The sequence below is a fragment of the Eutrigla gurnardus genome (assembly GCF_963514095.1).
Source record: "Eutrigla gurnardus genome assembly, chromosome: 20".
NCBI lineage: Eukaryota > Metazoa > Chordata > Actinopteri > Perciformes > Triglidae > Eutrigla > Eutrigla gurnardus.
In genome coordinates, this window is record NC_139931.1 from 16,980,752 (window position 1) to 17,051,150 (window position 70,399).

The 70,399-nt window shown below is 39.9% G+C and overlaps 1 protein-coding gene across 1 annotated transcript; it reads left to right on the forward strand.

Moving 5' to 3' along the window:
- The first annotated feature begins 46,819 nt into the window (after nt 1-46,819).
- Nucleotides 46,820-59,040, forward strand: LOC311031106 (homeobox protein Dlx4a-like). Its single transcript, XM_084037223.1, has 3 exons — nt 46,820-47,614; nt 50,693-50,889; nt 56,921-59,040. The coding sequence occupies exons 1-3, from the start codon at nt 47,287-47,289 to the stop codon at nt 57,161-57,163; spliced, it is 768 nt and encodes a 255-aa protein (XP_083893349.1). The 5' UTR covers nt 46,820-47,286; the 3' UTR covers nt 57,164-59,040.
- The last annotated feature ends 11,359 nt before the right edge of the window (nt 59,041-70,399 follow it).

Here is a 70,399-nt window from a genome sequence, read left to right on the forward strand (position 1 = left end):
TCTAGTGAGTTTATTTAGCAGAGAGGAATGGTACCATCAACATAATCACATTCGTACACTCTGAAAAGGCTTTATTTTCTTTCCCTCCGATGCAGGTTCCACTCTGGTCCATTCCACAATAGTGTTGACTATGCTGATTTCCCCCGGTGTGCGACTAACCTCTGCGTGCCGCATGCAAACAAAGTTATGCTCAGAACTTCTTCGCTGTCTGACACGGGGACATTTAGATTGAACCTATGTGTTTCCTGTTTGACACAGGGTGTAAGCGCATGGATGTGCGTCAAAGATCAAAGTTCAAACCCTCGAGTATGACTTGAAATCTGCCTTGGCTTGCGGCTAATTTTGTATCACAGATTGTTTGAAGTATTGCACGGATTGTTTCTATTTACTCCTTACTGTTACTGTTGACTGTTACTGTTACTGTTGACTGTTACTGTTGACTGGCTGTTGATTGAACTTGATTACGCTAAAGTGAAACAAGTGACTCAGCTCCAGGGCCTCTTGGGAATTTATTCAAGCAACTGATTCTGGTATAGTAGGGAGTTTTGTTTGAGTATGAATTCACTAGGTAATTTCCATTGTTTCCTTTTTTATTTTATTTGGTTGTATTCTTCTGCAAGCTTCATACATTTCTTTACATTTAAGTTTATCACACTGTTTAAGTTGCAGATCTCCCAAAACTAAAACACACATTGTGCAGGTTTAAAAAGGAAATGAAGAAAAAAAAAAAAACATTCATGCTTGTGGAAAAAAATAACCACAGATGCAAATGTCCAATAACTATAACTATAATATCGGAATCTGCCCCCAAAAATACCATATTGGTCGGGCTCTAATTAAATCTCACGTATCCAACCTAGCTGTTCTGTTTGACCGATGAGTGACATGCTTAAATATTTCATCTCTTTCATGTGGTTGTCGTACATTTGTCTTTTCGTCCACACTACCTTGCTGTATGACATACTGTAAACTGGCATCCCCAGCGCAGCATCTGGGTGGTTTGGGAGGGTGCGGCGTAAACAAGCTCTGGTTTGATTTGATTCCCTCCACACTGGCGGGACGGCATGTTTTGAGTTTTTCAAGCCAAATTGAAGAGAGGGGTTAGCAGAAGCCGCACCAACAACAACGCATCTGAGAGACACTAACATTTACGGATGGAAACCGCACACACACACACACACATGGATGCACATATGGGTTACGTGGTTGCACGGAAGAAATGGTTACACTTACATGCACACGCCAGGTACACACATCCACAAGATATGAAGAGGTGTACATTTACAACACAGGAAGGGAAAGATGCCAACATTTACGCAGGAGAAAATTAATGCAGACACACACACACACACACAGATGGTAGCAGCAGGGCAGACCCCCTAGTCTGTCCACATATGGCTGCAATTGACCGGTAGGGTGGGTGGATAAATGGCAGCCGACCAACCGGTGGTATAATTATCTGACCAGCCTCTTTATGTAGCCTTAAATAGCAGTCTTGTTTGCACTAAAAATAAACTGTCATTTCTGCCTGCTGACATTTGACACCTGACCCCTGACACCTGACCCCGTGCCAGAAAGAACAAAGGTCGGCCATGTTGGACTTGCCGCTAAAAATAGCGGGCTGACCTCTCAACACCCTTGAACCTGAATTTTTTTTACCTAAAAAGATCTTTTCTTTTTAGCCAAAAAGGAGCAATCCACCATTTAAAAAAATGGCACCTCCTCTTACAGATCAACTGAAAACGCAATACTAAAACAAAAACTCTTTTAAGCTTGGAGTTAGGAACTTAAAAGGAAAATTCTGGTATTTTTTCATTTTATACTCTTGATCTCCAAAGGTTAGGGTGGGTTATGTATTTTAGAAGAACTTTTGTTTTGCTACATTTGTTGAAATAATGCAATCAATAAATGAAATGCTTTCGCAAAAAAAATCCGGTATCTGTGGATGAAATGAAAATGAATGAAATGAAACCCCCATTTCAGCATGATTTTGGTTAAATATATAGATATTTGTCATAAGTGTTTGTTTTTTTGGTGAATGGTTATATTATTTCAATAAAACCAGATTATATTTTTGCTTTAACATCCCAATTTAGAAAGTTGTAGAAAAAAGAAAAAGGAAATCTGAAAAAATAAATTAAAGGGAATGTGAATTAGATAAAAATTAGAAAAAATTTAAATGGTAAATATATATATAATTTAATGGCGTGTTCTCCCCAAATAAAAAGCAACTTTGTCGCCTTTGACAACGTAGTGTCAAATAACAAACACAGGTTTTTTTCCTTCCCTAAAGAGAAACATTTTTTGACATACAAGGTTTTCTAGCCGACAGCGACAATAGGAATGCAATACCAGCTTAAGCTGCTTCAGTATACTGAATTTGCTAGTTTTGGCATGAAACTGTAGATTTCGTATATGAGTTCAAGTGCAGGACCACCCTCCAGCTATTTGAAGCCTCTGTTTTTTTTAAGGCAGAGCCAGTTGCACTCCGTTTAGTTTCTTCTCTCTTGGACACTCTTGCTTCTCTTTCCTGTCTTTGAACACCAGATAAACACCTGTTCACCCTCAAAGCACCCTCCTCCTCAGAGTCGCACTCACACACGCAGAAAAAGAGTTAATGACCCTGACCTGTGATTATGATGGCCTGTGGCGTTCACCTGCAGCTCCGCTCCAGACGCTCGAGCAGCGGCTGCAGAGAACCAGCAGACCCCTGACCTCTGCAATAACACACGGGGCCAGATGTGGTGGCGAAGCTCCCCCAACTCTCTCTCTCGTGCACGCACACAAACACAATGCTGGTTGGATTGAGACATTGATCAGAAATAAGTTCATGTGATGCAGGCAGTCCTTAAGCCAATCAAATAGCCATCAAGCCTCCAGGTTTGATCCTAATCTGATATAATAAATAATAACTGTCGCTTAGGGATTCCTCAGCTACAGAAAGTTAAAAAAGCGAGCTGATTTCAGCTTAGCAACTGTATGTTATTTATTTTAAGACCCACCAGTGGGATTTTCTGACCTCTGATCAATTTATGCATAACCTCCCCAGCGCTATCTATTATCTCTATATTTATTTTGACATGACCCTGCAATCGACATGCTAGAATTAATATGACCCCCCGGACTATTTATCAACTCTAATATGTCACATCACAAATATTGAATGAGGAATGGTCAGTTATTAATATTACACATCAAGAACATGTGACGAACATCTGCAAAAACTTGCAGACTGTGTGAATGCGCAAGTTAATAGTCATATAATATGACTGCCCCATCATAAGAGCACTACTAGATCTGAAAGAATGTGATAAGTGATAAGTGATAAGTGATAGCTCAGTGTTAGAGTTACCGCCCCATGTACTGCTCCCTGCAGTGGTCCCAGGTTTGAATCCGCCCTGCAGCCCTCTTTTAAAGCATGTTTTCCCTCTCTCCCGCCCTTTTCACTCTCACGCTGTCTTCCGCAATTAAAGGCCAGAAAAATAACTTTAAACATATGTGTTGCTGAGATGTATTCTCATGGCGTGGTGTATGCCAATATCAGCCTCATTCTTTCAGCTGCAACCCCGGTGGTGTAAAACAGACTTGGGAGTAAATCAAATAAATAAAAAAACATAATTCAAAGTGGTCAGTAGGCTGGACGCTGACACAGATACGTCACTCCCTCCAATGAGAATCTGGATCTCTTACATAAAACATCGGCCTCTGAACACTTGTTCTCCTAAGAGACCCTCTCACGATCCACGCACCGAGCTCCACGGGATCTTTTACAAATTCTGATGCCATTTTCCAAGAGAGCTGATTGGTCAGTAGGCGGTGCTTTTCTACACGTTGATATCTTATCGGGAACATAACCTGAAATGTTGCTGTCTTCATGACAAACTTGAGGAACCCCCCCTCAGACTAAAATAATGTTAAGACATTACCCCCCCTCCACAGATTTAAATAATGTTAAGACATAACCCCCCACCCCCACCCCCATCCCCAACCACCTTATTGGTCCATTCCATAAATAACGAACGGTCCCTTAGTTAGTTGGAAATTTGCTGTTGTGTGTTTGTTGCCTACTTGCCGGCCTTACCTGCAGTTAGCTAACTGTGTGTGGTAGTTGTTTAAAAGTGTTCATTTACCGTGACGGATAATGCTACAGTATCTGTGTCCAAATCCAGCGGCTGCAACCTTTTGGAGGCTGCTTGTACGTGAGGCATGATAAACGTGAGGCATGATAAACGTTAGCAGCAAGATGACAACTAACATGTTGAAATGGATTTTACAGTACTTGTTGATTCACACTACAACTGGAATTAACAATCAAGTCAATTACTGCCGTCAGTAATACAAAAAAATGTGCTTTAAGTGAACTTGCGGTACTTTCTTATTAACTGTAAATAGAAGTGTTATAGTGATATATATATATAATGACCCGCGACCCTGAATACAGGATAAGCAGTAGACAATGGATGGGTGGATATATAAAATGAAATATTCTTTAATAACTTTTTCATGGCTGTTAAACTTAGTGTTATGAATCATTCTCATCACAGTTTAACATTTAAGTCCATTTTACATTGAAAGAAAAGAAAAGTATTTACAACAAGAATGTCTTATTAATTTCAGTCCAGTAAGGAGAAACCCACTGGTGCTCCCCTGCAGGAACTTGTACACCCTTAGAGCCCGGAAACCGGCAGCATAGACCCCCACCACACCCAGGACACGGTCTGTTTGAACTCCTACCCTCTGGCAGCGTGCACCAAAACCACCACACACAGGAACAGTTGTTTTTTCCCACAGGCCATCTCTCTAATGAACCCTTAACAGCATGCTCCAATAATGGACCCTCCTTATGTTTATGTTGTATTTTATAGGTTGTCATTTTTTTCCACATCTACCTAAAACTATTTACGGGTGAAAACATTCTGCCTCGCGGTTTACGACTTAAGAAGACGTCCATGTGGATGTTATGATAGAAATGATCTCCTCCTCTTTAAACATTTCACAGCTGTAAAGCCCACACCACTTAAGACAAGTTCACAAAGAATGCTAAGCTAATTTTTCGCACGGCGCAATTGCATTCCAAGTCGATGCAAAGATGTGAATAGACGGCACTCATCCTGTGGTGTTGCTGAGGGGGGGGGGGGGGGTTTGATTAATTAAAGATGCTCCACGTTATCTCTAACCTAGTTGAAGCCAGGCTTTTGTCTCACGTTATACGTATGAAGATGCTAATTTTATTCTCCTTCAGGGACCGTTTGGCTGTAGTTGCTGCGGTACGAATTGGACAAAGTTACGCTGAAAAAATAAGTAGGCAAGTCCTAAATGTCCCGTGGCCCACACACAGATAGAGAGTGATCCACAAAAGTACAAAATAGTTAAATCCTACATACATATTTGCGCATTGTCCCCTATGGGTTAATCTTAAAGTCCAAAAAAAACTTCCATATGTTTCAAGAAGGGCTTCATTTTGGAAAATAAAAGTGCCAGTTATCCACTTATTCACATGTTGATAATAGGTTTGGTGGTACTCCCCCAACAAAATTAGAAGGTTTTTGACTATGCAATTTCATATAATTTTGGACCATTATTATTACTAGTCAAATACATATTTTATTATTAACCCATGTTATAGCCTTAGTCTAAACACTTAATTCTTCTGGAAATGTTTCCACTGTGAAAAAATATTCTGTACATCAAAAGAGCACACTAAACTTTTAAAATAATGTTGCATTCGCTACATTTGTTCATAAAAAATAATGTTATGCTCACACAGCTTTTGAGTAGGCCTGAGGATGAATGGATTTTCCAACCATCCATCCAAATCACTACATTTGTGAGCAGCAGTACATAAACACTGAAGCAACATTTACTTGGATTTGCCTTCCTGTCCAACTGCCAGATGGCAGCCCAGTATTTCCTCTCTTTGAAGCTCTGTTTTGGTCTTTGCCATCTCTGAAAAATATCTGGCTCTTTGGGTGCTCTGGCGCTATATGTTCACCGGCTAGTTGCCAACTTAATCTGCCAGCTGTTAAGTGCTGGTCAAGTAGTGTACAGTGGGTTTAATGGGGTTTTTCTTTTTAGCCCCTACCAACTGTATGGAAACAAGGTTGATGGAAGTGGAGGTTGTGGGCCGAAAAAGAAAACAATGAACTGATAAAAAGGTTCCTCATAGTTGGCGGACCAGCAGAATTGGTTAATAATTCTCTGTGGGTTTGCCACAATGAACACTTAATGTTACACAGTCATTTGATTTATTGCTACCATAAAGATAATGGTAAGTGTGGCTTAAATCGTTTAAACAGATTGGCAGTGCTGCAAAACCAGTTGTGGAGGCGGTCATTATATGGTGATAAAATTAAATGTGTGCTTTCACTTTTCACCTCCATTTATGTAATCTATTCTCATGTGATCAACAATCCATCTGCCTGCAAAGGGAACAGCCCTATGGAGGAAACTCATTTCTAGTGTATGTACAATGTTATTGCACTGCAAAGATCACGACAGAAGCAAACCTCCAGTTCTGAAGAGTGTCTAAAACTTGCATTCTCTCTAGTGGCCATCAGGGGGCGACTCCTCTGGTGGAAAAACTAAGTCTGATTGTATGGATCATGGATTATGATTAATTTAGACCATAAAGCAGGGTATGCTTTACAGCAGGGGCCCCAACCGTCTTGATACTAAGAGCACTACTACTACTTTCATGAAGTGTTATTTTCAGGAAAGGCTCTTCTAAAAAAAAATCCAGCTGGGAGTGTTTTAGAGACGCAGTGCTTTAGTTGTGTCTGGTTGCTATACGGAATATCCGCAGAAGTCAAAATGTCGGTAGAGTACATGCTGTGGATGAAGGGGGTTTCATGAGATTTTTGTGAGCGAGGAAACATCTCGATGAGAATGAACGTGTGGTTCAAGAGCTTTGGGGCATGGCTACCTTGTGATTGACTGGACGCCACCACTGCATATTCCAGGGGTTGTTTATGTTTTCGTCTAACATTGGTAACCCTTTCAAATTGTGTTTTCAGGGTTATCATCAAATTTGGGTTGCCAAAAGGTGTGTTATTCAGCATTGGGTTGTACTTAGCTCCACCTTCTCGTTGCAACTAGAAAACAAGATGGCGACAACTAAAAACCCACATGGTGACAGCCAAAATACCAAACTCATGACTTCAAAGCGGCAGTCCAAAAACCAATGGGTGGCGTCACGGTAACCACGTCCACTTCTTATACGGTCTATGGCTCATAGACCAGAGGAGAGCGTTGGAATGTAGATCAACTGGTTCAAATGGCCCAAATCAAAATGCACATCAAGCGTCGGAGCACTATGACATGTGTAACGTTCGGCAGAAGTGTCAAGGAACATCCAGTGTGTGCATATTTCCAGCTAATGGTTAAGCATACAGGGGATTTTTGCCAATTTTTACAAACATAATCATTGGGTCATGAACAAAACACCTTTTTCCACAAATATTCCTTTACAGTGACATGTTTGGCATGTCTCTCATCGGTTTGATTTTCTTTGGGGAAACTGTTATCCCAAATGTAAGGCGGTCCAGACACTGCAGAACGGAGCGTGGGGTAAAGTATTCTTTCAACAATGTCACAATTGATCAGATATGACATGGAAATTGCTCTTTACAAAATCTGGGCCTGGGCAAAGGGTCCATTACAATACCGCAACTCTGTTCTAAGGTTAAATATTTCTCTTCTCCCTTCTTTGCTCCTCTTTGCAAACCCATCTCCTATTTCACATAACCGCACACATATACACCCATACGTTCACATCTGCGCTGTAGATTCTATACATCAACTTCTCAGAATATGAAACCACGAATGTTGTAATATACTGCAGTACAACACCTTTTAATTACCTTGCATTGTACTTTTTCCTGTGACTTCACTCTTTTGCTTGGCATAAAGATGAAGGTTAATCATGTATAGCTTTTACTGGAGCTTTCAGCTCTATCTGTCCCAAAATTGCTCTGCATGAAAATATCAGCTACAGAGTATGCACATTAGCTGAGCCATCTCCGTCCCCGATGAAAACCATAGAATATGGCTGAAGGCTCTGGGAAAAGGCGAATGATTGGACCTTGTGTTGCAATTGTTTTTAAAACCTCCCCCTGCACTTTAAAAAGCAAAACATTTCAATCTTGTAGCTGATTAAATAAATTCCAATAATATGAGGACTCATCCATCGATGGACAATTCATGTTTAGTTGAGGAAACTTCGGGCTGAGGGGACACTGGGCTTGGGGTAAAATTTCTACTGTGTTATGGGATACGGGAGTGTCTTTTCCGGATATTTCATCCACTTTAGGCAGTCAGCTGGCTATCAGCCTGTTACCTTACATTTAGCATGTGTACTTTCCCTCAGAATTTAATGTAGGGTCAACCATATCTGTTGTTCTCAATATCTTTAGATATTTTAATGAATGCATATTTTAACATTTCAGAATTCTTTTTATAGATATGTGAACCGCTGACTTAAAATGTGGCACCACCTACTGACGTCTCCTCTTGCGCCACCATGAGGTTGCCATTTGTTATTGTGCGTGAAATGTATCGACAACTATTGAAGTTTGGTACAGCCGTTGGTCGTTCTCCAACTTTTCCTCTAGCGCCACCATCAGGCCAATACTTTAGTTTAAACGTCTTTTGTGCAAATCTTAACATGTTAACCGGTAATGAACTCTAATTGTGAAAGTTGCAAACATCATAGCTGCTAAGCATTTATTTGGAGCGTGTTAGCCTGCTGATGCTAACATTTAGCTCAAAGCATCACTGTCTGCAAGTACGACCTCACATAGCAACTATGCCAGTTCATGGCTGAAGACGTCGACGCGTTCTTCTTTGGTTTTCCATTCGCAAAAGTTGTGGATAGGACCTGGTACCTTGTATTTCTTTATTTTTTTCGAGGTTCCAAGTCAGCCGAGTTGATACTAGAAAGTGGAGTTAAAACACTACAGGCCAATGATTGGTCAGAAAGGATTGTCACTAGCACGACACAGGAGTCCTTTCCATTTTAAAACTACCATCAATAGCAAGTGCATTTTTTTTTATAAATAACAGCACCCACATAAGGCAATTGGGCTAATCTTCATCAATAGAGTGGCGAAGTCCCACCCCTTCCGCTAGACTCCCATGGGACCTCTGAGATCGTAAAAAATGTATGGGGCTCAAAGCAGCTAAAATAATTATTTGCTAGTCCCAGTCGTTATATGCTAGAATTAGAAACATGTTGTTTGTGGATTTAAATCAAAATTTTTCACGTCAAGAGTTTGACTGTTTATTGTGCAGTTGCTCAGTTTAAAGGCGCCATATGTAAGAATGTGGCCAAAACGGTACTACACTCAAATTCAAAACACTGCGGCGAGTCGTATCCACCTCCCCCTCCACCCCCTCCCCTCCAGACTCGAGGTTGCCAGAGCTGTTGGCGTATCCTCCGTCAATGCTGCTAGCGTCCAGCCGGATGCCGGATGCCCGTAACAGGACAGTGCTAATGCTGCTAGCGTTAGCTGTGCTGCTAACGTTTGTTTCTATGATCGAAATGAATAACGTTGTTACTCGACAGGTCAAAGTATTCAAAATGTCCATCCCCGTCAAGCTATGATGCTAACTTAGTTAGCCAGGCTCAACTTACCTGTCTAGGAGAAGAGTAGCCAATTCTGCATCCGATTTCAAATTCCTCTCAGCTTTCAACTGTCTCCACCGTTCAAATGCATCGCCTATATAGACCCTCACTCTGCCTCGGTTTTTATCTTGGCGTTTTTGTGAATCATAACGAGCTCTTTTGGGTTTCGTTGCCTCTGCCTCAGTCGAAACTGGCAACCAGTGGTTACTCGGCAGCTGACACTCTACTGACTGCAATGATTTGTAGACGCAGGTGGGTGGCGCCACGTGCCAAAACATGTTTTCAAAACATAAACATGATTTGCAGTCCGCAAAAAGATTTTTTTAAATGCGAATATTTTGGCTGTACTGTTGTTGTTGGTGAGTTCAGTATGTTATACGATCATTATTCCCGAGTCTCTATGACATATTAGGATGATTTTACGGCCAGTTGCTTTGGATTTCTTACATATTGTACCTTTAAGGCTGTAGAGAAAACACAATGAGTAAGACTACACGTCGCGTGAGGTCACGTCATCACCCTTTCTCACAGTGATTCAGTGCCGATCAAACGAAGATGGCAGTGTGTTTTGTTCCTGAATGTTCCAGCAGGTAGGGCTGTTCATTCTTTCGGTTCCCGTCCGATGAGAAGATGAGGAACCACTGGCTCAAACTGACGTATACCATTCACGTCGAGAGCAGCGAAGAGCTGTAGTTCACAAAGCGGCCTGACACAAAACCTACCATTATCTAACTTCCATTTTTTTTTCTTTAAAAACCACAAACAAAATATGTGAAATTCATGGCACAATTCAAACAGGACCAGAAAATTATTTCAATCTCGCCATAGGGATACATGCATCAGAAATTCTTATTGTGGTCCCACGTACTGGAAATAGAAAGGCGGGACTTCGCCACTCTGTAGTTTTGGGGTCTGGTTTACAATCTCTGAAAATCTATCAAGAACACTGACTATCTCTTGCAAGCAATAAAAATTATATATGATATGATTGATCTCATTCTGATAAATGATAATAATCATGCTTCCCTGGCTTTCTCCCATCTCTTCCTGCAGTTCTACCGGTTCCCCTCCCACATGATCTATTTTCGAAGTCCATCGACTATATTCATTAAAAATCGTTTAGTGCGACTGCTGTTTGTGATTGTGGTTTTTTAGTGACGTATTTATTCCACATAGTTGTCAGTTCTGAACGGAGAGTGAGCGAACACACACACGAGAAACAAAGATTAGCTTGACAGAAAACAGCAGAGTCCCTGTTGATTGGAGTGGAGAAATTCAGTGTGAACAGCAAGGTTGCGATTGACATAGTGTAGCACTTACATGTCCAGTGTGAACCCGGCGTTAGAATCCCACCTGCACTGAGGGGGTACTTTGTGCAGTGGAAACAACATAGAGAAAAGTACTGATCCCAAAACCCAAACTCTCCTTATCCAAGACCATATCTGCCCCCGCCACCTGCAACGGGACGCAGACATCTAACGGACTGATCTCCTAAACAATCTGTAGGTTTCGTCTTTGTTATCGTCATCATTTAAAGGTCAGCTCGGGGGTCCAATTCCCTGCAGCGTGCAGACAATCAAGGGGCCTTGAGTTTGGGGACACATCGCTAAGACTCTAGACTCACTAAAGGAAAGATGTCTACACACACACACACACACACACACACACACACACACACACACACACACACACACAGAGGAAGCCGAGAAACTAAAGGAAGCTATGGTGACAAACCATTTCCCCTGTTCAGCAATTACCAACCATTCAACTCTGCACTGAGGCTCATTACATCCAGGCCTGGAATGACATTTGGAAACGGTTGAAGGGGGCCCGTTCAGCGCTGTACTTTGTTGTTGTTATTATTATTGTCTGTGCTGAGAGCAGCCATTAGCACATACTCTGGTCCTCCCTCTCCCTCTCACCACCTGCACTTGTTAAAGGAGCAGATCAGATTGATATTTAAAAAGCTCAGAAATGACGGCTAATCATTCAGAAAAATGTTGAATATGAGGTTAAATATATCATAATGCATTTGGATGTTTCAAAGTATAGGTTATTTATTCCAAATGAAATAAGGGTGTATTGCATGAAGAATTTTAGTGATTTAAATAACATTTAGCTAACCTGTCATTTTCCAAAGAATTTCTATATTTTTTATTTTTTTCCAACATGTTGAAACAATGTATGGAAACAATAAACAATTTACGTTACAGGATTACATTTTTAAAACTCTTTTCATGATTGCATTCACAATAAATATGTTAAAAAAATTATATTTTATTTTATTTTGAAGAAAGACCATTCTAACTTTCCATTTTAGGAAATGTATATACTTTAAAAAAACGTTTACAGATATCCTTTCTTTCAAATAGAAAATCATATTTTTACAAGAATATACACCCAAAGAAAGATGATTTGTTGTCCCCTTTAAAACAAACATAGTGTCTCATGTAAAGCGACATTTACAGGTCAAGTATTTCTGTGTGTAGTCATGTTCGGGTAAACATGACATTAGCTGTAGGAACAGGCACCTTTAACGATCTCCTGAAGATAAAATACTGTACGTGATTTAGGTGAGACTGAAGACGAAGTCCACTTCATGTTTTATTGCTCATTATATGTTAATAAAAGGGGTCTCACTTTTTAGTAAAATGTCCTAAAGGCAGGAAACTTTTTAATAGCTTTATGAAATATCTGTCTTTGTCTATCTTTGCGACAGAAGGCAGAGTTTTGTTTGAGAAGTCATGTTTATTTTAAAGAGTTCTATTCAAGTATAATAATAATACAAATGTTGTGTTGCATCATAAAGTAAGCAGAAATGCATTTGCCTTATATCTCAAAAGTCACCGTTTTAAGTTTATATTTAAAAGCAGTAAAAAATGATGCTCCTTGCAAGGTTTATCTCTATTACAGAAAATAAAAAATAAATACAAGCAATTCAAAAAATGAATTAATAGGTTTTTAAATCATGAAACAAATTTAAATAAAAATACAAATTAATAACAATAACAATAATAACAGTAGTAATAATAATAATAATACACATGTTTTTATTGAGATACTGCTGCTGTTACTCAAGAAAATAAAAAAGAGAAGATTTTAAATATTAATAAAACAAGATTTTAAGATATTCTATGAGTGTGTGCACCCGGTGTGAACCATTAAGCATTTTAACGTTTATATATATATATAAAAAAAAAATATATATATATATATTTACGTTTGAGTTTGACATCGGACTGCCTAATTCATTGGATAGTCATGGCGATCTAGATTTGGGCTTCCTGCAGTTAAGTGAAAATTATCAACTTTAAAAGGCTCCGACAAATCAAGCGCTTCCAGCCACTAGAGGGCGATCCAGATGGGTTTTTTTCGGCTTCACTTTTAAGGAACTGTCGTGCAGCTGCTCGCACACCCTGCAGCGGCCTAAGAGTTGCGTCAACATTTCGTATATTTTACGGGCAAAACACTAATACACTTAATTCAGGTGAAGAAGAATCTCAAGATGCAAAGATTCGTAGCAGATCGTGAATGCTAAAGCAGCGCTCTGTGGATTTCATTTTAGAGGAAATGTTTGGCTCATTTTCATATATCACTTTAAAACGACCGTTTTACATTTTTGATGAATGTAGCCCAACATCAAAGTGAAAGCCATGCTCTGTTTATTTGAATGTGAAAAGTATATTAAAGATGATTTTGCACCTAAAATCAATGAATTATCGTGGTCCTTTCAGCCACAATGATGCAGCCGTATTTTGACTTGGTGGAGAAGAAACACAGGTTTCACCTCACTGAGCTATTGACATTGGTCTCAACTCAAATGAAATACAATAAAAAGAATTGTAATCGATGGTAGAAAAACTTTTCTTTATTTGTGTGTTGGATGTTTTTATTGAGCCTATATACAGTTAAACCACATTCATATGTATTGACATGAACAAATTATATTTAAAAAAATATTTTATATTTAAAAAAAATGTTTAAACAAAATCATCAAATTAAAATGATAAATAACTAAATCAAACAAAAATTGACCAAAATAAATATGTATGTATTAAAAAAAGGAGAAAGAAATTATGTCTAAATCCGAGAATGCTAACACTTCCCTTGTCTTCCTCAACCTCTCCCGCTTCCCTGTCCCAGACCCGTCTCTCACTCAGCAACTCATTAGACAAAATGAAACGGTGTGTAAGTATAGGCTGTAGCTCAGGAACGTCTACATGCAAGGTGTTGCCAAGTCGCATCAAACTGTGGGAGTTTGCCCTTTAAGATGCATCGTATCCTTTCCAAATGCGATGTGCTTGTTAGATCACGCAGCCACACCTTGGAGGTAGGAACTGTTGTTTCTTTCCATGACACAAGTAGTAATTGTTTTGCTGCGATGAGGCAGTAAAAGAGGAATTGTTGTTGGGCTGTGGCGAGTCCTTGTAATGCTTCAGAGACACCAATGAATAAAGGTTTTGTTTCTGGTGTTGTCAAAGATATCGGACCAGAAAGATGCGACCTTGGGGCATAAAATGAAGCTGAGTTGAAAAGGATGTTGCTTTTATCACATGTGGATGATACACCTGGATACGTGCTGTGTCTCTTTGATTCAACAATGCACACATAATATATTCCAAGTAAAAGTTGTGTGTTCAAAACTCTATGCGTATTAACTAAGATGATTAATGGCAGGAAAGAAGTGATGCTACACAAATTTCTCGTCTTGGACTTTTCTAAATTCACATAAATATTATTTCTTTGTTGTGAAATAATATTTATGTGAATTAAAGAATCTGAGAAGTTTAGAGTTTAGAGAATCTCAAAATGCATTGGTTTTCATAGGTTTGTCGTGTGTGTTTTTTTTTTTAAATGGTGAGTTTAATTTCCATCAATTCATCTGCTGATTAACTGTTGTTTTTACTTCAAAACCTAAATATATTCACTTCACTGTAAGATTTGTTTCAAAAGCAAATCCACAGTTCATTGATGATTAAATGAATGAAGAGTATTTTTCTGCTGAACAACTGATCGTTTCAGCTCAAATGTTTTTTGGTGTTTTAATTATAGTAAAGTACTTGAGAGTAAATGTTACTTTCCAACGCTGGTTGTAAATATAACATTATTACTGTGTGCTGCTATTTCTGCAGTGCACACTGACAGACATGCAGCTGCACTGTGATACAACGTTCCACAGACACTGTGCAATAGCCTCTAATGACTTTCCCAGCTGTTGAACTATTGACTTTATCGGCGATAGCAGGTTTGCGTGACAACTTCAAGTTGGCTCTGATGTGCGGAAGAAAAAAATATTTTCTATAACCTAAACTCAGCATTGGGTATTTCTTATTTCTTTGCAAATATCCCACATGTAAACAATTTCGGCAGCCTCGAGATAAGCCTCGTCTGCACCAAATCTCAAATCACGAGAGAGAAAGAGAATATGTTGAAACGCGCTGCAGAAGGGGACGGTGAAAACTCGGCCTGGGCTGTGAGACTCTGTTTCAACAGGTGGTTCGGCACTGCAAATGCAGATTACACCCAAACGCACCGCTGGTTCTTTCCTCTTCCTGAAGAGGAAGCGTTACAGAGGCAATCTTCTATATGTTGCAGTAAAAACATGCTTTAAAATATGACAACAAAAACGACTAAATTGTTTTTTCTTGCATTATAATACATTACAATGTGATAATACGTTACTATAAGTGATCATTGTTTGTGCAACATTTTGTTATTCACTTTCCTTAAAGCAAACACTGAAGACTTTTTGTGACGTATAACAATACTATGATGAATTATGAAAAGATTAGAACAAGCAGAGGAATGATAACACACTATGATCCTTGCAAAATAAAAATGTCAGTGAGTGAGCAACAATTGTGAAGTATTATACCTCATATGTTTACTCACAGGGGTGTTACCTTAAAAGAAACTTCTTTTCATAGGCAAAACTATATCAAAACATCTGTTTAAAGAACATTATCGGGAGTTTGGTTTAATATCAGTTCTGTGTTTACTGTGTCTATCACACTCAGTGGTGCACTAGCTGGTTCTCGCTACCAATATAAGGTGTTCTGTTCCAACAATGTCCGGCTGAAAATAAAGTCTGGAATTCAACTACGGTGTTGTTAATACTATCGGGAGATGAAGAGAAACTAAATAAGGAAAAGTTTGCTAGCTGCTTAGCTAATGCTTCTTAGAGATGCTATGTGAAAACCTTTGTAGATTACTGAATAAAAAAGCCAGTTCAGATTCATCTGACTGTTTTTATTTACTGATAAAAAAGCAATAATGCAGAAAACTTGACGATGCGATACGAATCCAGGCATCCAGAATCGTTGCACATTCGAATTGTTTGTCATCGTATCAGGATGCGAAGATGAGTGTGTTCTGGAAATAGTGAGCATATGACTGGATGAAGCAGAATTGGATTATAGTGCACCAGTTGTGTGAAGAGTTTGTAAACTGATCTAACCCCCCGCCCATCTTTTGACAGTTTGCTAAGCCCCGCCCCCCTCTGTTACTCTGTCAAGCTGTCATGGAGCCCACACTGTCACTAAATGCACTCCCTGAATAAATATGATCTATTCTTTGGAAAAGTGGTTTCAATATGTGTTTGAAGAATATGTCCAGGATGTCAAACAGATTCGTCAGTGAAAACAGGTCCAAAAGATAAAGACAGAAGTTAAAGCTTAGCGTTACAGATCACAGCGTTAAAGTGCACCACCACAAGTTCTTTTTCTCGTCACGGACAGGTTCAGATTATTATTAATGTCTGACAACATTATGGAAAGGACCCTGCAGAAATAGGCCTTTTGTTGAAGAAAAATCCTTTTTGCATAATCAGAAACAGCAGTTACATCGCTCTCATCAAATACACCAGACTCCATTGAGAAAAACAGTAATTTCACCTTGTCGTAAAACACACTTCATTCAAAGTCGACAGAAACAAAATAAAACTCACCATACCCGTCTTGGTTAGTCTTAAAACTGTTCAAACAGTCATGAGCTCTGGTTTGGTCTAAATGAACCCTTAATTCCCCACATTAGATGTGAAAGTATTCTGGCTCTACAGCTGTTTCCCCCCTGCTGCTTCTCTGATGTCTGACCTTCCTTTTGTTCCATATTTTCACACCTAACATGTTGAGTTAAAGCTTTATTTTGACCAAAACAGAGCATGTGATTGTTGCTAAATTGTAAAGATGAACCAACAAGGCAGTTTTTGTGAGTTTTATTTGTTTCCATCAAGGTCGAGGTGTGTTTAACAACAATGTAAAAACAGTGTTTTTTCCGATGGAGTCTGGTGTATATAACGAGGGAGATTATATATGCCCTTTTTGGTTAAACAATGAGGATTTTACTCTTTATCTCTGATAGAGACCCTATCCCCTATCTTTTATGTTATGATTTGTTACAATTAAAAAGCAAAATCAGCGTTTGTACACATTCAGTTAACCTTCAGAAGCTAGCGTAGCATAAATGTGTTGATGTGGAGTAGCGTTAGCGACTCTGCTAATGTTAGTTACACAGGTTTTGAGGTAGAAACGTAACATCTTGGAAACGTATGTCTCCTTGCAGCCTCTCGAGGTAACAAGCGTCACTATTACAAAATATTTGCACATGACAAGCTGGAACTCCACAAAACCAAGCAGTAGCAGTAGTTGTCGGATCCTGGTCAAGGTTGGCTGATGCCACACTATGATTGGCCAGTCTGCGTATGAGGGGCGAGACATAGTCAAGGGTCAGTTCATGTAGACTTTTCTCCATTATTGGACTTTCTTTCTTTTTCTTCAAAAATTCAAGGACGCACGTGTTGAGTAACTGATCATTTCGACACTGAGGTATTCCTTTGACGTAGAATGAGCAGCATGAACATAAAGGATATCTCCACCATCAGCACTGACACGATGGCAGTTGGCACAAAAGCTCTCCTGTCCTCAAGACACAAACAAGCTCTATTCTGATTAAAGTCACCGGTTTCTGTCTCACTCGTTCCACGTGAGGTTTCAGGACTACAGAAGTCTCGGAGACAGAGGTCTCTAAACTCGGGCATATGTAAGCGTCTGCACGGCTCGATTCCTTTCGAGGTAAGTGAGAATTTGTTTTTGTAATTTGGGAGAACCGACCCTTTGAAAGAATACAGACAAACTCCTTGTAACCTCGGGAGGAAGGTAGAGGCTTCCAGGTTTCACACGTCTTTTATGGTCAGGAGAAGTGTCAAAATTTCCCCCCAGCTCTTTCCACTGCCGACACGCTGTGCCAAGAACGACCACAGACACACACACACCAGGCAGGCCTGTTAGAGCTGCGGGAGAACAATATCACAGACACTGAAAAATCAACAACAGTTGTTTGTGAGAGGTTGGGACAGCCAATGTGCCTGCCTCTGCATGTGAGCGCGCCAACGTGTGTGTGTGTGTGTGTGTGTGTGTGTGTGTGTTGGGGGATGGTCGTCTTTACTTTACATCATGGGAATATACTTTACAGTTAAGCTTTGTTTGCTCTCATGCTGTGAGATGATATATACGTTCACACTTTTGTCAAGAATATTAGTCTATTATTATTTACTCAAAGAATGCGGGCTGATGGAGACTCTCAAAAATCCCCATCAGAGATAATGTGAGGGTCGGCTCCAGAAATAAAGGTTTCGTAGATTTTCCGTTCCAGAAGTAGGGTCGGACACGCTTGTGACTTTCTTTATCAAACTCTGGGTGCTTTCCACTCTGCTCCGCCTGCTCTCCGAAACGTTACATTCCAACACTGCATTGGCTGCATTGTGAATTACGTTTTCGAGGGAAACTTATAATGTTGTGGATTGCGTTTGCTCTTGACAAACCATGACTTCAGACTTTTTACATATTGTCTTTGTCATTATGTAGTTATTTCGTCATCCATTTTATCCGTTTATTGCGTGTTTAAGGTGTGTCTTGCTAGATACAGTGAATAGCTCAGTGAAATTCATCACGGACCTCTGGGAGCTCTGGGACAGGATAGTATTTGGTTTCTCGGTGTATCTAGGACTTCACAATATGTACAAAGCAGCAATAGTGGTTATTTCAGCCATGATAGATGAAACATAGTCATTAGCCCCTTTTAGACAGATGATTCCGCCGTAATGGTGGAAAGGTGAGTCAAAATATGCCGTGAAAATATGAGCGTTTAGATAGAACCTTGTTTGTCTGTGTTTAGATAGCACCCCGGTGCTGCGCAACAAGTGAGAAGTCCCACTGCATGGCCGCCGTGTGATGTTTTCAATGATCGTTGGAAATCTGATTAGCTCGAAGCATCAAAACAACTACGAAAGGTGAACTTTTGCTCGTCTCGCATATTAACAGAACTCTTCAACAAGTGAAGTTGCTGCAGCATAAACATGTCGATGCGTATAACAGTGGCCTCATAGGAGCAACTACCGGCGTTTTATTTGCTTCGGATCTCCCCTTTGAGCTTGGTAAATCCGCCAGTAAACCCTGGTAATGCATCTTCACTACATTACATTTCCCCCTCGGTTGCTCGGAGTGTTTAGATATAACGCCGTATCGCCTCGTATCACCTTGTCTCGCCTCTGATGCAGCTTTGTGATGACCTCCGTTGGCGTCTCAGAGGCGTAATATTCTGTTACGCCTTTCCGCCTCGGTGAGCGTTTAGACTGACGAAGGGGCAGAATAACGGCGGAATACTTCCCCCACGAAAAGGCTGTCCAAAAGGGGCTAGTGTCTACATGGAGGTAAGCCCCCTCCTTTTTGGCGCTTATAGCGCGAGTGATGTGAATAAACAAATGATGCTGCAAATAAACACAACTGATGCTGCGGTCAAACTTGTGCAAATAACGCACAGCGAAAATCAATTTCCTGTTTGGTGTGAACACACCTTTACGCCGTAAATACCTATTGGAAACGCTAACAGCTGCTCTAATGTTATTTGTGTTATTCAAAATTAACAGGATCACCACCCGGGCACTTTGCCGGGGCGTCAAATACCAACTTCTCCTCACGGCCTAGCATCACATACCGACGCACCGAGGCACCCTATTGCGTAAGAGTATGATATAGTTCAAAGAGTGAGCAAGTCCATATAGGGATCAGTACAGAGTTCAGGTCAAACAAACACAGGACTTTCACCCAGGAGACCGCCGTCGGTGTCCTGTGAACCCAGAACAGTACAGTTATTAACTTACGTCACGTACGTAACTTAGGCTACGTTTATTAAGTTACTTGACAAACTTCATCATCAATAAACAAAATGTGAGTGACTGGCCTTTGCTGAATATACTTTATATACTACTACTACTATAATAGTGTAAACGTACTGACTTACTGACTTTTCTAACTATGCCAGCAAAATATCTCTATCTACTTGATGGTTTGCCGTGATTATTGGTGCAGAGGTCCCCAGATGTTGGATCCTAATGATTTTCGTGATCCTGACTTTTTATCTAGCGCCATCACATGGCAAAAATTCTAATTGGTCCAGTTCTTTCAGAACTAATGGCATTCACATTAGCTGCACTGATTTGGAACTGGTAGAACATTTTATTCTTTATAGGTTTTTGCCAATCACAGATGAGCATTGTATATGGATTCAATTCAACAAAAGAGGTCCCGCCTTAGCAGGACCCCATCGTCATCTGCCCCTGACCAACACTTTCTTACCTATCCTGCAGGTGTCGCTGTTGAAGCACTTTAATCGCAATTTCAATCATGGGGTTTTTTCCAAAGAAGAGATGAAATATATTTTATAAATTATACTGATATTTGGTAGTTCTTCATTTCAATCAATATCTCTTATTTATATTTTGCTCTTTCTCTTGTCTCTCAAAAATAGAGGACCAACCTCCTCTGCCTCTATGGACCAGCCTCCTCTCATGCACACAGATAATTACTGTAATATTCAGCGAACCTCGTAAAATCGAGGCTCGGCCATCTATTTATCCGTTGCTATGATGAATCATAGCTACGTTGATGACGCCATTCATTGAACAATCGAACATCTGATGAGCTGCGGCGTAAACGGAAAACGTTCGTTGATTTTCTCATGTCGTGGTTCGTCATCTCAGAGTTCGTCGTGAGGTCAGAGTTTTTATTAAACCCCCAATTTCTGGAACAGGCCGCTGCTCGCCAGTCTCATTTTGATGGAAAAAATGCCAATAAAAACACAAACGTTGATTTATTAGCATTAGATCACAGTATCATTGTTTGGATTCTTGCTAGTTGCACATGAGACACGCACACACAAAAAAGCAGTATCAGCGCACCAGATCAACATAAAGATTGCTGATTTCAACTCTATAGAATAGTTCTGGTCTGCTTGAGGAGTGTATATGTGTGTGTGTGTGTGTGTGTGTGTGTGTGTGTGTGTGTGTGTGTGTGTGTGTCTGTGTTTTCCATCTGGGTGGTCAGCCAATACATTTACCAGCGTATCATGTAAACATCGACCAGTGGCCGTGAAGCTGATGTTTATTTGTATAGTGAAACATCAAATCATCGGCTGCAGAACACATTATGTGTGTGTGGATTTTTTTTTTCTTTCCACGTTACACAACCTACGCTTTAACTGACTGCCCTTGAAATTTGGTTTTCGGGCTCGAACCCGAAGGATGTGGGTTTTGAATCAACACTCACCTTCTGAATTTTGTAAGATAACTCCACTAAATAAGACTTTGAGTCTTGCGAGTGTAGACCTGCATAGTGAGCAATAGTAGGAGGCTACAGTTGTTTGGTCAGCATGAATATTTAACAAATAATGAAAAGAAAAATAGAAAATCCGACAAACACGGACCTCAACATTGCAGCGTTTAAGCCGGTCATTAATGACAGGCCGTATCCACACAAACCAAACGTGTTGTTAAAATGTTCATGATTAAACTCTCATTTCACCCAAATCATAACAAAAAATATTCTTGGGATTTAATTTCTTGAAAGTATTTGTTAATGAAAAGGCTAACAAAGGGCTTATTATGTAACTCATGAGTTTGCATGACATCCTCTCTTTCTCTGTATGTAAAAAAATAGCCTCTTCCAACCAGTCATGTTGCAGTTTTGAAGTCCAAAATGTCATCATTTCATTTTATCATTTATTAGATTTCTTTTACATGAGTTATATCGAAAAATATCACCAAATTATAATCATTTCGAGCTTGACTCCAATCAGACGTTTGTTCCAAATTTGAAGAAAACTCCTTGGAGGAGTTCCTGATTTATCGCGTTCATGAAAATAGAACGGATGGACAGACAATGTAAAAAATCTGAAAATATATTATTTAAGTAAGAATTTGCATTCACTGTAATCAGCTAATCAAGCCCACAGAAAATGAATTTTACATAGCAGCCAAACAGTGGAATTACAAATTTTGCCGCCATTGGGCCCAAAAATACTTTTTTTTAGACCCACAGACTTAGACACAGCAGCTTATTTTTTAAGGTAAATCAACTTCCCAGTACGAACACTTGAGCAGCCGATATTTAAATTAGGATGTCCTAAAAGTTGTAAAATGCGGTAATAATCGAATGTGAGTGAGCCTAAGGCCGAGGTGTGTTTGTGTGTGTGTGTGTGTGTGTGTGTGTGTGTGTGTGTGTGTGTGTGTGTGTGTGTGTGCACAATTATTTGATGGCTTTAGTAACAAATTAAGACTTTTGCCTACAAAACATGAAAATGTACAACTACAGCTGAAACAGTCCACAGAAAAATATGTGGCAACTATTGTGATAATTTTTTACCCAAACATACTTCAAATATGAGGATTGCTGCTTTCTTTTTAATTATTTGAATTCTTTTTTAGGCTCGGGGGGGAGGGGGGGCATTCTGTAGATCAAACACTGGGCTCTGGGGTATTTATTGAAATTTTATAAACCACGCAATCGATTACTTGAGAAACGAATCAGCAGATTAATCGTAATGAAAATAATATTTAATTGCAGTCCCATTCAAAAAAGTTAAACAGTTACAGCGAAGCATATACGACATTTCACTGTCTGAGCATTGCAATTTTATACTGCCAATGTACAATTTTAGTAGGGCCTAATTACCCCATGTGTGAGTACCTTTCTTGCACTTTGACATGATAACGATAAGAACTACAGCGGTGGCTGTTGTTTTGCCTCCTTTCTGTAATAAAATGATCAGAATCGTATGAAAAGCAGCAGCTCGACAGCAGCAGGCAGGCTGAGTCCTGTCACCTCCGTCTCCCCACCCTTTACTCCCATTGAAAAGGTGAACGTGAAAGTTCTCACGCACACACAGTAACACACGCTAACTTGCAAGTGCACAAATTTGCAAAATATAAATTGTAATGAAATTGTGAATTCCACCACCAATATGAGAATGTCTGAATCTGTCAAATCATCACCACAACATTTTGGCCTCTATTTAATATTGATTGATTTGTAGCCATGCAACAATAGAGGCATCATAAGACAACCCCGTATTCTCAAAAAATCTTGTTTATATACTTCCAATTTGCAACAGAATGTACTACAAAAAGTTGATTTCGGGCATAGTGGTAAGATGTTCATATTTTAGTGGTTAAGGTTGAAATATTTGCACCACAATGGGATGGATTACCAGAAATTTGACAAATTCAAGTTCCCAGGAGAATAAATTCTAATGACTTCTCCAGCACCATTAGTTTCATGGTTTATTTTATTGTTGTTACATGTAGAACAACTCTACCATATTTATCATCATTAGAAAAAGATCAACAATTGTGTTAGAGATCAGGATGGGATGATACAGGATTTAATCGTGAATCGCGATAAGTTCAGTTGTTTGTGGTGAGTTATTGGGATAATCGTAAATATTGTAACAAGTGACTTGAAAAGCTGTCTCGTGTAATAAGAGTCTGATTTTAAAAAAAATACTGGATTCTGAATATTATTTTTTTGTCATGCAGGGAGACCTTATGATTTATGATCATCTTGTTTAAGATAATTTACACTAAAAGTATGTGTCTTATGATGACACAATACAAATATGTATTTCTCAACAAAAAATACAAAGTGATTCCAGTATGTTTATACGCCTTTTTAAGAATTTTAAACACATTTTGATGATTATCAGGATAATATTATCAGGTCAATCATAATTATTTTGGCCAAGATAATAGTGATATGAAATTTTCCCTTTGATAAATGAATGAGAATAAATAATAATATTCACTGTTGCAACTACAAACCCCGGCAGCAGCTCATCCAGTTTACATGGCAACAGGCTCCCTCGGTTGAGCCAATCAAATCAATTGTTTGCTGGAGAAAACAACACAGTGAAGAGGTGTGAGAGAGATGACAGCATGAAGCAACTGACCTGCTACTTTCTGGCGACAGACTGTCTGAGAATAACTTGAGTGGCACTACACACCTTGACAACGTTCGGAGTTGACTTGCAGCTGTGAGTCAGCGTATTTTCTCCGCTATGGTGATTATTATAAAGCAAGTATCGGTGCAGTCACATGCATGAGAATGGCACTAGCATTGGAATTCAAGGCACGATTCAAACAACCGGCTGGGTGAGACCATTTCTCTCATGAGGAAAGTAGAAAAAGGGGTGCTCAAAGCTCGTTTTGCACGTTCTTTAGAGGCACTTTTAATTTTGCCTTTATTTTCTTTTAATTCTTCTATTTTTTTTTTCACTTTGTTGTATGATGTGAAGCACTTTGAGTCTGCCTTGTGTATGAAATGTGCTATACAAATAAAGTTGCCTTGCCTTGCCTTGCCTTTTTATTCATTTTATTCAGAGGATTCTGTCTTGATTTATTTTACTTGAAATGTAGGCTGGGACTTATTTTATTGAAAGATAGCTATTTGTTTTCCATACAATTCCAATGCACACTTTGGACTATGACGTGAAAATGCACAGAGCTATCGGACGCAATTTAGACGTGATGAGGTTCGGATGTTTGCTGGGAGCACATTTTAGTATCTGGACCTCTTTGAATTTGAAGTGATTAGCTAAACTATAATGGAGAATATGGTAAACATGAACATGCTAGCATTGCCATTGTAAGCATAGCGTGGCGTGGATAACGTGGCTTTAGATTCTTCGCACCAAACGCACAGCAAAACCTTCCTGTGTTCGGCTTCATACAAAGTCAATGCAAAGATGCTAAGAGAAGCGTCACTGACCACACTGACAAGTGCACCATGAGTACCAAGATGGCGCACACATAATGTTCAAAAAGTGGAACGTGAACCACTGCACACGTCTCACTCTTGGCAGTCGCCATCTTGGCTATGTGGCGAAAGGGGAGGTTCTTTTGGCGTATCTGGAGAAATAGATTTGAGTCATTTCTTTCAGTCATATATAGGATCACAATATGACTGGGGACGTGACCTCAAAAGGTTAAACAGGCATTTTTAATTTCAGCTTTACTCTAAGTATGACTGTAATGGAATGATGGGAACTTGGCTAACGATGGCTATCTAGCCAGCAGTGGCGTTAGAGGTTTACACTGCGTTCGATTTAAACACTGCCCTGAGGAAATTCACACACTACGCAATTAACTACAGAATGCACACACTGTCCTACATGGAAGTGTGCTAACGGAAGTATCCGAATTGAAATGCAGTGCAAGTCTAGTGTCTGGCGTCATTGGCACGATCCACCCCTTTGCATTTGCTACCTTATAAAATTTCCCATTGAGCACGATCCTAACTGGAATGACGTCACTGGCAAAACAAATAAGCAATATGTAAACATAGTTTCCAAGAGACTGGGTTGCATCAGGTTTGTTTTTATTATGACCGGGTCAATCGCCATGACAACAGAAAGCGTGACAGGCATTTTCAACAGTGAAACTGTAATTATAAAGACACACAAGTATTTTTGATTGATTGATTTCAATGACATTTTTTATCTAAAAAAAAAACAATGGTGGAAAAAAAAGGGCGTGCGCGGCATGATGGATGTGTCTGGCACGGGGAGACACACACACCCCGCATGCTACAGGCCTTATATGCAAATCTCACCCAAGTTTGTTCCCTCACAGCCCTACCTCAGTTTCCCTGTCGCAAACAAGTGCCACCATTTCAATGCATTTCAAACACAAAGACTTCATCATGATTTTGATACTACTTTCCTGCCAACAAACAAAAATAAAACTGAACTAATAGTATAAGCTGACTCTCTAAAAAGGCTGTATTGATATAAACTTATCCCCCAACTACATATTCCATGAAATGCTTATGCAGATGTACATTGCCTGTTCTTAAATTCTTAATCAAAAAACATTTTGTTGGTTCTGTAATAGCATTCAGTTTATTTACCCAGCTCATCTGACTCATTTTACAACCATTACTGTATTTAATAACGATCATCAGCTTTACCTCTCAGGAGTTTATTCTCTTTCAACGTGGCATCATGACTTTTCGTAAATATACACGCCACTTCCTGTGGCGTGTTATCTGTACGCAATTCGAGCTATCCGCGTGTATGTGTACGTTCTGAGCGAAACGACCCATCACATCCGCATGTTTGTCAGCGCCCTCTAGCGAAATGACCCATCACATCTGTTTGTATGTAAACGCCCTTTAGGGGTTAGGGCTAGGGTTAGGGTTCAGCGTTGATAAACACACGAAAAGGCGATTGTGCGTAGTGATAACACGCCATAATGGCATACGAATTGGCGTGTCATACATACGCCACTTCATGAGATCAGTCTGTCTCTTTCAAGGTTTCCTCGAACTCAAGTCCAAAGTTTTTTGATTATGTTTTATTCTCATGAATTAGTGTCTTAATGGTTTTGTGAAGCGTGAACTGTGTATAGGAAGGGAGCGCCTTAACCTTGAGGTCACCCGTTGGTTGGTGGACTACGGTTTGTGAGCCCCAAGTTTGGGAGGCTAGGAGTCACACAAGAGAGTGGAGCCAAGTAAAATGGAAGACTAAATAAGACATTGGAGGTGATCAAAAATGTTGCAATTAACTTTAATGAAAAGTGGAACCGGTCTTCCTTGGACGGCCACTTCGTGGTCTGTCTTCGACTTCACCAGTCTCACGAAGCTTTGTCCTAAGTTTGGAAATGGTACCAGGGCTGACACCAAATAATGTTGCCACTCTGCGTAACGGAACACCAGCTTCCACTTGCCCTATTGCAAGGGCCTTATCCTGAAGGGACAAACGTGGCATGTTTATGCTTGGATGCTTGGACCCCTGCACACAAGCTCTGTCAATTAGGTGCTTGTGACTGGCATACACCTGCCAGCACTTGAAGCTCAAAATGAGAATGAATACCAACAGACGAATATTGCAGGGGATTTTGGCCAATTTTTTTTGGCCCACTACCCACACGGTCAGCTGTGTTGCTCATTCCATGAATGCATGATCCTTACAAGTTGTACCTCGTTGTAAAAATCAGGCTTTCCAACGATATAAAATACAATACCAATTGGTATTATTAAAGGGGAGGAATAATCGACCGAAATAACATTTCCAAACTTTTTTTTGAGTTTATATTTCTATTATATATTAAATAAAGTGACCTGAGACAACAGGAGTCGCCCCCTGGTGGCCATCAGAAAGAATGCAGGTTTAAGCCACTTCAGCTTTGACTTCACTTTTCAAAAATGGCTTTTGCCGAGTTTGAGCAAATTTGAATTTGGAGTTTTGAGTTCACATCCCTGAAAAATGCCAGCAAGTGGACCTTGAGTCCGTTTTTATTGTCTATTCATTTTGTTATTGTTCCTTTTTTCCATGTTTTGCTCTCTTCTTGTGTATTACAATGTTTGTATAATTATTTGGGTGTGTCAGCTACAGTATGTAATGAATAATGAAGACATTCTTGAAAACAAAGTGAATCATCTCAAAGGAATATGAGATACAAAAGAAATTCATAGAATATGGAAAATACTGGCTCTCACTCATTCTTTCCCAACAGTTTGGGAGTCTGATTTGTATCTGATCTGGAAGACTCGGAGTTCAACTCTGGACAGGCTGATAAATGACGGCAATTAGAGCTTTCTCATTAATGTTGTTTTTAATTCAGCCCATCCACATAGGGTATTCATCATCTCCCTCCGGTACCGCGCATGCATGTGCAGGTGTTTGTTTATGTGTGCGAGCGAATGTGTGTTTTGATAGTGGAACAAGAGACAGAGGGTGACGGGAAGACGGAGAGGCAAAAAGAGAGGGAGAGGAATCAGGAGGCCGGCAGAGAAACCAGTGTCGAGCGTCCGGCTCCTCGGTCTGTTTCTTTTGGCTTGATGTCACTGTTGCTTGAGTGCAGGAAGTGAAGAGTGAACAAACAGCTCAATTTCAGTTGACACACACGCGAGATCCACGACAACTGTGCACACACACCTGTCGCATTACGAATGTAGGATATATAAAGTATTGTTAAGATTATTATCATGAATATGCTGTTAATAATGAATGATATGATGGTGAAGATGTCAAGGCTGTGCTCATTAACTGTACGTAGCTACACTACTGAAGTAATACACTATTATTCATGAATAACACGTGGAGTCAATTCATGAGGTGATGTTGTATGAAAAGTGATGAAGACTACATATTGAGTAGGTCGGACTATAAATGCAGAACATTCAAGTCAACGTTGATTTATTTATCGCATATCTTATGTGTTAAATTTTAAGTACAATTATTTCCATTGTTATTTTAGTTCAAACCACTTCTTTGGTAGGGTATCATAGGATCCGTTGCGTGAGGATGAATTGATCCGGGAGGCTTTGTGACGTCCAGGATGTCAAATACACCAACAAACAAAACAATGCCTCAGTAAATGCAGTGAAGACAACTAGCTGTTGATATCTCTCTCATGTCTGTACAGTAAATATGAAGCTACAACCAGAAGAGCGAACGGTCAAAGCTTTAAAATAAAAATGTGCATAAATCAAGAGACTTTTAACCATGTATTTTTTTTTTTTTTTGTCTGAACACTGCACTGATCACTAATGTCGCAGGACACCTTGAGAAAGACGCATGATAAATAACAAAAAGGCTTGTTGTTGTTGAACGATTACGGAAAGGACAAGGTATGAAATGATGACCATAATGAAACATTAATCATGACTAGTATTGGGCAGCAAAACATTTCAGTGAGGTAATTACTCATAATGAGGAATGTTATTTAAGTTACTTTACAGGTAATAATTAAATTAACTCTTGCGTGACTGACATTTTGAGGGGTTGCAATGGGCTGAAATATATCAAGAAATGGAACAAGAAATGCAGCTTTGCAATGATCTTTTTCTCAAGTATTGGATATTTTTTGGAAATACGTCACCATATGAGAGATAGAAACTCTTGAAATGCTGTTTAAGCTCAACTATAGGTCGCTAAGACAGACTCACAAATACACTCGCTTAGTTGATTCCAAAGACATGTTTTTGCATGCGGCAGTTTATATTCCATGCTTCAAAAGCCTCCTCCGTGTTAGACTTTGTTATTCTCCATTCTTCAATGCAGTCAATTCGTCTTGCCATTGGAAAATCACGGGATGCACATTCCCATCTGATTTTGCGAACTGAGAGGCGCAACAAAAAACACTGTAAGTGCACTTGTCATGCACTTTCTGTTGGAGCAATGTTTCAGAGCTACAACGTCTTGACAAAAACTGGTCTGGAGATATTTCTTTTTTTTTTTAATTGGGAAAAGGAGAAAGTGACTTTTCCCTAAACGTATTTAGCTGCATTCGTAGCAACTTCAACAAGTAAATACCAGCTTGTATACAAAGGCTTGTAGTCAGGGGTTGAAATGAGCCGGAACTCATTTTGGCACAAATGTCAGCACCGAATGGCGATTAAAAAAAGTCTAGAATGTTATTATTGGAGAAAACAGCTTGAGGAGCTGTTTTTACAGTGTGTGTGAATGAATGATCTATTGTGTTGAACCAGAGTCCTCCCTGCCTGTACAACTCAAAGGTGGGCCGCCTTTGTATCACTGGCCTCTGCCGTGGTTGGAAATTCCACCAATTTTTACTACAACCATTGTGCAAACCATCAGCAACTGCTTTGATGCACAGGAATCAAGTGTGCAAGCAGCAGCAATTGCTGTTAAGTTTGTCATGAAAGCTAGGTTAACTCAGTTACACAAGTAAACGGTGGTGCTGTGGCTGGTAGCGGCTGCCCCAGGAAGAGACAGAGGAGAGGCTTAGCTAAGCTAGCTAAGACCTAAGGATACTCATCTACCCAGCATGCATTTGTCTGTCTGATATGCATCCCTGTGTTGCATGACGACAATAAATGATCCTTCAATCCTTGATATCAAACCTCAGTGGTAGGGCTGCACGATATATTGCTTTAGCATCGACATTGTGATGTGCACACGTGCAACAGTCACATCTCAGGACGTGCAATGTTGGCAAATTGCGTAAAACACGTCATGCTACAATGATTTGGTTTGTTTATGTTTTTTATTAGAGCACCAAATTGTTAGATATAGATCTAAACTTGCAATCTAACCTAAAAAGGCTGAAAATTTAGAGTGGAAATTACGCCATTTTTTCATACCATGCGGCCTTACTAGCTATGGACCTTTAAATGACAAGCTGGTCCTCTGAGATGTTTTATTATGAATATTTCTTTAGCTTTTTAACCGATTGCATTAAATCGGACAAAATATCCCGATGCCAGAGACCATAAAAATATTAAAATAGATGGGGCATATACTACTAGTACCATTCTACATATATACATATACTACTATCCTACATATAGAACTGTCAATGAATTCACTGCTGTTTCCAGATCAGTGAAGGTTTGGAAAAGAGCCAATGACTTTGTGCGACCTGCAGCTATGTACAGACAGGGAGGATGAGCCTATAATTGTATAATTGGCCCGATCAATACATTCACGTGCTGACAGCGCCTCTCATGTTTACATTGGTCCTACTCATGGAAGTCAAATATCCGCCCACAGATTTATGTCTGCTGTCAGGGCTGGACAGAACTGCTAACAAAGTCTTCCTCTGCTACACAAACATTTCATTCATAGTGTTGTTGCAGTCATTACAGCAAACATATTAGATGTGCACTTGTAAAAAATAAACTGTGTTTAACTCCATAACTCCACCTTTTGTGTCTGGCCTTTCAACATCCGAACACATCGGGCTGCGGAATGTCTTCGTCTCTTTATCTTTCTCACAAACCAATTAGCTAAATCTGCTCCTCAATGTGGGCACGCCCACCGCACCCCTCGGGCAGCACACGCATAGACACACACCTACGGATATCAAAGCTAAAACGCCCATAACCACCGACTTGTTTACACACATCTCGAAATGAAGGGTGTGAAAAAGTTAAAGACATATCAAAGACATAAGTGCACACACACAGGAAAAATGAGAACACACATTCCTGGAGACCAGGGGTGTCAAACTCATTTCACGGGCAACATACAGCCCAATTTGATCTCAAGTGGGCCAGGCCAGTAAAACCATTCCCATAATAACCTATAAATAACAACACCTCCAAGTTTTCCCCTCTCATTAGTCCTGTAAACAAGTACATTTTGAAAAGTGGATCTACCGAGGCTCAAAACTTTTTTCACACATATTCTGGGCCTGAAGTCTGACAGATTATTGTTTACTGAGGCGCCTGATTGGCTGTATTGTGCACAATGTTCAAACCACAATAATTATTCATTGTTCTTCCACAGGACTGCATTTTGGTCATGGTAAAAGCAACGTTTCTACATGAAGTAAGCTACTCACTGTTTAAATTACTCCTGACACCTGGCACCTCTTCACAAGTCCATCAATATTGGGTGTCAATTCCAGAGCGTTTGCCAACTTCATAATGTCATTTAAGTGCTTTAAAGTGTGTGAGGTTAGAACACAGTTTTGTTTTAATGACGCCCATCAAAGAAATAGCTTGTTAACAAAGGTAAGTAACACTTTTGCAGCCAGAGCTGTCGAGTTTGGGGCAGGCAAATTTGTCCTTTAAAATCTGAATCACGTTGGATTGCCACGGGTGCCGAAGCCTTGACTGTGACCGGTGAGTTGAAAACTATACAAAGATCAGAAATCGAAGCTAAAATAGAAATCCCCTTATCTTGACTTTGTACCGATTCATGTGAGCATCAGTTCCACATTTCTTCGAGGGTGAAAATTAGGCATTTGACAGCTGCGTCTCACACAAAGTCGACTTCAATGAGGAAGTAGTAGCCCAAATAGATAATAAAAGCAAATGCTAGTGGTTAAAATGGTGATATATAATCAAGATATTGTTGTCATAGAAACATTTTAAAAAGCACTTGGATACGTTTTTTGACGAAACACTGCCCAGTGCTGTGCGGCCGCTTTTCTGGCCACTAAATTGTCAAATGTCCTCTCGTAAATCAAAGAAACCCATCAGTCCGGCTGCTCTGCTGAATCACCTTACTTCTTTGTGGCGTGGCAGACCATGGGTAATGTGTTTGTCATTAAGAAGGCTGTTAAACTGACACCGATGAAATTAATGGTTCAGACACAGCTCTTGCTACGTGAACTGTTCTTAACAACTTGCAACACAAAGCTTCCTGAATACAGTGAAAAGTCCCAAAACTTTTGAGGCCTGTATTATCCCTCAAAAGTTCCTGATCATTGATACGCCATCTTTAGCCACCCTGGCAGCAGGCCACCCAACCCTGTCCAGTGCTCCAATCATGTTGTTGTGGTGGCTCATCAACTCCCTGAGCGAATATGGCCGGTTGAGAAACATGTCCGTGCTTTAATAAATTGCAACCGAAAATGCAACAAATGCCTTAAATTTGGTTGGCTGTCCAAATCTCCAGCAAGATCCGAAATCCTATCTACAACAGTTTCTTGTCAGGTTGCTAATAGAGTTTATTTCACTTGTCAGGGCACACAATGTCTGCCGCCTTCAGCATAATGTCTTACCAAACTTACCCTCAGTTTATGAATTTGACACTGATGCTGTTTTGTTAGCAATAATGTAGCTAACAGGCGCTAAGAACAAAGCAAGACACACATCGGCTGGTTTACTACAGCGGTATGAACCCAAAAACTAAATATTAGGCTGAATCATATTTTTGTTTGGCTCTCTTCGAAACCATGTAATGTTGGTTTACCTAGTGTGCTACAAGGATATGTCGACATGGGTCTACATTTTACAGATTTGATCCTTCATGCTAAAGGAAAGCATTATAATAAATTTACCATATCGGTTCTATTTTTAATGCATTTCTTGCATTTATTTGATAAATATAGCTTATGCTTTTAAGACCGTATGTTCCGTTGATTTGCACTTAACATATTTAGCTTTATTCATTTTTCATTCGATTTTCATTTATATCTAGCCATGGCTATAGGATTATTTTTTTCATGAAGGATAAAAGGTGTGAAGCAGTTCTAATTGCACCTCATTGCCCTGTGTTTTGCATTTAGCCTGAATAAACAAGTATTTGATTTGTTTGAAAAATGTGTCATCATCGTCATTTAAAAAGCACCCATATACCTAATAATAGCCTAAGAACAAAGCTTATTTATATAGCACTTACATCAGGATAAATTAAGTAATTTGCAACAAAAAAAAAAGAGAGAAATGGCTGTGAGCCAATCATTATCACCACAAGGGAAATTCTTTCACTGACAGCCCTGTGGATAACCCATAGACACAAATTAGGAGATGTCACATTAGGTCATAATTCATGGGATAACCATCTGCCATCTTACCTGTGTATTGTTAACAATCGCCTCCTACGTGCAGCAACAAGTTGTCAGCTGTGCAGCAAAAAATTTGGTTTACCAAAAGCACCAAAGAGACCAGCTTAAGCTGGCATCACTTTCCACATCAGTAAATGTTATCCTTGTGTAAAAATCAGTATTTTTTTTACATAAGGATAAACTAAATGTACAAAAATGTAGTGAGCTTGGTAACGTTATCAATTTACTGACACATCTGCAGCCTAAACTTGATTGTGATGTTACTGCTCTTTGAAGTTGTATGATTTGAGATACGTTGCTTCTAGCGGCCTCTGTGGCGGTAGATGTAACTGCAGGCGAGCCTCTGGGACCTCATCTATTAGAGTTCCTTTGGAAACAGAACAGTGTCGACTGTATGACGTCAGTTGATTGGCAGCTCTCATCCGCGTGATGCCTTCACATGCTCCTCACTGAAAGGAGGTCCGAAGAGAGAAGTGGAACAATGTCTTCTGATACAGTAATTAAAAAACGTTGTAACCTATTTACTAAATCTAAAATTGAACGTTAAAAAAAGTAACATTCATGTAACGTTTGTTATTCAGAGGCGCCATTTAAATTTAAGACTCACTTATGCCAGTAGACTATTTATTTGTAAGACGTTTTGCGATGTCGGTCAAGTTTTTTAAGGTTAGCTACTTATTTATTTTTTTGTCTTTTTCTTCAGACTGGAGGTTGAATGGTCTTCTTTCTCTGCCTGTTGTTCCTGCATTGTGAGTCTGCAGTAATGAAATGTACCTGCGCTGGTCGAACACTTTAGACAAGAGGGAGCCTGACTCAGAAGTTGGAAGTTACCGATTTCTGGTTACAATGAAACGCAGCATACGCTGCTGACTGACATAAAAAGCGTCACTAATAGAGTACCGCCATAGAATTTTGTGCGGGAATGTCACCATAGACACGGAGATCCTATTTCTGGGCAAAGCAGCAAGTACAAACACTTTTATTAGTGGGTCGTATGATCAATCACCATTGTTTTAACTCACTCTTTGGCTACGTTCACACCGCAGTTACAAGTGACCTGAATCTGATTTTTTCGCTCATATGTGACCCATATCTGATTTGCTTTTGACAATGTGAACAGCACAAGTCGCATTGAATCTGACATTTTCTAATCAGATTCAGGCCACATTTAAATGTGGTACTGAATCGGATACGTATCGGATTTTTTTGAATGCGACCGCAGTCTGAACAGCCAGGTCGCATTTAATGCGACTTTGACGTCATTCTGACCCGCGCTGCACTGTTTTGTAAATGAATGACAAATAAAGTTGATTGAAAAGCGGGCGGGAGCCAAAACAAACATGGAGGACAGCAGCGAAGCAAATTTGCCGGCTGCCACCACACACTGTTTTTAGCATGAAGCCATACAGTCCCACGTTACCGGTTGCCGTTGCCATGTTCGCTTCCGTAAACACCGCTGTGGCGTGATGTCATCAATGATCAACTGCGCATGCGGGTCACTTCAGGAGCGTGAGCTGTTCACACAGCAATCCGTAGACAGGCCGCATTTAAAGAGGTAATGTGAACAGCCAAACAAAAAATCGGATTTGAGCCATAAATCGGAATTGTGCATTAAGACCTGCGGTGTGAACGTAGCCTTTGATAGAAAGTAACTTAAAAGACAATTAAATAGATGAAAATGTTGGAGTACAACTTTAATATAAATTGCATTGATTTTTTCTTCTGCTGCTTCATGACACATGGGCAAACACAAGCAGGATACAATGGTGCTAGTGGCTTGCTTTGACTGAAGGTCTGTCAAAATACTTGCATATGATTGGGTGTTGAGGAGAAGAAGGGCGGGGCTATTGAGAGAAGTTTGACAAGATTTGGATTGGATTTCAATTTTACAGAGACATTTGTTTGACTCAAATTTAGTCAAGCTAATCAGTTGCAAGGTAGGTAGGGTTTCTTTCACAGCTAATGCTAGTGGTAACATTAGCTCAGTGGTTAGTCAGTGTCACATTGTACTTAGGCGGCTGAGTTAAACTGGATTCCCAGTAACATTGTTTTGCTAGTGTTGCCTGTACAACAATAATAATAAAGTATAACAACTTAATGTTTATTAGCATACTAAGACCTAATTAGCCACCATGCTAGATTGACTTTGGTCAGACATTTGTAACACACATTGCACACATTTATCGGTTGGTAAAAGCTGATGTAAGCGTCATATTTTGTTTTCAAGAAGTAAAATATATTAGATGTTGATTTAAAAATGCAAAGACATTTAAATTAATATGTCCGGGGATGTGACCAGGGTTAAAAATGCATAAAATCAACACCGCAGACAGAAAAACTATACACAAAGAATGGTTGTTGACATTGTAAAAGTCAACTGCTGTATAGTAACGTTAATATACTCAAGCGAGACACTATTATTCATGTCAGCAAATTACATGTTGTTTTAACTTGCTATTTGACAAGTGACAGCTCTTTTGTGTCTCATTTCTGGCCTAGTAGAATAACGTACAACGCTGCTGAAGTGCCCTCGAGCAAAACCACGTAGACACCACCTCCAGGGGTTCAGTGTGAGGGTAACGAAAAAAAAAAAAAAAAAAAGGATTTGGTTCTGGCCCAATCCGCAGACAATTTGAACACAGTGGTGATAATTATAATTATGAGTTATTTCAATGTTTTGAAGTGGTTCAGCAGGGTTTGACAGAGATGATTTACAGCTACTCCTCCACGTAATCTTAGGACAGTTGGAGGATTACCAGATTCCTTTTGTACACACGCTACAGATGACTGAAACATGCACAAACATGTAGACACCATTATTCATATGTACAAATGTGTCCATCTTAAGTGTATATTAAGTATTAATTAGTAAATTCATACTCTGCGTAAGTTGAGGCTTACAGACTTAAAAAACCTCAGTCCCTTTTCTTTAAGAAAACAGTTCTCAAGCCTTTAAGCTCACATGGCTCGAGCAAACCTGAATATCAAAGAGGAAACTTTGGTTACAATATAAAAAAAAATCATTTGTTTGCTGATTTGAGTGTTTTCACTCACTGAATCATGTTTCAGACCTCCACGCCTGGCGGCAGCAAATCCTCCTCCGACCAGAAGAGCTTTGCCTCGCTGCCCCGCCGGTCCCCGCTGGGGGCCAACAGCAACACGAAGCTACTGGAGGACCAGGCCTTATTCCTGGGTCCGTGGGCAGGAAGGGAGGCACAGGAGAACCAGAACCAAGACTGTGTGGGGCAGCCTGCTGCAGTAAAATTAGTTATTCTAAAGGGACGCTGGTACTCAGGAACTAGGGATGCAAACAATTAATCGATTATCGATTAATTGTCGATAAGAAATTACTTGATTAAAATAAATGAATTGCAATTAATTGCGTTTTGAACCCGTAATTCCCCGCCAGTCCACGTGAGGGCGCGCTTGACGCCAGACGTACTTGACGCACATGCGCGAACACAAGCGAAGCAGGGCTCTGACGACAACAACAAGAAAAAACGAGAAGCAGGAGCAGTGTTTCCCACACATTGACGAGACCATGGCGCACCGCCGTAGTCTAATTTAGGCCGCCATAGTCTCGATGTTCTCCCAAAATTATTTTATCAAGGCAAATGGACTTAACTAGCGGCTCTAATAATAGGCCTAAAGCAGCAGCGCTTATTGTAAGGGGAAATCCTCGCGGCTGGTTTGGCTCATCAACGTTCTGTTTTCCCCAGTTGCCATGGCAAGGCGTCCCACGCGCCGACCCCCCTCAGCTGGCCAGTTTGACGGCGCGTATAGCCCCGTTCACATACGTCGCTACTCGCTTTCTCACTGAATTCTACTCGCTGGCAAAAAAAACTCACTGCCGCCGGCGGCTAGTTTCAAGCGGCAACTCTCTGTGGAACTCTCTGTTGACGTCAACTGTCAATCATCTCTATTCTACATTCTGATTGGTACTGGCTTGGTACTCACTTCACTCGCATCGCAGAAAGTTACATTATTTTATCTCCGTCCCCGCCCACATCGCATCGCCTGTCCTGGCCACATTCCACTAGAACACATTCACATTCATTGACAGTCACTCAGAGATGGGCGAGTGGTGACGTATGTGAACGAGGCTTCAGTCAAACCCAAAACACCAAGGAAGGCTGAGGAATATTCACCCACTTATATTAATAATATTAATAATAATAATAATAATAATAATAGTCATAATAAACTAATAGTTTAAAGGCTCAGCACTGTGTTTTAGTCATTTTTGTTTTCATCTTTTCTTGAATGCTTAAACTCCTCAACCCCATTTAGTATGTCAACATTTGTATCAGAACCAGCAGTTTGTAAGAAATTGGTCAGGAAACAATATGTCATATTTTGGTTCTCAAAATTCCCTAAATTGATGCATTAAAATGAAATTATTCAAAATATGATTTGCATTTTTCTTTATATCATAAGGAAGTTAGCATTTTATGTTACGTATACAGTAGATAGAACCTACTCAGAGGGAAATTCAGCTTCTCAGAAGAATTGCCGCTTATCAATTAATCGATCATCGATCGATAAGATGAAACAACTATCGATTAATGAATTACTCGATAATTCCCTATCAGGAACACAACCACTTTTGTCCACAGGGGGCCGCCAATGTCAATACAAAATGAAGGTTCCTTGTTGTAACATTATCATAATAAAAAATAACCTTAATCTTGACTGGATTCATGATTCCATCAGATTACTAGAACCTCAACCTCAAATTACTCGTTTTCACACAGAATTGAAATGAATGCCTGCTGAACAAACCTTAGTTTTACACGACTTCTTCAGTTTGCCTAAATTAATAAAGCACAACAAATTAAACATTTACACAGTTTGCAAAATTAAGTGAGTCCTTTAAAAAAAGCTTGGTTTGGTGTTTAAGTGTATTTATCCTTTCTAACGTCCAATTTCCAGTTTTGCAGACAAAAACTGGTAAAAGAAAAATACTTTGTTTTAGTGCGCGTACACTCTGACACTTCTGACAGGAAGTATATTGTATGTCTGGGCTGCTACCAATAGATGACTGGCACGATCCTACCACAAAGCAGATAGTCCACCCAGCTGTTTCAGTAGTAATGAAGATATGGATTCCTGGAAATCCAGCTGGGAGACTCACCATCCACTCGCCTCGTTGGATCTTCGTCTGGTGAGGATTTATAAAAACAGTCTCTGTTAAAGTCTCTGTTCTGCGTTGCATCATATTTCACAAATGTTTCTCTTATGTTGTACACCATCATACCAGATCATAACGGCATGAAGGTAAGCAACTGAACGCAAATACGAGTTCAAATTCCAAATTCTCAAAACTATATTTTTATGTAACTATATAATTGGCATGTTAACACACTTCTAAATGCTAAATTGATGTGCAAATGATCATATGTGAGTTGTAAATTAGACACAGATATGGATACAGATTTATAGATATATACAAGTCACTCTGCATAAATGATCTCTAGGCAACAAAACCAACAGTTAGGTTTATGCAGTTAAGTTTAGGCAACACAACCAACAATTATGTTTAAGCAACAAAACCTAACCACTTGCAGTTTATGGAACAAAACCAACCGTTAGGTTTATGCACCAAAACCAACAGACTGTTGCATAGTCACGTAGTGAAGTTGAAATCATGCACCGAATGATCCCATATTACTTTCCATTAGCATTGTTCTCATGCTGAACGACAAAACAAATGGACATCTCATGTCCCTGTACACAAAAAAAACCCCAACAGATTACATTTTGTGACTAATTCACGATCTGCCGTGAGACTGAGCTGCGTGAACAGCTAGCATTCAGTGTTACTGCATCTGGCCCCTCCGTCAGCTGTGCGAGAGGACAATTAAGACACACTTAACTTTCCCAGAGACATGTTTTCAGTGTCGGTAGGCTTGTTTCAATGGGATGATAAATACACAGGGGTCAACTCGAGGACAGGGGCAAGATCTGAGAAACCAGCTGCTGAAACTGCGATCATCTGTTCTTTCATCTCATTTCTTTTTTGTGTAGACCTCTTAAGTTCACGCAGTGGTCACACAATTTCGATAAGCCATGCATATAAATACACGAGAACTCCGATTGTCCACTGAGAATGCATTTACTGAACCTATTTCCCTATGGGTGCAACAACATGCCAACATTAGAAATCGTTTTCCTTATAGATCAACTGTTTTGGTGTGCAAGAATACAATAAAGACAGTGTATAAAAACATATTATTTCTCACACCACAAAGTTACAACACCTCAAATTGAAATCCTTCAACGTTTGCCTTTATTCATTTTTGGCACCTGAACACTGTCAGCTCACATTACAGTTCTTCAATGCCAGCCAGGTTTTACACACTCAAAACAGAGTATCAGCTATGCATTGTAAACTCTGTAATAAATACTTGTTTTGGACATCAGACCGCAGGCGGAAAATATCTTAAGGACACTTTTTATGTTCTCCCTCAAATTGACCTTGGGTTTGTGTCAGTCAGCAGCTGATTGTCTTTGACAAAACCCTCATTTTAAGAGGATGATTGTCCCATTTTACGGATGAACTCGCTTGGGTGAACCATACACCACTGCAGCACAGTGGCGGATAAATACACGTGTACTTCAAACCTCGACTTGTCCTCAAACTCTCTCGCATAGTCTACATCGACAACGTACAAACATGCAAACGCGTCACAGTCAGTCTTTCCCTCTTTGTCTCACACACACCCTCTCCGTCTCTTGCACACACACACACACACACACACACACACACTCACACACACACCCAAGGAGACACACGTGGGAGGATTGACGCCGCGCTGTCTGCAGTGCGTTGACGAGTATTGTTATTAACTGCGGTGTGAATAGAGGCAGCAGTACATCCCCTGCTCTCCGGCTGCTGCAGGGCTGCAGGGCTGGCCTTTGTTCTGCGCTCCATAATGGCACACCATAATTACAGTCTTAGCTGAGAAGGCACACAGGCAACGTCTACCTTACCCCTCGCCTCACCTCACCTCGCAGGGTAACAGGGGCATAGACTGCGTGTGCACATGTCAATATTCAGCCGCCAATGTTTGTCTCTGTAACTGGCACTCGCTGTCCTTGATTAATTCTTAAATTGCCGGCCTGCCTCTCTTCCTTCTGTGCACAAAGCCATACAACAACCTTATAAGCATAAACAAAAATGTACTTGCACTTCCAGAAAAGCAATCACGAAATGTTGCTTTTCCCCTTCAAACTACTCCGTGATTGGCTACTGATAGCATCGCATGTGTAGGACAAATAGGCCCTGCAATGAAGGATTCTGTGCTGCAAACAAACTTGTTTGATGTGCCAGACCGTTCGTAGTGTCACACTCATTTGCATGTAAAGAAATGATTGCGGTAGCCGTGTGACACTAAACTTCACCTTGATTTACAACGCACTTCGTTTGAAGTATAGGACTTTAAAGGTTTCTCTTTCTCTCTCTTTAAGATACTCAAAGCATTCAGGTCAGGTTGATAACATTTTTATGTAAACAAATATTTTGTTTTAAATAATACATCCACAGAGCTTTTAGAAAGGTGCAGAATCAAAAGTATCACTTCTTGTGAAAACATTTTTTCATTGTGAATTAATCATTTAAAAAAAAATTTGACGGGTCCAAAATTAATGTTTTGTTTACTTCTGTGTAGATGTGTGACGTGTGGCTGGGGCTTCTAGCAAGGCTTGTGAGCCAATAGAATAACAACGTTGGTATCACATGGTATCTGTGTGTAGTCAGGTGTCAAGACTCTTTGGGGTTGCCAGTTAGTGTGGAAAAAAACAGAAAAATGGCTGAGTTTGACGGTAAGCGGGCAACATTTCGGTACCAGTACCAAGTGCTAAGTGATAAAAAGGAGGAGCAAGACCAGAGTGAACGTTGGTTCAGCGTTTGATCGTTGGAGTCAGCTGAAGGATTTTCAAGGACTGAAAAGCCACGCCGAGGTGGCTACTTTTCTTCTTGACCGGTAAGATATCATTAAAGCTAGCTAGCTAGTTGTGCAACGAACTGGCAACCCATTGAGGACACATGCGCCTCGAGCAACATCTGTGTTGTGACGTGAATGCAATGGAAGGGGTGCGAGTGCAACATCTAGTAGCTGGATGTTATTAATGTTGTCAATAGCACCTTTAATATAGAAAAAAACTACATGTAAAGATGTAGTGGAGTAATGTCTACCCGCAAATGGAATGAAGTCACTCTCCCTCTGTGTGTGTTGTCATCTCAGCTCTTGTTTACACCAAATGCGAAGCACATTTTTCGAGCAGCGCTATTGCATAGAAAGTCAATGCAGAGACGCAAATAAATACAAATTTGCACCAGGCGGCATTGGGTGGCGCGAATGGTGCAATTTTTTTATTCACAGGAATTGAAATATTTCAACTCAAGCATAATATTCACGAGAACCAAAACTATTATGACTTAATATACTTTTGTATACTTGTAACTGCGGGTGACTGTGGGCACCTTATTATTTCGGATCAGCCCGTACATCACTGACATGAGCAGCAATAGTGGATATTTCAGGCATGACTGATGAAACATTGTCGATGTCTACATGGAGGTAAATCACTCTCATCCCTGGCGCGTCTAGTGCGACGCAAATAAACAAACTGCTGTCAAATTAGTCCAAGGCGAAAATTACTTTATACATCTTTCTTTATGGTAAAATTGTCTTTTAGATTTAAAAAAACACCATATGTGGAACAGCAAAATTCAAACCAAGTCAAAGAAATAATTTATCTCTCGCAATTGTCTACTGGACATATTTTTTTAATGAGGTCCCATGGTGTTCCACCAGAAGGGGCAAGACTTCGGCTCTCCATTCACCAGCATTTAGGTCTTTACAAATCAAGGTAAACAAAAGTAGGATGGCACACATCCGCAAATTTGAATGTCTTTGTTACAGCAAACTGGGACATGATTGTCATCGACGAAACATTGGAAAAAGATGACCTTGATGGAAAAAACACAAAAGCTACTTTTTGAGCAGCAAAATTCCGTTGCTGACATGAAATTGTTCATTGACAGAGTTTTGATCAGAAAAATAGTAGTTAATTAATATTAAAATAATTAAAAAATAGCACCATCATCATGTGGAAGTAAAAATGAAGACAACCGGTAACGAGTTCCTACCAAATATATCATGTAAACATCCATCACATTTAGATCTACTGTTTCGACTGTAATTAAATCTGCATACATTTGTTTGTATCCAGGGATGAATTATGACTGACATTTCAGGTGTGGTGACATTTGGTTTCACCCAGAAGTAGGTGGTTTAGCTAATCTGGCTAAACTGGACACTCCAACCTGTTTGATCATCTGACTGGTCCTGCTTCTATTCAACAAATGGGTGTGCTTCGTTGCACGTTAACTATGAATTCATTGCCGATATCAACTCAAAAAGCTTTGTAAAGAGTGCTACTACGTGTGATGATGAATAATGTAAAAGTCTTCATGGATGGAAAGAAAGGGAGGAGAAGTAGAGAAGGATGGAGGTTACAGGAAAAAAAGAGAATATCACTTTTGGTTTGGTTTTGGTTTAAAAGCTTTAAGCACCTACCGTGAACCGAGTGGAGCATTTAGAAGCTAAAGAGCCAGGTACTGCCCTCAGGAGTCGGTGGAGACCAAAACAGAGCTAAATAAAGAGAGTGAATATTGGATTGGCGCTTGCCAAGTGGCAGCATAACCAATTCCAAATGAACGCTGTGTTTTCAGGATGTATAAATATGCAAGTGTTGTAAAACATGTCTGCCACAGCAACTTTATGAGGTGATAATGTCATTATTGTGTTTACTTTTGTGACTTTTCTGATGCCCCCAAGTGGCCGAAAAAGATAATTCATGGTCTTTATGATTGACCATGCATTGTACTCAGTCAAATCGTGTAACTCCTGGATTTATAATGATATAAACAATGTTCAATAATCTCATTATAAATGTATCTATATGTTATATTATTATATTAATTTCCTCCACTAGATACCCTAAATGCTGCTCCTGGCCTGCGCAGCTCTGTAAGGGTATAGAGACTGTTTTTAAAAAGCCAAAACAACTTCCAACAAAGAGCTGTACATTTGAGCAAATGTTATTCAAACCCGAGTTAATAGTGCATTTGTTGGGAACTATGTTCAGCTGTGGATAACTGCACACTCCGAGGTTCTAGTGAGTAGCAGACTCAAGCCCACACACACAGTGAAGTGTGTGTGTGTGTGTTTTTAATCGTTTTCCGACAACAATGGAGCTCTATGGCACAGAGCAATAAGATATATCAGGCTTTGGATGCACATCAAAGTTTTGCCTTCTATCACATGACATCTTTTGCATAGAATTTGTGAGCAACAGGATCGGTTTACAACTTCCAACCAAAACAAATTTTGAAAAAATGAATTCAAACTCATCGAAATGGTTCGATTTTCATTCGCCTACATGTCTTCCTCCTCCACCATCCCGTCTCCTCTTTCTCTCTCCCCGAAGGTGTAAACTGACCCTCACGTGTTCCCACAGGCCTGTGTGTGTGAGCTCTGGCTGTCGGACAGTAACTCATCTCCCCTTGACACCGGATGACAAATTGCTTCCCCGGAGGCCAACAAATCAGCGGGGCTGTTTGAACGCACTCATGGGCTCGTGTTGCTCATTGAATTAGAGGTGCTTGCACCGTACCTCGGTTATCGATTCTTGACGTACAACCGGTGACAAAAGATATTAAATAATAATAATAAAGAATTGCACCTCCAGGTCAAGTGCCTTTTTGGGAAGATTAAAATTAGTCAACTTGGCAACCGTTGGATACGTGACCCCTGGGCCTAAATGCCAGAGAGAACCCTTCATTTTCAGACTCGCACAGTTGATTTTAAGAGACTAATCGTTTGCTCCCATGATGCACCTCTCTCCAGTCCTGCCAACTGACCACTTTGCCTTTTTTAGTATTAGTGCAAAACCAAAAAAAAGGATGAAAATTTGACGACTTTGCAAGATTGTGCCTCTAAATAATAGCATTGACACAGTGAAGAGGGTGTGCCTGGCGCTCGCAGAGGTGAAATCAGGGAGGGGAGGAATGTTGGCTGCAGATGAAAGCAGGAGTGCAGGCTGCAATGTGTAATAACTCTCCACACATCAGTCTGTTGGTATAATAAGCCGGATCCTAGAGGCAGGAGAAGAGAAACCAGGAAGAAACATGCCAAAACATCTCTCTCTGTCTGTCTGTCTCTTGTCTTTCTCTCTTTGTCCCCCAGTATGTTCAAATTATGATCTTTTCCAGTTGGCATGACAAAAAGAATGAAGCTATCAGAGCTCCTCGACTTCACGCAGACGGTGGTAGCTCAAGTTCATTCATTCACACTTCATGTTGAATTCAGTCGATTTGGGAGCAACTGCCTGAAACAAAAATCTACATTTTGGAGTATCAAACGTCTCGTTTCCGTTTCTGTGTGTTGCAGGTCACAGTGAACAGCAGAGCCTTCAAAGAGTCCCGTTAAAACCATGATTAGTGACTAAAGAGGGACCTGCAGGCCTTGGGGGCCCATCTGAAAGTGTCCCTATAGTCTACCTTTTATCTCCAGCTGGTAGAATACAGTGATGCAAGAAGTAGTCAGATCCTTCACTTGAGGAAACATATTCAACACGTTAAAAAGAATGTCCTGTATTCAAAACTATTTAGAAGTCAACTAAATGTAGCCGGAGCATAACAAATATACACAATATTTAAAAAATGGCTGCTGTAACTGATTTATTATTTTATATTTAGATTGTTAAGGATGCATTCAGTTGTAAGGAGTATTTTACTGGTGTAGCTAGTTGAGGTGGAGCTATTTCTAACTTACTACAGAGGTGCCCAACCTAGGGGTCGGTCCCCTCTGAGGGTCACGTGGGGCCCTGAGAAGAAGAAGCTTACCGGAAAGTATATTCATTTAATTACTTTTATAGATTTTTCTCTAAACGTCACTTTTTTGTGAGGGGCTATTTATATTTATTTCTGTAATGTGGGGAAGAATAAAGTCGCACTCAATGGCCCCCAAATGCATGAGTAGTTGGAACTACTTTGCTGAGCACCAGTATTCCCACAGCAACAGTCTGACACCCTGGTAACGTTTACAGGTCAGATTCCATCTCGTTTCTATTGTTATAAATGTAACGATGCGTTCAAGTGAGTTATTGGGACCGAAACTGAAGGGAATGTTGCCGCAATAAAGTGCTCCACATAGCCGAGGCGACACAGGAATAAAGACTCCGTTATAATATTGCAGTTATTTTCAGCAACATCTCGCAACATGGCCCGCATGCACCGCGGACTAATATATCCTATTAATGGCCTCGCGTAAATGGCACGTTGTGTGGGAAAAAAACAAAAACAGCTTGATCCGGATCTCAGAGTTCCACCGAGACCACTTCATCCTACATTATTTTACACGTATGTTTGAGTGCGAGAGGTTTAATTTGAGAGCAGGGCCCACAGTCCGGGATTTCCACCGCAGATGAGCATAATGACCGAGCTGAGTGAAATTACAGTGTCCGAGTCTCTGCTCTGCCAAAATCACAACTTTGACTTTCTCGGGGAGGGCGATGTTTGTTGTAATTGTCCCTCGTGTGGGACCACAGGAGGCGCGCGCGCGTGTTTGTGTTAGGTTATTACGATGGCGTAAAACCACGTCGATCCAGATTTTCTGAGGCATTCTTGTCGTTTCAGCTTTATTTTGAGCCCCAGATAAATAGAACAATAAGATCAGTATAAGTGTGTTTGGTAATATAAAAAATGATTTGGATAATAAGGTCTGCGGCCTTTCAACAACAGCTTATGAAGACGCTTTAGTCTGATCCGCCTTATTTTGCCTTTGGCAAGCAGCAAGAATTTTATTTTGGAAAGGCGCTGCGTTTCATGAGCCAACCTGCCATTGTCTCTTTTTATGAATTCATGCATGATGTACGATATCGGCGAAATGTTATTTTAAATAGATATTATTGTGGTTTGCGGTCTGGTAGGCGAAATCATGTCATTTTTCTGGTTATTTTAGCGATAAATGTATAGAAATCCTCACCAAACGTGCATCTTTACAAGTGTATATTTTTATATAATGACGCAATGGTGATAAAGTGAATTAAAGGCCACGCGTTGATATACCTGATGGTAACTATTTTGATGTATCATTGCAACACGTGGGGGAAAAAACATTTTAGCAGCCGTCACCTTTTATTTTATTGTCCTGTTGTTTTTATTTACGTCCGCCTGTCTTTTTATATGTCTCATCAGTGAGTCATTTACCTAATGTGAAAAAGCCCACGGCTTGAAGGCCCCATGTTCACCTAATTAAAGGAATCGCTTTTGTCCAGAATTTCACACTTGGTGGATTATATTTTTAACTGTGTCTTTACTTGAGACTTCTTTTTCAAAGCGGGTATCGAGGCCCGCTCTCCGCCAAAAAAAAAAAAAAAAAAAAAACCCGAGAGGAGCCGGTCCACCGCGCGCACTGATTGTGATTAGTGCGATTCGCGTGACACGGCGGAGCGCCGCAGCCAATGAGCGCGCTGTGTGCGCCAAGTGGAGGCAGAGAATGTTCCGTGTGGACGCACAGTGCGCTCTGGAGAGGAGGAACACACTCCGCTCCCTGTCTGCTGCCAAACGCTTCTTCACAACACGGGAGGGAACGAGCACCGCGCCGGTCGGTTTGGAGGGAGAGAAGACGACGACGCGACTGGAAGGATATTAAATCCGCTTTTACGGCTGTTTTTTTTAGTTGGAAGTCTCCGTTTGTTTTTTTAGAGTGCACGTCGGCCCGTCTCGCGTCTTTTCCGTCTCAATGCTATTAAGCAGCCAGCGTCACGACACTTCAGCTGGGATGTAGCGGAGGGCAAACCCACCTAAAGCCGCTTTATTCATTCAGCAGGGTAGGGATATTAATCGAAGCTAGATTCGTTTTAAAAAGCCTGCCGAAACTGGGACACGCCTCTTAAAGTTTACCTTTTTTAAATTGATGGTGGGTTGCTTTATGATGACCCTAGCCTGGAGGTCATAGTTGACCCCTTCTGATTTCCCACAGCATCACTGACCCTCACCCCAATGATGACTATGAGCTCTATATCGGACACTTTAGTCCCGCCTGATCCATCCAAATCGGCGTTTTTGGAGTTCGGCGGCCACGGTTACCCCGGGCACCAGCAGCCCTCCCCCGGCCTGTCCCACAACCATTACTCGGTCCACGGCCTGCACGCCGTCGGGCCCTCGCAGCACGACGGGCCCTTCTCCTCCGGTGCATCCTCGTACGGCCGCCCGCTGGGATACCCGCCGTATCACAGCCCCGTGAGCGCGCACCACCCTGGGGCATACCTGCCCTACCAGCACGGGGGTCACGGCGGCGCGCTTGGACACTCCAGACTGGAAGATGCGGGTAGGTTTAATAAATATTCAAGTTTGCACTATTCCTCTGCAGCCGCAGTTTGCTCTTGTCAATAGCGTGGTGGAGCTCCAACATATTTACTGTGTGGATTCTTAGCACATGGACCCGACCACCGAACCGACACCGGTCATTTATTCAACGGCTTCCCGGGAGCTGTTGAGTCCAAGCTGACCGCTTTTAAATACTAATAAAGCCAGTACCGTTTGTTGTACCGGGACCCACAACAAGATCCATTTCTTTTTCCTGATTATTCGTGTCGTCTTGAATAAAAATCAGTGTAACGGCTCGGGTTAAAATGATGTTGCTTGCACAATCACAGAGGACATTAAATGCAACACACGTAATAATTTAAGCAACATCACCGCGGGGAGAAAAAAAAAAGATTACTCCTCACAGATGTTTTGTATATAATAGTGGAAGTGGTTGTATAGTGAAGAAAAAAAATCATAAAAATGAACCACAGCGGAGCACAATAATTGGATCCACACACACAGCTCGGCCACAGCGTCATGTTTGGTGTACTTTGGGGTTGGACGGGAGATGAGTTTAAGGCCTGCAGAGACTGTGGGACTCTCCACAAGAAGCGGCCGACACCGGCCCTGTGGTGTCCCGCAGCGGCCCAGGAGCTGCACCCTCTCCAAACCCGCACCCTCAGCCCCTCATCTCCCAAATAGCATCCACCCGGAGGCTATTGCTGCCTGCACTTCAACACCGAGAGGCCTGCAGTAATAATAATAATAATAATAATAATAATAATAATAATAATAATAACGTCACAATAGATTACCAGAAATAATTGCTGAATTCGATTTAAACCCAAATTTTCATAGATTTTAATGTATCTAAAAATAAAATATCACAATAATACAAACCTTTGGTCATTCATTTTAAAAATACAGATTAATTAAAAAAATTAATTCGGTCGTCATACAATAAAACCCTTACGAGACATAAGTGACTTGAATATACTGCCAGTAGGCAGTATCTGTTATATTTGCTCACTTGTCTTTGCATTGCATACCAAAATGCAAAAATATTACACTTCTTCCTTTGATATTTGGTGGAAGAGCAGCAATCTGCAGCCTGAAGCGGCTGCCTGTCAGTCATCATGTATGTAACATTATTGTTAACAGATGTTAAGCCTGATCATGTACTACTACTGCTTAAGAAACATATTATTATTAGCTGTCCGTGTTTACATATTCAGTTGAAGAAATACTTGACTGCAGGCAAATACATCTTGCTTATTCTGGCTTCTTTCTTTCTTCCTCTACTTCACATGCATTTCAGCACAAACTAGTGCAAAGCTGCTAAACTACAAGATAAATGACAAAGGCGCATATAAAAATCTACAATCAATATGTATTATCAGTCAGAATATTTCACTATATATTTTACTATTAAAACATACAAATGCAGCAGAAAAGGATAATGTAACAAATTAAAATATAATACAGTCTATTTATGTATAGAGTGATTTCATCCCGGGTCGCTTTTGGGCCACTTTCACTGGAATTCCATTTGCGCCTGCAAATCATTAAACACACTGATAATTAAAGTTCAATTTAAATTTCAAAAACAACATCAGCACTTTCAACTGGTGTTCTCAATTTGTTTTACATGACATGACAAAAGTGATGTTACCATGAATAAAAGAAGAAACACTTAATATAGCTTATCACTATTATTTTAATTTCCTAATCTTGTGAAAATTGCTTGTCAACTTTGAACTGATAACACATCTCCTCTACAACAGAAAATTCTGTTTTACCTATGTGAGATGTGAAACGGGAATAAATATAATGGGTTTTCATATTCCGTAATTGGCGTTGACGGGACCTTCATTTATATGCAGAACTTTTACTTCCAGTTTCCCAAAGAAGTCGAATTAAATTTATCTTATTGGAGTTTTGCAGCAGATTGTTCAGGTCAAACTCTTCTCGCGAGGGGTCACCACATACTGGGTCTTAATAAGGTTAGACGGACAGAAAAGAAATTTAAAGGGTGAAAACAAATAGTTGATTTTATAGTCTTATATTTACACATACTGCAGGCGGCTTTGTGGGATCCAAAAGAGAAGATAAAGCCAACTTCATCAAAAACCCAATTTACACCTTCTAAAGTTTTATTTTCAAAAGTGTCCACCTTGAAGTGCCCTTTGTTTTCTGCCCTCCTCTCCGCCGAGTGCAGCACGTAGCTGCCGCCTCTCCCGGCTGCATGGGCTGCGTCTCGGTTACAGAATCCGAGCGTCTTGTGGGGCCTCGGCTTGTCCACAGCTGTTCTCTCCTGCCACTGCAGGCTATCAGCTCATGTCATAACAAAGATCAGCGTGAAGAACGTACACAGTTGTATAGCTTTCTCAGAGGGGGGGGGGGAGAAAAAAGAAGGGGGGAAAAAAGGTTTTGGCTGAGCTGCACATATCATACTGCTCTGGGGGATTCATCTTTTTTTACCTGCAACCATGCTCATATAGTCGTTATGCTACACTAGATTTCACTGAATTGTTTTAGGTATTCTTTGAGCTCATAGCTGAATGGACTCTGAAGCCTTACGGAGACCACACACACGTGTTCTCACAGAATGGCTTTGTCATCACATAATATTACAAATCGAAGAGTTGTATTTGTAAACATCAATACAAATTGAGATTTTAGTCCATTGCCACCATTTGTTTCCGCTTTTACGGTTAAATTCTAGATGCCGAAGTTAAACTGCTTTGACTGTCGTAAAATAGTTCCATACATGGTACTGTGAAATAAGGCTAAAGTTGCTGCCGTTTTCACATAGAGGAATGGATTTCTCTTTTAAATCTATATACAACTTACATTTTAATTCCCTTATTTTTTTGTTGGACAGAAATGCAATCAGAAAAAAAAACAAAAAAATCTCCTTTAACAAAGCTAAAATATGTTACAAAACTTGAAAAAATATTGAAAAGGAGGATTGTATGTTTGTTTTTTTTTGTAGGACAGTGTCCGTAACGCTCAGGGTTCATTCCGTCCCTACAGAAATCCCAGTGTAGATATTTTTCTTGAGTCTAATTGTGTTCTTCTCCCTCCTCTACCCCAGAGCACGAGAAGCCCACAACGGTGATAGAGAACGGGGAGGTGAGGCTGAACGGGAAGGGGAAGAAGATCAGGAAGCCTCGGACCATTTACTCCAGTCTGCAGCTCCAGGCCCTCAACCAGCGCTTCCAGCAGACCCAGTATCTTGCCCTCCCCGAGAGGGCCGACCTGGCAGCCAAACTGGGCCTGACGCAGACCCAGGTATATACAATACACTCTCTAGAAATGACCTATTTTGACATTTCAAGATGAATCATGGAAATAAAATTAAAAAGCGCACACGTAAAAAAAGCTAATTAATTGATGAATAAAAAAAATTAATTAATTAAGATTGCTAATGCTTCAAACATAAATATCTGTGATGACAGGAGTGAGAAACATTTCCAATATGAACAAAGTGTTGGCTAATTTCTCTAATTGCGGGCGTATGTGCATCATCGCACTTGAACTTTGAGGGAGTTGCCCTCACTGGAATGCCCGAAGTGACATGAATATAGGTTCATACTGATGCAGCATACATGTGGGGTTTTATGGGAAATACAAAAAAAGAAGAAATGAGCTCAGACTGTAAGTATAATCTAAATGTGTCATGGCTTTAATTCATAGTGTGGATTTGATTGAAAGTGTCCCCTTGTCACAGTGAAAGGGCAATAACGCCAGTATAAAAGCCCAAACAGGCACTGTTACATTCTTGTTGACTGATGCCACAACACGTTCCTATGTGTTATTAAGATACCGGCTTGTGCTTAGAAACACTGCAATGTCACGCAAAGTTTAATCATATATTGTTCGTCAGGACATGAAACTGATGACAAAGGAGGATAAAACAAAAACCTCAGAAATCCATTGTGTGTGTGTGTGTGTGTGTGTGTGTGTGTGTGTGTGCGTGCGTGCGTGTGTGCGTGCAAGTATTGGGTGTAACTGTTAATATATATGTATATGAGCTGAAGGGGAAGACTTGTTTTACCGGTGGCTCTCAAAGCTTTGAATTTGTCTGTTTCCTTAGAATACACACACACACACACACACACACACACACACACACAGTAACAGGCAAATAAAAGCCTAATGGCAGCCATTTTGTCTGTCGTATGAAGTCAGTGAACTCAACATTGGATGCTGTCGTGTTGAACAAGTGATGTCTTTCAGCTTCTTGTGTGAACATCTGAAATTCATAATGGGTTTTTAAGGGAAACTCTGGGATTTCATCCACATTTTCCTACAAACACATTTGCCACACGTTGGATATTATACAGTTGATTAAAGCTCTGACATTTGCTCAGGCTGAGAACAATCCCCAGATGAACAGGACAGATTTTGCACTTTTATATATGTTTTTATTAATTTGGCTGTCTATAAATAATTGCATTCCTCTTCTGTGAATCACATACCTATTAATCAGTTGTGACCCGAGTATTATTAGATAGATATGTTGCTACTTCTGTACGGAGACTGTTTAATGACTTCAGACCGCCAGGGTTTGGTTCCTCTGACCGTTTCCTCATTTCCTGAGCATCTTTATTGTAGACGAATAGTTCCCTTTCATAGGTCAGTCTATTAAATGCATGCTCTCAAGTGAAAATAGCTTGTGCTATTATTAAGTGCAAGCAGAAAAACACATGGATTATCTTATTATGAACGACATGGCATCATGGTCTTCCAAAACTGTCTTTTCAACAGCCAAAGCTGTCATACTCGTGCCTTCATTTGATTCAGATGTCATGTCCAGTGCTATAAAGATTACAGCAATAGCAATACACGCAGAAGCCACATAGTTGAGGGTAAAATGTTTAAAGTTTTTCTATGGAATAATATACCGTAAAATGTCAATAAGGCACTCTTCCTTTGGATAATCCTCAGGGAGTAGACGGTATCCACCAACAAAATGTTGCCCATTTAATTTGCTTTGATATGCTTATATCACACTGTGTCCGTGTGGAAGGGCAGGACTTTGCTAGATTTTAGCTGTAATGACTTTGGTATCCAAGCATGTTCAGCTTGTTCCACAGCCACCAGATGAAAAAAAATTATCTACTTATAAAAGGCTTTTCATTTTCATTTAATTTCACATATTTACAGTCCATAGGAATTAAATGCATATTTGTGTTGCAAGGTTCAATATTGAACATGAATTAACAGATTCCCTCACTTCAAAATTAAATAATAAAGCAACATTGAACACACTGAGTCACATGAATACCAAACGCTGAGATAGCAGCTAAGCTAGCTACCTTTAGCAGGGGGTTTTCGCTGGATTTTCTTCTTCACGACTCGATTTAGCTGCTGCCTCATTTAATTAAATATTCTCTAAAAAACAGAATTACCAAGATTTCAGTTGATTAAAAAAAATGTCTTTCCAATTACAGATACCAGCAAGGGAACAATGACTAGGTAAATGTAGTTTTAGCTTTAGCTAGGCTAGCTGTGGCTATTTCAACTAGCAGCTAGCTTTCACTGGATATAGTGCTCTTTCTCCAGCACTTTTTTTTAGCTCTGTATAGCAGTCAGAGCAAATTTAAAGGGATTATTTGACAGATTTTACATATTCCTATTACATATTTGTATAATTATTATGGTTGTTGTTACTCTTGAAGTGGTCACATAATGCTCTGTAGCATTATCAAAGACAGGCTATATTACACGTGTTGAAAAGGTGAAACATAAAAAGCGTATTGAGCAGGTGTCCCCCTGGGGAAACATAAGATACATTGTTGTTTGAAACATGATGCTGCATGTACCGATAATACATAAGCATCTGATGTCACCAGATGAACAGTCCTAATCCCATATGAATTAACCACCGCAGCCATGTTTACACGGGGAGCAAGAGCTGATCCGTTCATTTGCCTTTGCCTTTTGTAGTGGCAGAGTGGTTTTGAATGTGGTTGGCTGCGAGTCATACTCACACGCATGCCTATAAGAAGCACATTGTGTATCTGTATTCTTTAAGGTGTTCTGGATCAGGGAAAGTGGGCTTTGACTTACCGTATTAAAGTCTTTATGGCATGTCAGAGTTCGACTGATCTAGTATCAGTGCAATTAAAGGATCTGACTGTAGTTTGAAGAATGCAGACACATTTTTGTGGGCTTGGGATGAAGAATGTGGGTGCTTTTGTTGTTGTTTTTTAACCGGGTGCTCCTTTGCTTTGAGTGTTTGCCCAGTTATAATGGGATAAGTTAGTTTCAAAGTGTGATTTTTTTTAAGAATTGGCAATGCTATAACAGTTTGCATACTCATATAAGCCGCAACAGCGATGGTGGTATTGTTTTCACCTTGCGAGTCATTATGGCAAGTGGTCATGGAGACACCTGCTGTAGCGGGAATTACCACAATGTGGGTTGGAGTGCTTTTCCAGGTGTCTACATGTCTGTCTGACTGTCTGACTGTCTGCTTTTGCATCATAACCACACAAGATGCAGTCATATAATGATTTATGAGGAGGGAAAAAAGCCTTTTTGAGCATGTCACATGTTTCTGCAATACCAAGTGCCACTAATTCCTAATAACTCCCCTATACATCTGCCGACTCAAAGGGCAGAAACATATAACCTGTAATCTGAATCCAGTTTTGTTTTAAATAACGCTGCAAGTTATTACAGGCTTACCAGCATTTTTCCTTTATGTTTATTTAGTGCTGAATCCAGATAATCAATTAGAGCTGGAATTGTTAAATGTTATTGTTGTAAATATGGACGTTTGTGGGGGGAGGATTATATTATATTTAACATGTAGCACGATGCTGAGTTTGCAGGCTTGTTATTCTCCCCTGATGATAAATGGATGGAGACACAGAACAGCTTGTATTGAAACACTCAGTCGGCTGTAATTAGCCTAGTGTGCGTATATGTAACTGTACAAGCACATACAGTACGTAGACTACTGTGCACAAACACACATTCCTCACACGCATAGGGTCCGCGCACACACACCAACCATGCATCTACTTAGACATATGTTGAGTGTATTTTCATACACATGGAAACATAAACACACACTTAGAGATAGCGATCATATGCAACATCTCTATCCTGCCTTCATGCCATTAGGCTGGCAGCCAACTGCTGACCGCTTTCCATCTAAAAATCTCCCAGACGCAGCTGACAAATGGCACGTAGCACGATTCTAACATTTTTCCTTGAACCTTTTTATCTCCATCCATCTCCCTTTCTCACAAACACACTGCCCATACAGCTCAAACCACCCGCCAAATGGACGCCTTTTATTTCATAAGAAAAAAAATCCTTGCAGGACACCACCTTTTTTTTCCGCCCAGTGTTCCGAGAATACGCAGACACACGCTGCAACGTTTGGTTTAGCGTATCACGTTCACACGCACAAATGCCCACCCAGCCACCGTCCTCCACTGATGCCGGTGTCGTTGGCTGCGCTCTCAGGGAAGCTGTCAACTCGATGTTGCTGCTGGAATATGAAACCAATAATTACGGCAGAAATCCTCTCACTGAGGCTACATTAACTTAACGTGCTGTTGATTGACTCCTGGGCTCATAACGCTCCACTTTAGGGCCACATTATTGTACTGCAGGCACTGTGGATTGGTGTCATTGGTCTATAGATTATTGTTACTAGGGGCTTACACTTTGGTTTGAAGTATGACTGTAACAATGGTAAATTCTAATTTTTTACATTAGTACAATTTACTGAATACATAGAAATTGGAGGACTTGGAGAGTTTCAATTAATTTAATAAAAATTACAACGGAATGGTATTTTGATTTTATATATTCGCCACCATCCATACTAACCTCTACCAGGCTGTGACTGACTTCAGCAGATACACTGCAACAATAGAGATTAAATTAAATGCTGAGTTTCACTCTGCACAACGTCTTGGCTCATTAAGCTGAGTGTGAAAGCTGGGTGCCTTTTTGATGATAGGGTAAAGGGATAATTTTTTCCACATATTTAGAGTCAATTAGAGCACTCTGAAATTAGAATCTTGTTTTATAGGATAAAATATCTTCCATAGACCACTTCAACCATCATAAATACCTATAAATTCCCAGGGTAATAATTCCAAGACTGTCAAGTGTGGAGGGGAAAACAATTTCAGCGCCAAGCGTGTTTTCTCCTCTCTCTTTCATCTCTCATCTGTTGCCGGCCGCGCAGCACCAGTCCTTTGGGCGTTAAGATTTCTTTCTTTTTCCTTTTCCCCCCTTTACAGCACAGTTAAAACCTAAAGACAAAAGTAGCTTTCTCTGAATGCATGTAATTATTCATTATTCATTTGTCCCTGCTAAGCAGACAGGTTGCCCAAGAGGCATATTTGTGTAATTTGATGCTCAATTTGCAAGCACGTTGGAAACATGAAAACTTACCAAAAAAAACAGAAACACAACTGAATCGTTGCTCAACACAGAAAAATGATTGAAATGATATACAGCTCAATCGTTTGAGCAAAACGTAACCATCATTTCATAAAGCAGAGCATCGGTGTTGGAATCACTGCTTTATATCCTACAACTGGAGGTCTTCATGTTGTAATTGTAGCCTATGACGAACCAATAGGACCTGTCTCTAGGCGTCACAGTGCGTTACAATAACCTCATCATACTGAATGTGACTCTACATCTAGATCCTCCTACAGGTCCAGCGTCTGTGGTACAGGGACATTATTGTAGGCACACACACTAATGGTATTCTGATCTTATATTACTGCCTATTAAGCCATAACTTTTTACAATTATTGGTCCATTTGTATGGCTCATTATAACCTAATTGTTGGTTACTTGTCATCTCTAATGGTATTCCTAGCAGGTGTGTCTGTGGTCGGTGTGGTGTGGTCTGGTGTGTATCATTAAAATGTATTGAATGTTTTAGTCTCCTATCGTTTTAATATTGAGAAGTTTCACTTAAATTTTCACCTCTCATTATGTTTTTTATTGTTTGTTTATGTTGGTTATTTTTCCATAGAACCAGTTCAATAAAATACTTGAAGCTTTTGAATTTGATTTTGAATCAACTGTGAGTGATTTAGAGCAACTGATGAGATGACACCAAGAGTTGAATCGAGTCCAATTAAAATTATTTCTGTACTTTACTGTACTTTGAGTCTGGGGTGGCCAACTCTGCTCCGTTTTTAAATGGTCCGCTACACTAGAATATGGATTGAGCATTGAGCACCGAATCATTTATTTGATTTTATTTGAATAGTGATTAAACTTTACTCATCTTTATTTGACTATTAACACGCTCTCTTTCCTTGTCCCTCAGGTGAAAATATGGTTCCAAAACAAACGATCCAAATACAAGAAGATCATGAAGAACGGGCCCTGTGGACCTGAGGGAGACCACCTTGCCCCCCCACCGCCATCCTCCTCTTCTCCATGCTCTCTGTGGGACATCAGCATGGCCGCCAAAGGAGCGCCAGTGCACTCAGGAGGATACATGAACAATTTTGCTCACTGGTACCCTGGACACCAGCAGGACTCCATGCCCAGGACTCAGATGATGTGACAGTGAGGAGGACGTTACACTTCCAGGACAAATTATGGATTTATACCAGCACGCTGACTGGAGCTGTTAGGGACACGGACGTTGTCGAAGGTCTGAGCCACAATGGAGACAGAAATAATCTAACTGGCAGAGATTAATCACAGTGAACAGATACTGTAGCTTTCCTTTAAGCTGGAAAGGCAACGTGAAAGAGATCAGCTAGAAAAATACAAAATGATAATCATGACTATGTAAGGTTGAAGCCAGGGCATTCTCACTCCCAACTTGGCCCCTTGTGAAACAAACTATTGTACATAAAACCGGCTTATTTTAACTTATGCAACATACATTCGAAACAAAAGTACTTATTTTGACCCAAAGCCCGATCTTTTCTTCAAGCGAAACAAGAAGTTTTGTTGCCTCAATAATATCATGACATCCGTTCATCAAACACTGCAACCTCTAGAGAAGGTTGTGAGCTCACACTTTTTCAAACCATAAAATCAAATTCCTTATTATTGTGTCCCGCCTGTCTATCCTGTTTCACTTGGAAATACATCACTGTACAGAAGATAGATGCTGTTGAAATGCTGTTTCAGCTTGACTTTAACTTTTGTGATGTAAGTTACATAATGTTTACCATGTGTTGAGGTCCATCTTACAAAAATGCCAAAGATGTAACCAGTGAGATAAATAATGTCACGTCAAGGGGAATGGACCAGGCCATCAGTATATGACGAGTTGGGAGTGAGAACGTACTACAGTAGTAGCAACCCATGAGTGCATGGAGCAAGGTTTGGTTTAATTACTTATGACCATAGTCTCACTTTAATACAGCCAGTCAAGTTATTTCTGCCTCCAGAGGGGCTCTGCCTGCCAAGACATTTGTGATTAAGCTACAACTCAGCCTGCCCTGCATCTCTGATTCTGGACATTTCACGTTTTTTCCATCTATTCAGTGGCTTGCAGCGGGACGGGTACAAATGTACAAATGAAGGGTTCTTCAGGGCTTCTTCATAGTTGGTCTTTACGGATCTGATTCAAAAGGACCCTTCAATGTTAAGAAAGAGCTAAAGAATAGAAGCAAAGTTCTTTTGACTCAGACTTGTGTGTATTTCTGTAATTCTGACAGGATGTAACACTATAAAGGGTCTGCGCAGCATATAGACCTTTGAAGAGCCATTATGGGACAGTTAATTACAGCACCAACAGAGGCTCTGATGAGGTATATGAACAAGCAGTCATTTTATGGTACTTATAATCCTGTTGTTTGAGACTATATGGGAAATAGGCACTGAATGGACAAGGTTACTTCGTTGTATGAGTTAAATTTTATATATATATTTTTTTCATTATAATAAAAGATTTAAAATAGTTAAAAGATCAAGCCCCCCAAAAAAGCCAGCAATGTATTTGAAAGCCATGTATGTGTGAAAAAGAATTGCGTCTTTCCAAGACTAATGTGATGTTTGCTCCAGCTAGTCATTGTTCAGTTTTGTCCCCAGAAAGTGGATTTTTGGAGGCTTTGATGGTAAATAATGGGCTTTTAGATGCAGGGACTTTGCCATGCTACATAACAGGGTTTAATTAATTGCGGTTCCACACTTCTGATTCTGATTATTTCATCTTTTTCTCCTCCCATTTTATTCTCTGATGGATTTTAGTTATGGTTGCTGTCAATTTAATTTTTCATCCCAACACTTCCTTTTTCTGCTCACCTCCTGGACTGACAAACTCCTGGAGTTTAAAATTATATATGAATAAACCATTATCTGTTGACCGGAATTTATTCAACAACCTCTTCAAATACTGAATTAATATTTTGCCATCAATCGATTGGCTATGGTTCAGGACATGCTATGTGATTTGAAATAAATCAAACCCAGTGATCACTGCCACCCTATTTGATTTTGTTGTTTTTTTACTTATACCAAACATTTCTTTTTACATTTTAACAGATAATATTAAATTGAGGCTGAAATAACATATTCCTTCTCAGCGTATAGTCTCTGTGTGCCCCAGTGCCCTGAAGTCATTTTCTCTAAAGTCGTAAATCAGAAGAAGCAGGTCACGTCTTTTGCCCTGCAAACATCTGGAAAAGCAGAAAGAGTCGTCAAACATCGTCAATGATTTTATAAAATGACCACGTCAATTATAGGCAATTTAGGACACAGCTTGTTAAATAAAGCTTTCACTCCGACGCTGTAATTATCTGTAATTGTCAGTCAAGGGAATATTCTTCTGCCTCGGGCACTGAAGAAAAAGGCAACAAGTAGTGGATTACATCCAACTGGATTACTGAGGGCTTATCCTTTCACAACAAATGCATCTGTTCAATGAAGATAAGATGCATTCATACATTACTGTTTGCTACTTTTTTTTCTGTGTGGGTATCATTTTCTTCCGTTGTTTTTTTTTCCAAGGACAAAAAAGGAAAGTAGTTCAGTTTTAGAACAATCCAGCAGACAAAACACAACAGGCCAAGCTAACTTCAGGTGCAGTTTTAATATGATAAGGCAAGGGGTGCGTCTGAGAGAATGTGTCTACCTTTTTTGTGAGAAAACTGGTGAAAATATGGGCTAGATATATAATATAATTCATTACTGAAACTGTGTTGCTGATCTAGCCATGGCTAGCCACCATATTTTCTGACTAAAATAACTTTACCATGGCACTGCAAAGATATTGTACAATGCCAAGTTTCTCAACTTGCCCATCAGCTTGCTGTCATTGCTTGTGTGCGTGTGTGACTGATTATGTCAACAGCTTAAGGAAACCAGACAGGCAGCTGAATCCATGCAAATCCTGATTCAGATAACTAGATGGTTTTGCTAGTGGAGTGCTTGAGGATCAAGGCCATTCACCTCCAGACAGATGGCAGCTGACCAAGAGCTCCTGTGCTGTTGCGTTACGTTAAATAGTAGCCTGTGATGGTGGCTAGCTAGGTTCACTTCCACCCTACATGTGTTTTTAATGAAACACACAAAAATGAAATGATCATTAGTAGTCAAAGCTCAGCTGTGGGAAGAGACACGGGACAAGATGAGACTGAGAGAAGGTGATGGAGATGAGAGAGGAAGAGCAGATACTGCCTTCTGTGCCATGCAGGACAGCATTAGCAGGACATCCCTCTGCTGTTCAACATGAACAGCAACTCACCCGATCAAACTCAAACTATGTTTCACCAAAGAATCATAAATGTTTCTTGTTTTAGACGGTGGGAGGCTCAATTTAACAACACAACATCCAGCATATTTATAGTGGAATAATATTGTGTTATTGTATGGATATATGGTCACTACACACGTTTTGCTTACGTTAATGTGACGTTTGAGGCAAATTCTATAATTCAAATCCAAAATGATGCAAACTCAAACACAAAGATGAAAAAAGACGGTGGAATATAATTTTGGTATATTATTTTTTATAAACTTGACAGACAGAGTGTAAGAGAGAACAGTAGTGTGAATTTCCTTTTACTTGAACACATGTTTTAGATGTTTAATGATCACTTTAGCCTCTGCTTTATTTTCAAGTTGTGGTACAGATCATTTATTGCTACATTTAACCAGATTCTCATGTATTAACTGCTTGACAGATCATTTAGGCTGCTGTCCACAGACATGGTTTTCAAATTATTCTTATCCAATATTTGCTGTCCAAACAAAAAAAAATAAAATATACATATTTCAGTCAGGGAAATAGAAATTGTCTCTGAACCCTCCCATATCATTTTATTTTTTGGACCTCTTTAAAAAACCTGTGTACAGACATGAGACAGGTTTTATCGTGGCTAAATATGATGTATGATCTAGTCAAATCTAATTTAATTCAGCAATTTTAAGATCAACACAAAACAAATGCTAGCTTCTTATAATTTTCAATACGTGAGCACACTGAGCACAGGGTGTGATATCAACTAAAACATAAGGAAACATCTTTCATAGAGTGGAGAATTGAAATATAATATCTCACATGATCTAAATAACCAATATCTGAAGTGCCAGTGCTCTGGTGGCGGCTGCACAGCCATGAGCACTCTGTGTTAAGTGTTACCACAAGAAGGTACACGTTAAATGATATTTCACATGCACTAGTGTATTCAATTTCAAGATGATAATTGGAAGTCAAAAATGGTGATGAAATTATTTGACTGAATTATATGACTATACAAAATGGAATGTGTTATCTTAGTCTGGACAGCAAGCATATCATTCACGTTTTTTCACTCGTACATCTCACACATCATTTTTTCTATCCAGCTGTCTGAAGCGGCACCGTGTAGCGTCATTACATTTATATAGCTGATGCTTTTATCCTAGCGACTATACAATACCTTTGCATCCATCAAACCAGTCATCCTTCTGTTTTAGTTGTACTCATTTTTCAAGTATTACACTATTTCAAGTAATAGTACACAGTATTCACTACTTTCCAGGAGTGTAATTTTTGACATTGTTTATACAACAATACTCAGTAAAGAAATATGCAGATTATTACTCACCTAGTGACAGTGATATTTACCAAAGTTATAGATGCTCACAGAATACAAATGACTGACTGGACCTTTTAGATGAGTGTCAAAATAAACAATTGAAACTAAATTATTAATTCTTTTAAACACCTTTTTGTAACAAATGGTACAAACTACGTTTACATCATGGATGCATTAACTGGATACAGTGTTTGAGGTGTGGCCCTATTATTCCTGTTAGAGTTGCTCAGTGGCACATGAAGCCAAAAAGGTTCGTCATCAGAATTTTCTGGATCTTCCGCATCTATGGGCACACGAAGCAGGCGCACTAGCTTTTCCTTTCACCCTTCCTCTGAACCACTCAGTTGTGGGCTCACTTACATTTTACAACTTTTAGGACCTAATGATTTAATTAAGAGCCATGTGGTGTTCGTACTGGAGAGTTGATTCATCTAAAAGAAATATATGCATATTTAAAGAAATCACTTTCCCAATAGAAGTCTATAAGAAAGAAATACTTTTGCGCTCAAAGGTATCACATGATGGACCTGGAAGTTGTAATTCCAGTTTGGCCACTATGTAAAATGTGCTTCAAAGCCTGCCGCTCTTCCTGGGGCTTGCTTTGCATGCGCAATTAAACTCGAGTATTATTCCAAATATGACAATATTCTGAATTTGTTATGAGTAAACTCTATATTCCATTTGGAAAGTTAGAATGAGGCCTCATTTAAATGGAGCTGCCTGCATCCTTTTAGCACCACAGTGACAGATACACACTAATATTACGCCAACCTTTTCAAGAAGGTGGTTGAAGGAATGAAAGGGGGAGGCTGTTCACATGGCCGCCGCCGCTGGTTATGGTATGTTTGCACAGCTGAATGTAAATTTGAATATTAGTGGAATATCCATTTTCATTAGCCATGTAGTGTGAGTTTGGTAGGAATATTGCGAGAATGTAAACATGGTCAATAAATATGTTATCTCATTCTTATGTTTTTTTATACACCACTCATGAATGCCTCAGTTACAGTACAAAAACATTGATAAAAATGTCTATGTGTGTTGATATGGTGCTTAAAGTGCTTAAGTGTTTCTAAATAATAATATCAACACCCTTTCCACTAAGCGAAGAAGCAGTCACCTGTACCTGAACGTGAACTGGCTTCATGTCAGGGATTTAGGCGTAACAGTGAATCCCTTCATAAGCCGTTGGCCTCGCACGGGAAACCTTCTTCCTCTTCCTCTTAAACCTAGCGGAGACAGTTGACTGTAGTCTTTTTAAAAAGGAAACACATGTTGGGGAACCTGAAAATATTGCCACGATATCGGCGAACCACAGACATGTAAATGACATCACTTGGGCGTAATTATTTACATATTGAAATAGCTGTTTGGGACAACAACATGGTTGGAGAAAATCATATTTTGCTTTTTGAATACTGTTCAACTGTCCTTCATGATTACAATTTACATTTCTCATTTTCTTTTCTGCAGAGGATCAAAAGCCAGACACTAGGATTGTCACAAGGCCCCAACTTATTTAATCCGTATACTTGGAGCAAGAAAAGAGAACGCAAATGGCCTCACACAGAGAGAAGTGGTGGAGGAAAATAACACAAACTTTAAAGTTAAACATCTGGTTTGACACTTCAAGTAAAAGTTTAACTTTGGATGGTGTTGACACTCCGTGTTGTTTTATGACAAATTAACGTGTATTTTCAAGGTTTAAACGCCATATTAATATTAGCACTGCACTCTCACCATGAATGTTTTCACCATATCTAGAAATGCTTCTAGATTCAACTTAAAGGCTTGATAAACAGTATAAACATAAACATGCTGTGATTCCCTTACTATCTGTGTTTTCCTAAGTTTGTGTTGATCCACAACACCTGCTCTATTCAGGTAGAAACAGGCGGACGGACACAGCTTCTAGACAGTGTGGGAAAAACAGTACGATGGAATGGCAGGCAGCAAAACAACCCAGGACAATATCTGGCTATGGTGATGGAATAAAATCTATCAAATAAATTATGTTGTGCCTTTTACTTTATGCAGTCATTCTGGTAACACTGTTAAGTTGTTCAATATGACATTCTCTTAATATTCTTTTAAAAACTTAATCAAATTATTCTTTGTGAGAGGGAGCTACGTAGCATATGGTTGTGTTCTCACAAAAAAATGTCTAAGTACCGTAAGCACAACTTAACTACATAATATGCACTTTAACAAAGAAAATAACAGTACAATATAAAGGCTCTGAAATGGTCAATCTTGTCACTCGGAAGTAGATAACAAGAAAGTATTTTTTTATTCTGCAAAACCTAAGCGTATCATGTTAAATAAGAGGAGACATTCGATACGATTCTATGTAGGGCTATCACTAACCGCAAGCAACTGACACAACCACAGTGTTCACATCTTTTCAGTTTTGAATTCTTTGCAATGGGAGCACCACGTATTTACACAAAGCTACAAATGTCAGCATCGTGATGAGCGCTGCAACTCATGGCCGTCCCTTTTTTACCCAGCCGTCCAGGCACAATGTAGGAGGGGCGGGACGAATGCCACGAAGACCAACCGTCCCTACATGGACTCTACCATGTGCCAACATTTGTATTACTTCTGCAGATATTCTGTATCATAGCAACCAGTTACAACCAAAGCATTCAATGTACAACTGATGGAACAAGCAAAGTCCAGTTTGTGTTTCCTTCCGGCACAATGTCATCAAAAAGTCGATTAGCTATTGCAAGCCTAGGACTAAGTGTGCAGGTATCTCTGTTATCAAACCCGAATATGTTGAAATCTGACACCTACTGTGATCAACTTGGGTTATCAATTACTGACTGACCGCAAATACAGCTTGACAAATTAAACATGAACATTGACTTTTGCCTGTAACTTACTCTTGGAGACTCTTCTGTTGTAATATCGATGTTGTAGACTGTTGTCTGCGCCAGAGTGTAGAGCTGGACCAGGGACTCGTGTCCCCAATTAGTCCTCGCTGTTGAGAAATTGTTGTAGAGTAAATGTTAAGGGTGCTATGACGCAAATTATTTGTGTGACAGTTACATATAACTTAATGCAGCGTGTGATGCTCTGACGCAAATCCAATCAGTGTTCAGATTCTCCTTGTGTCATCAATCGTCAGTGAATCAGTAATGGAGGCGAAACATAGCAGTCTGTGGTCTCCTGGAGCTCTACAATATTACCTTACATTTCATACAGGGACCAAACAAAACTATGTGTACAAACCAGAGACTGCTGTACAAACAACAAGGTCGCTGCCATATTTATGCAGACTAGACAACATTATTTAAAGTGTTCATAGAGCAGCTACAGTGTTAGCATAGCCTATCTCTGATGGATCCAAATGCCACTGCCAAAACAAACATATTCAAAGTTATTTGATCGTCTTGCTGACAGACTTACCATGACTTTAGACTTTTTACAAATCATCATCATTATCTTTTTCATGTTTCATCTAGCATGGCTGAAATAACCACTGTTGCAGCTTTGAACATGTTGTGGAAGTCCCAGATACACCGGCTAATCAAACGGCGTTCAGTCTAAGTTTATAACATTACCCAGATGTGCTTGGTGAATTAAATTCAGCTGTATTCCCTATGAATAGCAAGACACAGTAAATCGCCTGGTTTACTACAGCGTAATGCACCTTATTTAAACAACTTTGTTGTTATTTACTGGAAATAAACAGATAAAATAATAAAGAATCAACACAAATGATCACACATATAAATACAACTGATCCTGCGACCAAACTTGTGTGTGAGTAACGCAAACCAAGTCCCGCATCTCCTATGAAATCCTCCTTCTCACCTACAAATCCCTCCACGCCTTTGCCCCTCAGTACCTATCAGACCTCCTCCAGCTCTATACCACACCCTGAAATCTCTGGTCCTCTGGCACAGGTCTGCTCTCCACCCCCTTCACCAGGCTGCGGTCTTGTGGGGACAGAGGATTCAGGGTTCAACTTTTGGAACTCTCTCCCAGCTGAAATCCAAAATGCTTTATCTCTGGACATTTTTTTTTAAAAACTCCTCAAAACCCACCTCTTCACAATCTACGAACCCTAAGTCATCACTCCGTATCTCTGTCTCATTGTGTCCTCCTTGGGTCTCTTGAAAGGTGCTATATAAATTGAAGTTATTATTATTATTATTATTATTAGTCCTTCCTGTTTTGCAAACATTATCACCAAATTACATCCTATAAAAGGTGCTATTCATTTGTTGCACAGCCACTAGCTGAGATCATTTGTGATGATTGCAAATAAAATCACTGCAGTATGACCTGCAACACAAGCATGAAACAATCACAAACCAAACAAACAGTTTTTTAAATGTTTTGGCAACTGGATGCTGATCTTTCTTTTGCTTAGATATTGTTTCTTTGTTCAACTACTACCAACTGTCTACTACCACAGTAGTCAGGCAGTATAAAGCATAACGGTTTACACTTTGGCAATATCTGTGCAGCAGAAAAACCGCCAGCATTGATTACAACAGATTTCATAATGAAACCTACCTTCATCTGAAATGTTGTCACATGCTGTCAGGGTGTGATGTTGGATGTCTTCCTCTATGGCTGTGCCACTCTCGTCAAGCCCAACTTTTGTTTTGACTACAGGAAGATAAGCATGACATTGAACATACCTGAAGCAAGTTTTAAACTTATTAATGATTGATATCTCTAAAACCGGGTCTGAAATGACATAGTGCTTTCACTTGTTAACAGCAGTATTAAGAAATTGCATTTTGCCATTGCCAACATTGGAGTGTACAAGACAGGGATGGGCCGATATAGGATTTTATCACAGATTGCAATACAAAAAAAAATTACTCACAAGTTGGTTGTGGTAAATTTCCACGATTGGGATCATCGTATATATCGTAATGAATTACTTGAAAAAGCTGTCTAGATCAATGCCATGGTGGAGAAGAAAAAAATAGAGCCTGGATACAAAAATCTTTGTTTCATTTATTTATCCTTTATTAATGCAGGGAGTTAATGATTTATGATCTTATTTAAGATTATGTGATTGTTTTTCACTTAAAAGATGTGCGTCTTATCTGTGACACAATAAACATTTGTTTTTAACAAAACTTTTGATGATTATCGAAAATCGGGGGATATTGTGTCTCGGAATTATGAAGTTCAGACATGAAGTCATTATGCCTATGCAAGTCTGAACAGTAACTTTTATACGCAGGTTGAAAACTAAAAGCACCACCAGTGATCAATTGAACTACTAATGTCCCTAGCAACATTGTCATTTTTTGCCACACAACCAAAGGAGCAAGAGAATCCAGATGAGATTAGAAAATGTGTCTCACAAAGTAACAGCAAGAGGATGCATAAATACTGACTTTCAGTGTTTCCCTGTATTATAAATGCCAAAATAAACTTTAAAAAGGCATGCAGGACTCAGCACGCTGCCCTCTACTGACTGAAGCTGGTAATGCCAATATGGACTGCCATAAGAAGGAGAGTAACACGATTAAAATAATAATTAATCCAATAAATGACATGACAAATGTGCTTGTATTTGTTGTTAAGGTAGGTAGGGGTTTTGCTACACAAGGTGGCTTCTCATATTTATTGATAAGTTCCAAACGGGTGAAATTTGACAGTCCTCTGATGTTCTTATTGATTGTATGTCAAGCAGCCAAGAAATATATAGTACAAAGGTTCCTCCACGTCCTCCAAATATAGCTATGGTAATATTAACCAAATTCATCTAATGTCATTAAAAAATAACTGCTGTGTCTCTGACGGTTACTGGGCTCGCTGGGTTCACTGTGACGCAGAAGCTTCGAGAAGCGCCACGAATGTCGGGGACGCGGTACCTGCGTCCTTCCGGCGACCACCTACGCAGGACGTCTTGCCTTTACTTGAGTCTTGCTCCTGTCATGCTAGACGTTGGTTCAATTTCCCATTGCAAAAAAAACTATCTAATCATTATACATTTCATGTTTTAATGACCGTTAACGGCTTTCTAGCTAGCTAGCATTTTAAGCTAAATTAGCATCGACCAGCGGCACTGACGCATATATCGCGTCATAACCCACCTGATTAATAGAACATTGTATATCATATTAACGATTAATGTACAAGGCGCTTACCTTCTTAAAAAGTATATTCAAGTAACGGGCGCTCCTCCACGGAGAGTTGAAGAAAGGGGCTCTCCTCAAACCCGGAAGTGTAATCAACGGCACTTAAAGAGCTCCGCCCCAAAAGTAACTACAATAAAATACAATACAATCAATTCACACGAATGAAGAAAATCAGCCTGACCTCCTTCCAGTTGCAATTCCAACAGCATTCCATTATAACTGCTGCAGCGTTTGCTATCACAATAATCAGCATATAATAATCAATTAACTGGCTCATTTTCTCAAAGTCATGTTGACTTAATTTAATGTAATACACTAGATACAGTGTGTTGACTAAGCTGCACAGCTAGGGGAAAACATACATTTAAATTTGACAGCATAATGCGCATTAACTTATAGCACCCTGCGGCTCCTTTTCTTATTCTGCAATGTTTCCTTTGCCCTTTGTCTTTCGCACATTGCTGGTAAATTAAGCAGGTAGCCACTTTATCTAGACCAGTCTTTACCACTTTGGTGAGGGCTCCTTATTAGACCTGGTAGTGACCTAACCAGTGTTTGTGTGTGTGTGTGTGTGTGTCTGTGAATGTGGACGTGTGGTGAATGCCGCTCACTGGTAAAACTGTAACGTTGCCCACCCTCACTGCGTGCCCCAACCCAACTGTACAGTGGTAAAACTAAACTCACCAGGCAGTCGGATGATCATAAAACATAACAGGCAGGATGAATCAAACCTCCTGGCCGTACATCAATGGGAACACTTTCACACGCACGTCAAATTTTTTGGCAATTGAACTCATCACACACCCTGGAGTAAGGGTGGTGATCTTGAGGGCTGCCTCTTCCAAAACAGAGGGGAGATGGATATTAGGCCTGGATATTATGACCTCATTTGATTTTGTACACGTTAGGTTCAAGGTTCGACGTCTTTATTATCGCCGAGGGGCAAATTGTAGTGCAGCCGGCAGAACAAATTCCACAATCAGTGGACAATATAATATAAACAACATACACAATAAATAGTTATGTTATTTATAAGGCCAGTGACAGCAGAGATTAATGAGTTTCTAAGCCTGTCTGTCCATGGGTAAGACATATCTGCAACATGAACTCACCATTAAGGGGGTGACTGGGATCGGCCAGAATTGACTGGGCCTTTTCAAGGACCTGACCTGGTGCAGGTGCGGGAGGTCATTAAGGGCAGTGGCTGCTATTTTGCTGCATACTCTCACAATACCCTGCAGTCGAAAAAACACCAATAAACCATTCTCACGGAGCTCTCGATAAAAACAGACGCGTTGGTGAACTTTTCCACACGGATGCCACGTGATGCTCAAAGGTCAGTTTTCTCGTCAGGGACTGTGCCCATATATTTGGCACAGGAACAATTACAGAGTCTTTCCAGAGGCGAGGGACCCCAAGGAGTCTGAGTGACCACTTGAAGATGAATACGTCAGCCAGTTTGACACGATCCTGAAAGAATGTGGCCACGATGGCATCAGGGCTGGGACTTTTTTTTCTCCTTTAGAGCCACGATCAAGCTGAACTGGATTCTGCTCTGGAGCCCAAAAACGGTCTGCTCCTTACAAAAATCATACATTTATTACAATTACAATAAAAAGTGTTCAGTTCATTATAATGTTAATGGTATATTAAAGGATTATTATATTTAAAATAATAATAATTATATTCATTATATGAACACATTTTTATTTATTTATTCATGTTTTTGTTGATTGGAACAAACACTGGACTTTCACTCAGGTGATGACTATTCAATCCCATGTGAAACCAAAACTCAAGGTCAAGTAACAAACATACTTATTTAAACTTTTCTTGGACCTAAAAAAGTTGTTTTTTGTGGGAAAAATAGCGCATGACTTTAATCTTTGGGATTTCATTTATTATTTATTTTTAATACAGACTGATACAGTCAGTCCATCCATCACAGATAGAGCAGTGGTGTGAGAAAGGGTTAAATCACTGTTCTTTGTTGTTGTTGTTGTTTATTTGTTTGTTCTTTACCATTTCATCCCCATGTGTGAGGTGCTAGGTATAAGTAATCATAATAATATGATGCTGGTAACTAATACAGGGTTTCTGCAGGCTTCACCAAGATAAACACGTCCTTTTTAAAAGGCAGTATGATACCTGTATGACAGAAACCAAAAGGGACGGCTGGATGGATGAATCAAATAAAAATGATCGTTTAATTAAAGTTTTTGCTTAAATTGACACTTGAGTAGCTGGTGCTCAATGAAGCTCATCAAAAAAGGATGGAAGGGGCTTCCTGCAGCGCAATCCACTGTCACAGCAATCCCACTTTTAGTTTATGGATGTATAAATTCTCCTGACTGCTGGCAATTAAAAACATTTAGAAGCAGCAGCCTTTATTTTTATTTTTTTTTGTAAACAACATTAAATGCTTTTTTTAAGACTTGCAATTATTCTGTAATGGCTGCATTTACTTTGACTTCACTTCAGTAGGAGAAAATCATTGAATTTTATTTGTATCAAAGATATGAACTTGTTCAAGATGTTCATTAATAGTGTTTATTATGAGCTTTTCTGTCTGAAAGGGGAATTTAAAATGAATGATTCTCCAAGTGGGGTTGACGGCCCTCTGTCAGGGGGGTCTGTAAAATA

Coding starts and splice junctions, on each gene's coding strand:
- LOC311031106 (XM_084037223.1), top strand. CDS start 47,287: ATGATGACTATGAGCTCTATATCGGACACTTTAGTCCCGCCTGATCCA. Junction 47,615..50,692: donor CTCCAGACTGGAAGATGCGG/GTAGGTTTAATA, acceptor CCTCTACCCCAG/AGCACGAGAAGCCCACAACG. Junction 50,890..56,920: donor TGGGCCTGACGCAGACCCAG/GTATATACAATA, acceptor CTTGTCCCTCAG/GTGAAAATATGGTTCCAAAA.